The sequence below is a fragment of the Prosopis cineraria genome, unplaced genomic scaffold (genome assembly GCF_029017545.1).
Source record: "Prosopis cineraria cultivar Desert tree isolate PC_DT_omini unplaced genomic scaffold, ASM2901754v1 PC2, whole genome shotgun sequence".
NCBI classification, from domain to species: domain Eukaryota; kingdom Viridiplantae; phylum Streptophyta; class Magnoliopsida; order Fabales; family Fabaceae; genus Prosopis; species Prosopis cineraria.
Window position 1 is genome coordinate 15,989,861 of NW_026555333.1, and position 72,089 is coordinate 16,061,949.

Consider the following 72,089-nt stretch of genomic DNA (forward strand, 5'->3'; position numbering starts at 1 on the left):
TGCCTGTTGATGGGTAACCACATTGCCATACTTAGGTCAATAGACTCTACTCTATCTATGCCGCACGTTAAGTCACTATCAGTGGTTGAATAGATAAATGCACTTTTAAGGAGGGCGGAGGTAAAGTTAGCAGTGAATTGATGGCAATGAGTTGACTTAATGGTAGAAGATTAGGCCAAGGCAGTAGGGCCAAGTAAGGGGAGAAATGTTGCAATGTTATGTTTATTAGGGAATGTTATGAGTGGAAGGAGATGAAAGAGAAAGCCAAGGAAGTGTTCCAGAGAGCCTTCAAACTGGAGTCTGATTCAGTTAAGGATCATGGGTGGCAAGTTTGAGACTTAATGGATTATGAAATTGTTCTTCTTTGATTTCCAGGGTTACAACACTAGCTGAATAGATGATGCAAAGAGAATGAGGAGGAATGAAAGACCAATGAAACATGAGCAAGGTTAATGGCTAGTCAGCAAAACAAAATTAGGAAAAAAAATCTAGGTGGAAATTTCTATGGTCAAAGTTTTCTTTAACGGTCAAATAACCTAACGTTTAACGGTGGGGCAATATTGCACCATTTTAAAAAGTTTCGGGGTAATATTACTCTTAAAAAAGTTTAGAATACCAGGCACCTTTGGAGAAATAATTTTAAGGCATTTTTGCCTTTTTGCCGAAAAAAATCATCTCAACACCCTATTTTTTCATAAACTTTGTTTAGGCTCGAAAACTCTATTAAAGCTATTTGAAGACATTTGATAATCAATTATTTTGAAGCTCCATTTGATAATTACTTTTTTCATAATTAATTGTATTCAACTAAAATTTAAAAACATCCTAAATTTGAATTGGTTGAGCCAAATTAGGGGAACTCTTTCAACATAATCTTTTATCAATTATAGGAATCAATCTCTAAACCTTATTTAGATTTAGCAATACCATGGACCCTAAACTTGTTTATTATGCAAATTGTTCGTTCAACTTTTAAAAGCAGTGCAATCTACCCCTTGTCATTAACAAAAATTAATTTGACCCTTAATTAATAAGAAAATGATAGAAAATAATCTCAAAATCATAAAAAAGGATAAAAAATTACAATAAAAGATTTAAAAATTACAGACAATGATTCAAAAGATTACAAAGAAGGATCAATTTTTTTTTAGGGGAATGGCATTAAAGGCCCTAAAAATAGAGTTTATTATGCTTAGGGCGTAAATCAATCTGAAATTGCTCTACGGGCCTTAGGGCTCTAATTGCAATATTTTTTCAGAGTAAAAATACTATTTTACCTTTTGGTTAATTTGAACTAAAAATGATGTACAAACCCTCAAAGAAACAAAACAAATGAAGCATGATTCACTATTTTTCTTGTCCTCTTTCTTATTTCACCGTTCATTGCACTGTCATTGTTGATTGTTGCCGGCGTAAATGAGTGTAGAAGTCATGGGTGTTGATAGATGAAGCACAGTTCATGATTTTTTCTCTCTTTCCTTGCATGTCGCCAGCCATTGCTAATCTTCTTTGTCTTCCTTATTCAAGTGACATCATCTGTTTCTTGAAGCTTCTATCATTATTGTTTAGAGGTAAGGATCTTTAATTTTGTTTCTCCCTCGTTGATTTGGTACATGTGTGTCTTTTAGTTGTTGAAGTTGTAATAAGTCTCTCATTTAAAGCACAGATGTTTAAGCCTGCAAGTTTACTTATTTATTTTGTGATTCTACTACTGATTTGAGCAGAAAGTTGCTGAATTATTTTGGTCATGAAAGTTTTAGAGTGGATTAGTTGTTGTACAATAATGATAGTTGACTTGTTCATATTGGACTTTTACATGTGAACTGAATAAAATATGATCCAATATGAAAAAAAATCTCCTATCAAAAATGTTGGAGTATTTATTGTGCAAAAATAAACTTTGAGCTGTTATGCATTTTATTAAGCATAGCCTAATGCTAAATTGAAATCACATGACTTTTAGGTGAGAATATATGAATCTTGTGTTGTACATAGTAGATGTTGTGTTGTGCACTATTTGCCTAACTTGAGTATTTATTAAGTTTAGCCTACTGATAAAGTAGAATCGTATGAATTTTTAGTTGAGAATATATGAACCTTATGTTGTGTATAGTGGGTATTGTTATACATTATTTGCCTACTTGTACATTTTTTAAGCTTAACTTACTAATATAAGCTAAAGGTTACTAAACCATTAAGTTGGCTATGAAAGTTTTAAAGTGGATTAATTGTTGTATAATAGTGATGATTGATTTGTTTATATTGAACTTTGATATGTGAATTGAATAAAATATGACTCCCAATGTGAAGAAAATATGCTATCAAAGATGTTGGAATATCTGTTGTGCAAAAATAAACTTTGAGTTATTTATATTTAACTTTGAGTTGTATAAAATAAAAGTTGGAATTCTATATGTGGACATTTACCTAGATTAATTTGTTCGTTGCAGGTTAAAATAAAAGAAGATTTATCATTGTTAAAGATGTGGGGAGGTTAACACAATGGCAAGACATGCAAGAATCCTAATTCAACATGAGAAATAGTCACATTGTTCCTTTTTGATGTATATAGGCAACTATAATTATGTATATGGAAGCATTTTCAAGTAATATTTTTTGGGTAATTGAGAATCACAGATTTGTTTTTTTGTATATAGAAAAGCAACTGTTAGATATTTTGAATATAGTGGCTAGCTTTTTGTACATATTAGACTTGAAATATCATGTCAAATTTCATGTGGGTACTTATTTTAGTATTTAGGCCAGTACCAACATGAAATTCTGCATATCTAATGTAATTATTTTTCTTAATATTGAAAATGCATAGACTTTTTATTGAGCATATATGGACATCATCTTATACATAGTGGATATTGTGTCGTGCATGGTCTATCTAATTTGTCATTTCTGTTGAGCCTTAGCTTGTGAAATACTGAAAATACATAGACTATCTGTTGAGTATGCGTGGACATTGTCTTGTACATAGTGAATGTTGTGTTGTGCATGGTCTACCTAACTAGTCATTTTTTTGAGCCTAGGTTAATGAAATATTCAAAATACATGAATTTTTTGTTGAGTATGCGTGAACATAGTCTGGTGCATAGTGGATGTTGTATTGTGCATGGTTTATTTTGTTAGAGCTTAGGCTAGTGAAATACTCGAAATGCATGAAATTTCTGTTGAGCATGTGTGGACATTATTTTGTGCATAATGAATGTTGTGTTATGCATGGTTTGCCTAACTAGTCATTTTGTTGAGCCTAAGCTAATAAAATATTTAAAATGCATGGACTTTTTGTTGAGCATGCGTGAACATAGTCTAGTGTATAGTAGATGTTGTGTTGTGCATGGTTTGCCTAGTGATTTTTGTTAGAGCCTAGGCTAGTGAAATACTCAAAAAGCATGGATTTTTTGTTGAGCATGCGTGGACATCATTTTGTGTATAGTGGATGTTGTGTCGTGCATGATTTATTCTATTGCTTCGAGGGTTCACGCAGGTTCTAAATTCAAATCAAACAAAGGACAAAATAGTATTTTTGTTCTTAAAAAAATTACAATTGGGGCTTCAATGCTTGCAGAGCAATTTCAAATTGATTTAGGCTCTAAGTACAATAAACTCTGTTTTTAGGGCTTTTAATGCCATTCTCCCTATTTTTTTGTTATTTTCTATAATTTTTAAGTTTATTTTCTAGTTAACTAATGGTTAATATTAACTTTTGTTAACTGTAAGGGCTAGCTTGTATCCTTTTTAAAAGTTAAGAGAATAATTTGTATAATAAATAAATTCAAAATCTATATTACTATTAAATCTAAAATTTAGAAAGTAATTTGCCCATCTATCTTTTAATATAAATCAAAATACTCTTTAGTTGATAATCTTTATAGTAATGGTTCACAAACGGAAAATGAAGAGTTTGTGCAAAAGGAATACATTATTACAACTGTTTAAAGTCGAGTTAGTTGCCATTGTTGAGAGTTAGTCATGTGATTAAGTCCATGAGATCATTTGTTATTCGGATCACTTAATTAGGTTATTATCAAAGCTTGACTGAGATGATAATAATTAAATAATTATTTAATTTGAACCTGAAGTTATAGTTTTAAATTGTAAAAACTTAAGTTTTTACGTCATTTTCAATAATTCAATTTTATTCGTTGTCATTTATTAAATTTGAATGACAATTTTGACCGTGGATGATGGATCAAATGTGGCAATGAATTTATGGAATGAGTTGGATATATTATAATGGGGATATTTAACACATAACTATCATCTTTTGAATTATGGGTTTTAAATCAATGGCCAGGAATTTGAATCTTAATCCATAATGTTATGAGTGATTAGTCCATTAATTCTACTAAACCCATCAACTCCCATTCGCTTAGTTCCATAAATATTTGAAAACAAAGAAGACTTTTTTTAGTTAAAACTTGTATACTTAACAGAGTATATTTTATTAAAATAATTAAATCTAGAACATGTAAATTTTAAATTTTAAATTAAATTAATAATATTACTAATAAAAATTAGTGGTGGAATAAAAAATATATAAAAAATTTATTTTTTTCAATTTAATTGATAAATTTTTCCATTAAGAATTTAAATATACATTTAAAGTTCTTGTTTTAAATTAAATAAAAATATGTGAATTTTATTTTTATTAATATTATTAACATTTTAAAATTTATACATTTTAATTTAAATGGACAAAAACCTATTAAGTATATAATGCTAAGTACTTAGCTCATTTTCTAAGATAAAAGGACAATTTTATCCTTAAATTATAGAATTAAGAGCATCTAGAATTTTAAACTCATTTTTGATACAATACTCTCCTTTAATTTCAAAAAATGATCCAATGCCATTCTTACTATTAATAAAAATTAACTCTAACTATTAGTTAACTAAAAATTAAAGAAAAGAACCAAACAAGATTATGGGAAATGATCAAAAATTATAGACAGGGACTAAAAAAATTATAGAAAAGAATTAAGAAAATTTTTCTCAATCTTTTGATATAATTTTTTGTTCAACTAATAGTCAAAATTAATGTTTGTTAATAATATGGGCAATATTATATTGTTTTCAAAAGGTGAAGGGGAATATTATACTAAAAATAAGTTTTGAATCCTAAATCTATAGTTCAAGAATAGAATTTGTCATTTAATCCAAAAAAAATGACAAAAATACTCTTAAAATATGTAAATAATAATTAATATCATGGAATGATATAAATATTATTTAGTCCCTAGGTAGCAGGGAATTGTTTAACATTTTGATTTTTAACCAAGTGACATACTCATATTTTCTTTCAATGACAATTATACATTAATAAAATGACTACTTTAATTGAATTATTGACTAAAATGAGATAGAAAATGACTATCTTCTTTTTGCAAATTTGTTTATCAATGAAGTGCAACTAAAATAGTTATTTAAAAAAGTTTTTATTTTCTAATCTATTTATAAATCACAAATTTGCAGTAAGAAAGAAGTCAATTTCTATTTCATTCTAGTAAATAACTCAAATAAAATAGTCACTTTCCAACGTATAATAGTTATTGAGAGCAAAAAGGACTTTGTTTATACTTATCTTTAATACTTTTGCACTTGACTGATAAATAAATTTGTAAAAAGAAAATAATTATTTTATATTTTATTTTGGTTGATAGCCCAATCAAAGTAATCATTTCCTAATACTTATTTTAGTTAAAAATATAAAATATTTGAGGGGATAAATGTTAAAAAATATGAGTTATTTTAGTATTTTAATGTGTAACTAATGTATTTTTTAAATGCTCTTAATAAATAAATTATTTTATATTTATTTTTAATTGAAATACCCTATTAAATAAAGAAAAGTATAAAAATATGGTATTAATTTAAAAATAATTAATTACCTTATTGAATGGTAAAATTTAATTGTAAATATCTTATATTTTTTAAATGGAAGAAGTATATAATAATCATTGAGTACAAATGTCATTTAATCAAAAAATCAAAATAGCAAACAAAGTTTATAGGAATTAAATACTTTTTCTATTAAAAGATATAAGATATTTTTGAGATTAAATGTTAAAAAATATAAAGTATTTTTAGTATTTTAATGTGTAATTATTATATTTTTTTAAAGCATCTCTATTAAATTATTATTTTATATTTATTTTAGAATGAAATGCTTTATTACATAAAGATAAATATAAAAATATATTATTAATTTAAAAATAAATAATTATTTTTTAAAAGATAAATTCAGTTAAAAAAATAGAGGGAGTAATAATTATCGCATTTTATACTACTCATTCGAGATTTGAGATTTGCATATTTTTAAATATTTATTTTTTGTCATTGAAAAAAAAAAAAGGCTAATCCCACTTCAGATGCGAAAAAACGTTTTTTTTTTTTTTTAAGAGAGTGAAAAAACATTGCTTTAACCTCCAGCCGCCATTCTATGTTTTCTAATTATAATAATCACAATATTTCATGTTCGCGTCTCATGTTTACGTGAAGCCACACTGACACTCTGAACCCCAACCCTTATATTCTCCGTTCCTCTCGAAACCAAAATCCATCCTCTACCTTCCTCCCATTCGGCATCACAGCCTTGCGACGTTGCTGTGACGATGATGGAGTCTGAATTTTCTACCCAATTGCAGTCACAGGTCTTCCAGATTCTTAGCTCAAACGACAATGACCCCATGGAGGTTGTCTTCTCCCATTTCTTCTCTCCTGACCAATCCCAAAAGTCCCAGGCTCTCCTGTTCCTCGAATGCTCCAAGAAATTCTACCCCGATTTGCTATTCATCAAGCTCTGCTTCCTCGTACGATGTGGTCCCAATGTCGACACCCGCTCCAACTCCATTCGGATTCTTCGATTCCTTCGAGTTTGCGACCTCTGGCCTAAATTGCGGGAAACGGCGAAGTCTACCCTGAAAGGTCATTTGCTTGCGTATCTCAATGAAGAGAATTCAATGCTGGTTTTGAGGATGTTCTGTGCTGTGGTGGCTGAAACGGTGTGTGAGATTTATAATGGTGGCAACCAATGGCCAGAGCTTCTTGAATTTCTTTTAACGTCTCTTGGAAAGACGAGCAATGACAGGTTTCAGGAAATTGCCCTTTTGGTTTTAGCGAATTTTCCAAGGGATTTCCGGTCGGTTATCTGTGATGTTCTGAAGGATAGTGTTCAGGTTCTTCATTCGTCGTTCTTGGATGGGTTGGCTTCGGCGAGCCCTGATGTTCAAGTTGCTTCTTTTGGGGCTGTTGTGACATTAATGCCTTTATTTTCTGAACCTTCGAATCCAGGGTTGTTTCATGACCTTCTGAGGGCAATGATGGTCGGGATCTTTACTCTGTTGAGAAGCTCTCAAGATAGCTATGCTTTCATGGCTTTCAAGGAGTTGATAACATTGGTGTCAGAAGGGCATCAATTACTGAAGCCATACATTAGTGATATGGTTTTAGACATGCTGCAAATTGCAGAGAACTCAGCATTGAATGAGGAGATGCATTGTTATGCCCTTAGATTAGTAATCATCTTGACAGAAAGAAAAGATTTTAAACACATAATATTAAGTCTGCCTTATCAGACTATGGTTAGGATCTTCTTTGTCCCCATGAAAATGCTACTCTGTGTTAAAGAAGATATGAAAGGTAATGAATTGAAAGGTGAAGAGTATGGAAGTACTGAGAAGACTAATGTCTACAACTTTGGATTAGGATGCTTGTATCATCTTTCAGTCACCCTGGGGGAGAATAAAGTTCTTTCTATTACTTCAGAACTGTTGCCACTTTACTTGGAATCTCCAGAATGGCAGAAGCGTCATGCAGGAATTACATTCCTTGCTTTAATTGCCAAAGCGTTCTCATTTGAAACGGTGAACTGATAACTCTCAAGTCCTTCGATTAATTGTACTGAATGGTTGTGCTGACAGATAGTAAAATAGGTGAACTATGGAAAATGCAATTGGACAAAAGATGCAGGGCAGTAACAACTACTTTTTATTCTTGGTTTCTGTGTATAGCCAAGGATGTACCTATTAGATCCTTGGAAAACAAGGATTCTACCCTACCACATGAAACAAAAGACTGGTTAATGAAAAATAACGAAAAAAATCACCATTGGAAAGATAATTTGCTTCCTGAAGAGACCCAGAATAAACTAAAAAAGTGAGAAAATTGAAGCCTTAACCATAATGCATTCCCAGTGAGCTTCATCAAGTCAAATCTGATTTAATTCTAGCCTGAAAGAGATGGTTGGCATGTATCCCACTTCTTAGAAAATGATATCATACACACCTGCAGTTTGGCATCAATTACAGCTTACTCATATTTCCCTTTCAATTTAGTCATTTAGTCTATGGTCCTTCCACACTTGGTTGTAAAATTTTGTAGGTCGTTCATGCTGGTTTGGTTTTACTTTCTGGTGGTGGCTTCATCTCACTGTCTAACATAGAATAATGTGCTTACATTCCAGATGGAGTATATGGACGATTCTCTGGAGATAGTGCTTGAGAAAATTATGAAATTATTTCAAGACTCCCAATTTCAAGTTCGGTTGGCAGCTTTCAACTTTATGGTGATACCTACAATTTTTATCCAAATGTTGCAACTGTTTTATCATTCTAGGCTTTTGCCTGCATTTGTCACGGCACTTGACACTGAACAGAATGACACAGTAAAGGTGCGAGAGATGTGATTTTCTGTGTGTGTGTGTGTGTGTGTGTGTAGATGATTGCAGGGTCAACAACTAAGATGTCGTTTGAATGGATTGATTTTAATTAATTTATATTCATTTCTTCTAGATCTTGGCATATTATTAATAGTGAAGATCTTGAACTAATGAGTATTTTGTGGCGAGACAGCCATAACTAAATGGACTTTTCATCACTATCAGTTGAGGTGTGCACCCTCCAACTTATGGTATAATTCTTGACATAACTAAACTGATGTATCATTACAACTGCTTTGGCACAACAAATCTCGACACAACTACAGCTTCTTGCTTTTTTAGTTAGACTGTCTAGTTCTCCTTGTCCAGTTCAACTTTTCTCCGTGCTTTTGAATTATTGGAATGTGTGTGAAAATTATTTTTCTCATCTAATTCATTCTTACTCTTGCTGTGAAATTTTTATGCAAGCAGCCATTCTCCATTCCTTTCATTTTCACTCCTACACCAAGTGCGACATTGTTATTACATGTACCACTTCATTATAGATTTTTTATTATTACAATTATAATTTTATATTTCTTTAATAGGAACACGCTGCTTCTGCAATGCTATACTTCCTAAAGAACACTCTTCCAGATAGCTTTTTCTGGTATCCGGACTCGGATACTGTAATAAGGAAATTGCTGGTATTGTTGCAGGTAGAAAGCTATACTTCTATGGGATTCTGCATTCCCGCCTTTGAAGATGCGTCATAAATGCAATCTTTTATCCCGCATAGCATTAAGAAGTAATAAATTTTTACCCAGAAGATCTGGGTGTAGCTAAACAAAATTGTGCAAGTGAAAGGTTCAGAGTTTCGTAGAACACATAGGCCCATGACTTCCGTATCATGCAGGAATTCTTTCGGAGCCACAATGTTTTGCTTCTTGGGAAAATCCTCTTATTTGCTTATCCCGGACTTCAGTTTCCATGGACAAGTTACTGCATGTTCTTTTAACCTTAAATTAGCACCAATCTTGTTATTCCTCAATTTTCTTTTTTAAGAAAATCCAAATGAATTTTTTTCCTAAAGTTAGTCTATACTAATACAGTCTCCATCTCTGTGGTCCTTTAATTTGATTCTTCCCAGCTTTCTGCACGCAGGGTGATGTGACTCCTAAACAAAAAAGTATTCTTTTGTCAACTGTTAACATTGTTGCAGAGCGGTGTGCTACAATGGCTCTAAAGTAATGTTTTCGATCTTTCATACGCTTTTCTTGCCTGTTTAATTCATGAATAGATGAAATGATGTCACTTTTCTTGTTTTCTCAGCAGGTACTATGTTAATTATCTTCCGATCTTACTAGAAGCGTGCAGTGACGAGAATTCTGAAGTTAAAGAGGTTTCCTGTCTCCCCCTTTCTCGGTTTTATTTTTGTGGAATTTATTTCATTTGCAGATATTTCATATGAAATTTTCAGGAGGCAACACGGGGAATTCGAATTTTGGCGGAGTCTGGATCACTGCAATTCAAGCCTTTCATCAATGGTATCTTTTTATATATATTTTTTTCAACTTAAAATATTGTTAAGAACTTCATCTTCGTTCTTAAGGTTTATATCCACATCTCTTCTTCAGGGATACTGTCTAAACTCAGCATTTTGATGCAACATCCAAACCAACCACTTCTGGAGAATGCAAAAGCAAATGATATTGCAGTCTCTGCTCTAGGAAGAATCTGTATATGCCACCGTGACAGCATTGATGCTTCAAAAGTAACACATACACACACATATATATATTTTCCTTCTATCAACATTTTCTGGCAGGAGAAACTTTGGTTTTTGTTATTGATTGATAAGAAACATCACATTTATATTAATGCATGTTGATTTTGAATGAGGTTTCAGTTTTTCTTTTTTATCTTTCTTCATGCGCGACATGAAGTATATCTTTGTATGTCCGCAGTACTTTTCTTCCAGTTAAAAGTCTTGACTTTTCAAATGCAAATGTGTTAGGTTCTTCTATTTTTATGACTGTCTTGACATGCATTAATGTGCTTGGCATTTTTAATTATTTTTCAAGTTGTCTTATTTAATAGCTGCTAACCAGTGAATCAAAAGGAAAAATTTAAGGCCCTTAAGTGTAGCTTTTAAGCATTAGTACCTGTGAAATAAGAAAATATAGAAACGCAGAAGTCTGAAGTTTAGTGACCCAAATAACAAATTTAAAATCTTATCTTAAAAACAAATAACCCAATTACCCAAGCAACTGACATGAATTTCACCATTCTTTTTCCAATGGATGAAATAGTACAACAGGAACAAAGAAAAGACAAAGAACTTAATTTTGATGTTCAATAAGAAATTCGTCTAGCCACTAATGTTTCAGCTTCCGTCATCTGAGCTAAGGAATATGTGTGCAAAAACTAGAAACTTGACTTTGCCCAGTGACATATTGCTTCCCCTTGTAAGTGAAGTATATGATATGTATGTCAAATTTAATGGTTCAGATATGAAATTTTGTTGTTCTAACTAATCTTGAAACTGCATTCACCGATATATATACTTAAGTCACTTTGCACATAGCTGTTTTCCAGATTTTAGGACGTGAGCTGGAGGTCTCATTCTTTTTGACATTAGTATAGAGTTTCTGAAGTAGAAGTTGTCCGTCAGAGATTGAATGCAGTCACATCGCACTCTTCAGATTCTGTAGCATGAATGAAATAAAATTTATAAGGGAGAGTCTATATAAATTTATACATGGTTCCTAGTGCTGGCATTATTAGAAAAAAGGGAGGGGGGAGGGGAGGGAGAGAAAGAGCTACAAGTAGTTCACTATCAACCAATTTCACTAATATGTTTACAGCATGCAGAACCAAGGATCTTGCTATCAAGAAAGAAGTTAGGAATTACATAAAAATATTAGCTGACTTCATCTATAACATCGTGTGATCATAAGTTTAAGTGAGTATCAACTTAATATTAGAGACTCTATGACTAAGTAGATCGGAATTCTGTCCTTGTTGACTCCAACTGCTCAAAATGAACTGAAACTACATCGCATGGTAAGTTAGGAAATCATTTCTTTGTCCATGTTTCAAGTCTTAAGCATTTTCATGTCAAGGGGTGTTTTATGGATTATAATAAAATTATTTGTTACTCTTCACCAAAACTTGCAATTTGAAGTGGTCTTTGAAAACAGTATACATGATCAACTTATGCTGCTTTTTCTCTAGGTGAGATAACCGAGTGATAAAGAAAAGGTTTGACCCCATTTGCATAAATCTGCAGCTTGTTCCTGTCTGGTTAAGCCTCCTGCCCCTTAAAAATGATTTGAGTGAGGCCAAGATTATGCATGAACAGCTCTGTTTAATGGTTTCAAGGTGAGAAAACAGTACACCCCATTAGAAGAATCTTTTATGAAAATAATAATTAATCAATAAAAAAATAAATAGTTTTCAATGCTGCAGTAATTGATTAATTGAGTTTGTTATTATATTTCAGGTCAGATAACGATCTTTTTGGCCCAGGAAATCAAAATCTTGTCAAGATCATTGCAGTATTTGTTGAGGTGAGTTGACAGCGTTTTTCATCTTCTACTCTCAAACCGAACCCTTGTCACCCTTACAAACAAGAGCTAAGATACATGTTAGACTGAAATGGATATACCAAGACATAAATAATATCCAAATGAGTTCAAATGCAGATGAAACGTTATCTTCAGATATTGCCAAGTTTTAATCTACTACAATTTTGTCCTCTTTATAATAGCAATGTTAATCTCTCAAAGATGATATATTTGTGTCTTAAGAACTTAGCAGCTTGTAGAAAACTGAGCTTGTAGACTGTTATTTATAGCAAAAATGGGAGAGACATTCTCCTATCAAAGATGTCTCGTGGAAAACAAAAATGGCAAGGTAGATTCAGATATGTAAACTCTGACTGTCTGAGTCCAGGTTTCTTCTTCTAAAGATATGGTGCAGTTAGAAGATCACTTGTGACAAATCTTGACCACTCGGCATGCATGAATAAGATGAAGCGAACTTTTTTCTTGTTCCATTGGTTCATCTTTGCTATTCTAATATACATTCAGGGAATTTAATATTCGTCCAGTGGATTAGAAAATGTCGGTTTTGCTCTCAATACAATGAATTTCACCTCTATATTTCCTGATGACAGAGCCACATGAAGGAAGACTAATTAATTTTTTTAAGACTATGACACTGGACGTGCCAATTGCTAAGACTAGATTTCTCTTCCTCTTATTGTAACTTTGTTCCTTTTTATACTGTAAGATATGTTTTGTGTCAGGTTATTGATAAGGGAAACAGATTAGCTACACCAGAAACTGTCAAGAAGATGAGTCATTTGCTGAGGGAGTTTGGAATGGCCATTCCTCGCAGTTCTTGGGACTTGATGTTGTTATCATTGAATGCCCAACAACAGCAATTGTTGTTGTCCATGGTATCATCTTAGGATTATTCATCTTGATGAGTGGTATTTTGAATATCTGACAGGTTTAGCGCACTTGTATGCAATTTAACAAGTGTTATCCAAATTACTGCAATGTCATAGAATGATATCATGATATGAGATAATTCCATGAAAATCATATGGGATTTCATATCATACCATTTTTAACTCTCTTTTTTTTTAAAAAATTAAATTGTATCATTTCTATGACATTTACAGTTGTCATGCCAAACCTGACATCTGATATCCAGTGTAATGACGGTATTCAAAATGCCTTAGCAAGTGAGAATGAGATACAAGTGTATCCAACGCTACCTAGTATTCATATATTTTTTTAAAGAGAATAATTGAAGAGAAGAGATACATCACCACTCTTGAGGCATAAGAGTGTTTCTAGTATTTGAGGCATATTCTTGCACAGTGTAACTGTTTGTACATATTGGCATACATACTGATTAATAAGATGGTTTGGTCATTGATACAAGAGGGAAAGAATGGATTGTTCATTGCTGAATTTGTTAGAAAATCTCCAAACAAATAATGTTTTGGAAATAAGTTGGCTTGGTTTATTATATTTTTCTTTAGCTTCTTTTCTATTGCTTGAGTAAGAATTTGCAAACCGTGATGTAATATTTATTTTTACATTCATACAAATTCAAATTTCAAATCTTATACTTAAACAACAGTAACTATTTCTTCTAAAATCAATGCTTGTAAGTAAAATAATTTATTTTCAGAACTTAAAAAGAGAGTTTACTTTTTACTCCCTCCAATTTAAAATACAGGTTCTTTTTTTTAAAAAAAAATTGTTTCATCTTGCATGTTATTAATATGTAATTTAAATTCTAAATTATAATTTTAGAAGCAATTTAAACTGTATGCTAATAATTGATACTCCCTTCGGTCTCATTTATAAGTTCAATTTTAGAAGGTGTATTTGATCTCATTTATAAGTCACGGTATGTCTTTTTAGATAATATTTGAGAGATATTTTCAAAATTATCCTTCATGAGAGAGAAAAAGTAACAGGACATTACTTTTTAGATTTGTTATATAGGGGCATGTTTGAAATTTTACTTATTTTTATTTCTTATACTTTTATTGTATTGGTATTGATGAGGTTGATAGAAATAACTTATAAATAAGATCGGATGGAGTATATTTTAAATTTTAGACAATTAATATGGGGACAATCATCTCACCCACTATTAACTCAGACTCTGAGTAAACGTCCGTTCGTTGGGCCCAGATGCGCAGGTGACGTGGATTTTTCTTTTGTTTTTTTTTTTTTGCTACAGATCACGATTTCTTAGGTGCAGCGGCGCCAACTCGGCCTTCGAGAAGGAGACGAACCCACACTCCCTGCTCAGATACGAATCGGCGGGAGGGTTTATATACGCCGGCGGTAATCCATCCTTCTGTGGTGACCCATTCTAATGTCCGCAAGGAATTTGATGGCCATTGCTTCGAAGGGTCCTGTTACCAAAACCCTTTTTGATGGCCATTCGACCCCTTTCGGCTGCAATCATTTCTTCAACGAGGTTCGATCGTTGGTTGAAGGTCATTTCCTGCTCTTTCTTTTCTTCTAACTCCATCTCTTGTAGCTGAATTAAACCCTTACTAAGAACGGAGTTTTGGATCTTTATATATATATATATATATATATATATTTAATTGCCAGAAACTTCTCGGAATCTTTTGGGGTATTTCACGAGGATATGACTATTATAGTAGGGATGTGGTCTTCGTTTTTCAGAGCTTATGAAAATGTCTTCTTGCGGGTATGTGTATCTGTTGAGATAAGTGAGTGCTTCATTTTTGGATTTGTTAATTTCTCCAGTAATGAATCTGCAAGTTCAGCTATTTCTACAATGGAGGGGCTTTCAGTATGAGAGAGACCGGTCTTGGCGGGAAGGCATTGCGTCTTCATGGTGGAGATCTGGTGGTAGCACAGTAGCAGAATCAGACTGGAAGATAGCTCCAGTGTGAAAATATAATTACCAATATGCCCATTTGACTATGTTGACTTGCATACTTGGCATGCCAATTTGGCAATGTCAACTCAAAACAAATTAACTGCCGGATTGTTTCTAATTTGATTGTTTAAGGATTAAAATATACAAAAAATAAGTTTAGATTCAAATTGCTGCCTATAATTTAAATTTAGGATGCAAATTACTATCTAACCCTTCTTTTAAATATAATATTCATTGATACTTATATGTTTATTTATAACCTGTTTTTTTGATCGAATCTTTATTTATAATCTCAATATATTATTTATGAGAACAATTATTCCCTTAGTTTTTATTAATCATAAAATGAATTAAAGATAAATAATAAATTACATTTTTTTAATATGTTTACACATAGCTTAAAAGACCTATAATTTTGAAATGGAATCAATATCTAATTTAATCTTCAAATAAAAATACAGTTAAGATTTTTTTTTTGTTTTCTAATATATCATATTGAATAAAAACGTGTAAGATTTTCATCAAGAAAATAATTATCTTCCCACTATCCCAAAAGGTTTGAAAATATACATAGTATTAAAAAAATGAATTTAATAAACATAAAAAAAGAAATGATATTTTGAAAAAATAATAATATAAAAACATCAATAAATATTACTGTTTTAAATTTTACAAAATATAAAACAAAATAATTTTTTTTATTGTTTACACTTTAAAGTATCCTTCTATCGAATTTAGTCTGAAAAAGAGGAAATATGAAATTTGAGAAGAATTTGCTTGAACGATTGGTTGCCACGAAATCAGATGATAGCCCACGTGTATAGCAGAATGAGGCCGTAGTGAGTCCTGACTAAATTCAGCCGAGGACACGCCTGCGTTGTCCCTAATTGCATTTGCATGTTATTTCTCTCTTCTTCATCTTCATATTTCATCTTCCTTTCCAAATTCTTACTGTTATTCCATTTCCATCTCCAACAAACTACTCAAAATGGCGGAGTCCTGTGAAACTGTTGACCCCAAGCCCAACGGAGCATATGTCGAAATCGCCGGAGAGAAAGACATCGATGGCGCCTTTCAGTCCACAAAGGAGAGGGAGACCTTGTACGAGATTCTTCACCATATGGGTTCCGCGATTTTGGTTGCTCATAAGGGCAACAGTGCACCTCTACTGCAGCGGATCAAGACTTCCGTATCTCAGTACGCTCCTCGCATTCCTGAAGCTTCTAGAAACACCGGTCAGGATGTTCTTCTCTGGACTCGTCGAGGCAGCCCTCTCCGGGCTCTCCTTGTCATCTCGGTGAGTATTGCTGGTCGCTTCTGTGTTGTACATCACAAATTTCGCAGTGCATTGTGAATGTGATATTTTAAATTGAATCTTGTTTGCGCATGTGGTGGACTCCGTGAATCTTAAGCGAATGCCTTGTCGGATTTTATAATGAATTTGATTCGATGTACGTTTGGATGTGAAGCTTGCGATTTAGGGGGATTTTCGGTTTATCAATTTGTTGTTCTCACAACAATTTGTGCTTGCATAATGCAAGCATAGCAACAACTGAGGAAGCCACTAGATGTTCTTTACAGTGTTACATGTTCTAGTAAAATCGCTTATGGCCGTCTATACCGCCTCAAGCTTTGGGGATCAAATATTCAAATTGTTCTTGACAAACCAGTGAGGGATTTGGGTCCCGTGCCAATAATATGGTCCCGATCGTCCATGATATGTTCAATTTCATGTGGATTACCAGATATTGATCGTACAACTTTTGCTGGATTATAATAAACTATAAGTCTAAACATTTTTGGCTTTTGATCCTTGCCACCCTATGTTTTCTGATTTTTCAGAATCCTTCTTCGGTATTGTTTCATTTTTATTCTGTTGGTAGCCGTTGGGTGGCAATTTGATTATTCTTATTCCTTTTCTTTCATCTATTATTTTCTTCACACGTGGGATTGAGCCTTCTCATCTGTTGCTCTTCTTTGACCAAAGGCCAAAATCTCTTGCAGTTTGAATTTCATAGGCTTATCCTTGTGCAATGAATACCACATCTTAGTCATTTAAAGCTGATGAAGAGATATGTTCTTTAGGAAAGATACTCCTGGCTAATTGTTTTTCTAAGGACCGATAAGCATGTCTACCCCGTTCTCAAGTTGCCAAAGTGAGTGAGAGTTTTGAAGATGCAAATGCAATTTTATTTTCATTTATTCACAAACCTTCTTTTCCCACCCCGCAGCTTACACTCTCGAGAGAAAAAAGAATGTTATTTGATTGGCAATGCAGTTCCAATTAGATTTGAAGTTTGATAACTGTGCTACATTGTAATATCTAAATGCTAGAAGTCTTATCTTCAGCACCCTTTTTGAAACCCTTGGAAAGGTTTGTCTGATTATTTTTTCTGTATGTTTCATTTCCAAGCCTTATATGATGTGATGCTGCGCTTCCAGATGTTGATTCATCCATGGGATGTTACCATCCATTTTATTATTAACATCTTTTGATATTTTAAATTTCAATTTTTGGTTGGCTCATTGAACAGTCATCCAGAGTAAATTGAATAGGAACTTTCCTTAAGTACATGGGTACTTAATGCATGATTTGTGCGTGTGTGTGATTTTACCATATTACCTATGACAATGTAGACCTTAGGACGTCTCAATTGCCTCCATGCAATTTCAAAGTCAAACATCATCTTGCTTATCCTATACTTTATTGCCACAAAACGAACTATTCCCCATGTAGGATTGCTGCACTATGCTTCTCTGTTGCCTGTAAGTTGTTTGTTTTAGTCAAACGATGAAGGATTTTCATGTAAAATTTTGAGAACAAGAATTCATGTTATTGCCGTAAGCTGTGCAAACCAATTTGTCTGCCTGTCTATTCTATAAAGAAGTACAGAGTTTGTGCTAATATTCATTTTGTACTTGGGGTTTACTGATGGAGACTAAGACTACGACTCATAAATAGAATAGGTCATCTGGCACTTTCATTGTTTGGGTGTTCCTTTAAGAAGCTGACATAAGGATGGCACATTCCACAACAGAGGTAATATATCGGACATTGACATGGTAGGTTATACATAAAGTTGAAAGTGTCTTGAAATGGTTTCAACTTTTTCCTCAAAAATAAATTTACAGTTAAGTTTCAAAACTTGTGGTCTTATTTTTTCTTTGTAAATAATAAGATTGATACTCGTAGAGGGATTACATTCCAACCATTCATATGCAAGGGGGAGTAGTTAATTGTTTCCTTTCCATGCTGGGTGACATGGAAAAATGTTTGGGTGTCAGTTTTGATGTCAACTGTTCTTAACCTTTAGTAATTACAATCTTGACATGATTATTTTCACTAGCTATGTAAGAGCAAGACAGATGAATACATAATTGCCTCTCTGAAAGGAGATTGTTTGGCAGCAAAATTTCCACCTTCCGTTCTTCTGTGAAGTTGTCATATCAAGAAAATATAGTTTGTTAATTTTATTTTTCTATTGCTTTGAATGTTGTATATCTCATTTGGTTTCTTATGATTTGCTTCCCTGTTTGTTGCAGGTTGGGACAATCACTCTTGTTTCCTTGACAGGGTTGTCTGTCTTTCTGCTTTTGGTTCTGGCGGCAACTTTCAATGCCATTGTTATTTCCCTTTTTGTGTCTTTGGCAGTAGCGGGAGGATTCTTGGCCCTTTTCTTCGCATCTGTAACAGCTATATATATTGGAGCATTATCGATAGCCATATTTGCTATTTGCGCTGCTTCATTCTGGGCAATTGTGGCTATACTCATAACTACAGGTAATAAGTTGTTTGATTGCCTCGATTCCTTCATAGTAATCTGATCTGGCGTTCTGGCTTAAACTTTTTAACTATTTCACGGCACATGTGCCTTTATGAATTTGTAACTCTAAATAGGAGTTTAAGTAAATGAATTTCAGCTGAACTGAATCAGAGATAGTGTTTTTCTATCAGTAGACCTGTAAGGTCAGTGACTGTGCTTGTTTATTGCCCTGCCCAATAAAGATAGATTTTAGTCTGCAAGACATGACAATTATCTAACGGACCAATGTCTACAATTTTGCATTAGTTTTCAATTATTCTAAGCACATGTGCTTGTAAAGTACGAGCTATCGAACTTTTTATAAGTATCAATAACTAATAAAGGTTGACTGGTTTGAATATTGATTGCTGCACATACCAGTTAAAACATCCATTACAGACCAGAATGTCCAGGGACTCTTCCTTGATGTCACTAACAAAATTACTAGGCATATGTGGGGACAGAAAATTGCCCATGAAGAAGTTTTCTGGCATCACCATACAACAGCATTGCAACAATATCTTCTTGCTTCCATTAGATAATGTTTTAAGTTTCCCCTGGTGGATTTGCTATAATGTTGCTTCCCTTTTGGGCTAACACTACAATGTTTCCTTTTCTAACTTGAAATATTGAAACTAATGAGTCAGGTTGGATTGGATTCTTCTGCACTTTGTGGTTGGCAACTAGAAAGAGCTTTGAACTGGCTAAACAATTCTTGACTGTGACTAGCACTGCCGTTGCAAATTATGCGGATGCTCGGCATCCCCTCAAGATGGAAAATTTGGACTCAGATTGAGGCTCATTATGCATAAAAGGTTTATGCACAACACCTATTTTGTATTGCTTCTGTTTGTGCATGCTTTTTGAGAAGACACCATTTCCAGTAGAAAATATAGTGTGGTGTGTTGTCCTATGTCCATACTCCTGGATCTTGCATGCCTATGATTTTGTTGTTTTATCACGAATGAACGAGAGATGGTAAGGTAGATTGATGTTGTGTGATCCAGTTGAATAAAATTGTGGGGCTTTCTTTCACTCAAGAAAAAATCCAGCTCACTGTTGTTGTATTTATTAATTTTATATTACATGAGTATATGCTGGTGTCGGTGTGTATTTGTTCCTTGAGGTTGATTAAATTTAATATTCTTAAAAAAAATATATTTCGAAAGTCAGATGGATTTAGTCAACACTACAATTTTGAGCTGAGTTTTTTTAGTTGGCTTGAAAAATTGCATGGAAGTAGTTTTTGTTAAGTTACTTCATGTTGTTGATGGAGAATTTTTTTTTTTTTAAAACTATACTTTGAAATTTAAAGGATTAATAAGAAATTTTGTGAAGTTAAGGGACCAAGAAGCATGATAACAATTTAGCAGAGTGAAAGTTTGCTTTTGATACTTAAGAAAGCCCAAATATCTTTCCTCACAAATTTTCTCTTTAAAAAAATAGAAAGCCCAAATCTTTGTTCTTTTTAAGTAAAAACGCCCAACAAGGCCCAAATCTTCTTTGACCACTTAATACAACATGGCATCTTATCTTTGTTCTTTGTTCTTTTTTTGTTTTTTTATGCAAGATTTTCTCTTTACTTTTTTTGTAGTAGAGCGTCAGTCTTGTAAACTGAAGGTCTGTAGTTCGATCCTGCATGGGGGCACTTAATTCTTTACTTTTTCCACCTAATAAGATAAAGGCTTGTTGTTGTTGTTGTTGTTATGCAAGATTTTTTCTTTGGTCTTTTTATTCTTGAAAGATTTATTGTTTTAATTAAATATTTTAAAATGCCATAAAACCATTCATGAGCAACAACAACAAAAAAAAAAAAAGTTTTCTATACGCTTTTGAGTCGTTTCATGACACTTTGAAATAAGAAAATATAGATGTAGGGAATTTTTATACGCTGACATTACATAACATATAATCTTCACAATATTCCTGTAACCTTTTATTCAAAAAGGAAAAGAAAATATATCAATCATGTGGTCAAGTAAAATATATGTACCTGCAATATATGTTTATTTTTTGCAATGTAGGTACAATACGTTAGGTACAATATGTATCTGTAAAATATATGTTGTTGGGATAACCTTTTCTTATTTCACATTCTCTCACTGAATAGGAGTCAGGAATGAACTCCTCATAAATTGTTTAGTTAAATTTTTTGCTGAGATTTAATTAAAAAAAATGTAACTACGTATAAAATTCATACATTTCTTTTATGCATTCATCATCTATTTTTCAAATTTATTTCCTCAAATGAAATACCTATATTCACTTTACACATTACAGCATATAGTGAATTAGCATCAACCAATTTCCAATTTTTGTTGCCCCTTTAAAGTTTTAAATTTATCTCATTTTAAAAAGTATGTAACATTTATTATGTTAAAAAATATAAAGCATTTTTTTTTGAAAGTATGGTGTTAAAAAATACTCACTCCTTCCTAAATTATAAGACTCTCTTTAAGATTTGACATCTTAAAATATAAAATACTTTAATAAAAATAAGATTTTATTAATAATGTTTTTTTAATATTCCACTTCTCATTATATTCTATTTCTTTAATATTCTTTCATAATGGAATATTAAATAAAAGATGTTTTTAAAATTTTAATTTTTTTAAAAAAATAAGTTACAAAATATATTTAATGAGCTTCATTAGCATATGTGATTCCGTTTAAAAGTGTCTTATAATTATTTGAGATAGGGGGAGTATAAGGCATTTTGGATATTTTAAAGTGTAATTAATGTCATTTTTCTAAAAGTAATCCTAATTAGATGTATAATTGATAAAGTTTTCCAATTGAAATACCCTATGAAATTTAGATAAATATGAAAACAGTATAATTTTAAAGATAATTAAGTAACTTATTGAAAATGTAATTCGATTAAAAATACCTTATAAATTATAATATTGAATTGAAGGGAAGTAATTTGAAGACATATAATGAGAATTTATGACTTTGATAGTCATAATATGTTTTATAAAACAACTAATTAGTGAGTGTGTGTGTGTGTGTAGAAAAGTCAAACAAAATTGAAAGAGAATCGTCTGTCCTTTCATTGCAAGGCTTGCGAAGGTGAAAACAAGGGTAAATTAAACAAGATTGCAGATTTTGTGCCCCTTCCATTTTGAAGGCAAACACATCACAAATTCTCTTGACGTTCTGTGTTCCCTCACACCATTCGCTGGTTTTATAATAGCTGATTTAATTGATATAACTAATTTTATGTTATTCATTTCACCTTTTCAAAAAAAATATTTGATCGCAGTCGTATTAAACAAATCAAACATCGTTGCTTACATTTGGGATTTGAAAATGATATTTTTGTACGTAGTAATGGAAATATGGTGTGCTCCTTGCTTTTTCTTATATTTAAACTTGATTGATGTCCAATTAAACAAAATAAAACAAATGCATATATGTGCATAAGTGTATCTTAAACTTCTGAAAACTAAAGTATTGAATGGAATAAAAAGTAAACACTGTACAAGCCCCTTTGAGGTTTCCTGTGAAATGATGCATGGAAAATTAATTATGAGTTATGAAGAAAACGTCAAACTCATATTAGAGCCATGGTTTGGGAAGGAATTGAACTTTATGATATGCAATTTCCATTGTTTCACTGTAGTTTCGTGGAAGAAAAAGTTATGAGACATTATATATTTTCTGTCCCTCTATAATTATATTCCATTTGTACTATCAGTCAATATATTTCATTCTTCTTTGTATATAAGGTATTTTTTAAAAGTTTATTTTGTCCTTAAGTAAAAAAAATATCATAATATTTTTAAGTAATTAAATAATTTTGCACTTGTCTTGAAAAAAGAAAAGAGATATTAATTATGTATTTTATCCAACATCGTCATGATATTAATTGACATTATTTGAGACAAAATTCAAAAATTACTTTGATTTAATGAAATTTTAATTAAATAACAAACTTTTATAAATATACATCATTCGATGAAAAATATCTTTACATATAATGATGGAGGGAATAAAATATTATAAAAAAAGTGTAGGAATTATGTACATAGTCCCTCTAATTCTATTTACAAGTAATCACTCCTAGCATTTTTATTAGAACAAAAAAAAAATCTTAAACATTATTAACTTAGTCTAAAAATTTAATAAGTTTTCAACTTTACTCTTATTAAATATACATACTTTAAAAAGTAAAAATTTCTACTACAATAATCAAAATAGAAATACTTTAGAAATAAAATATTCTAGTATTTGATAATATTCCCAACATTTAATAGAGACAAAAGAATAAAGTTGGATAACATAATAAGGTGTCATATACTTTCTCTCTCTATCCTAAAAATAGGACTAGGAGACTAGTTTATATGACCAAGAGTTGGTGATTGAAGCCAATGAATGGCAGCCATAACTATATACTCCCTCTATCTTAAATTATAAGATAATTTAAAATAAGATTATGCATATCAGTAAAACATAATAATGGCACTTTATAAATTAACTTTTTTAAGATAAAAGTATAAACTTCTAAAAATACTATTTATTTAATATAATTTTAAATTTACAACCATTTTGAATTATTCTCTAAAGGTAATATTGAAAGAAAATATTATTACTGAAATCTTATTTTATTAAATCATCTTATATTTTAAGATAATAAAATACTTCCAATGTCATCTTATAACTAAGGATGAAGGGAGTATAGTGGTTTCAAGGCGGTGAAATTTCTCAGGGAGAGAATGACTTATGAGGATGACTCTAAAATAGGGTATAGATATATAAATCTCTTGAAATGAGTTGATTGCTCTATATTCTCTAAATCTTGTTTACATTAAATTTTCTCACCAAATTATAATTGAACCTTTCCATTATAAGTAAAAAATAGTTGTCCCTACTAATTAAACTTATAGATGACATTAGTTATAATCAAAATTGTTTACTCGTTATTATAGTGAACTTGCCATTAGGCTCTCTAAGTTATTACTAATTTCTTTTAACTAAGAAAGCTCAATTGTCATTAGTAATAATCAAAGTAGTTGCCAGTGCTAAAATTGTAATTGTCTTTAATCATAATCGAAGTTGTCAATCATTATACGAAACAAGTCATTGAGCTTCAATGTAATAAATTTCAATTTATTGGCATATTAACCAATTAAAAATTAATGTAGCCAAAGGGAGGAGGATTATATTGTGTTTGGAACTCTACATCCATGTTAATTGTGAGCGAAGCTAGCTAATAGTTAGCATTAGAGTTGGCATATATAAATATGAGTTCCAATTGAACATTTTGTTTTGACTCTTAATATACTCACTCCGTCTTTATATATAAAATATTTTTAACTAAATTACACAAATTAATAAAAATTGATTATCTAGTTAAAAACACATTAACATTTTAATGTTGCTCTTAATTATTGTAAATAAAAAATGCATCTTCTTTTCTAAAGTAAATTAATGAAAGTAATTATTTTTTTAATTTAATAAGGATACAATGGTCCATTTATTAAAAAATATACTAACAATCTTTTATATTTAAAGATAAAAAAATTTAAAAAACCTCTTATATATAATGACAAATGAAGTAAGATTTTGTCTTCTTCATTTAATTGTTTTTCCCAAACTATCCTCATTAATTTCATAATTTTTCTCACTCCTTTTTGTCTGTCACATTCAATACTCTCTCTCTTCCCCCCTCTCCCCTCAAAGGTATTGGGGAAGTGACACATTTTTAACTCAATAACGACTAATAACTAATTTAACCAAAATTTAATTTCTCAATCTCCATGAATTAATTAATTAGGTCTTAATTTAAGATCAGAGAAAGTTATTAGAGAGTGACTCCTTAGCGGTTGGAGTTAGGGCTTTCACGGAGTGTCCCAAGGTCCTTGGCTTCAATTTGAAGTGATTATTTAACCACACCACACTTAGTGAAATTACGTATTCCTTCCATTTCAAATATAAGAAAAATTATTCTATGTTTTATTTCTTTATATTACAAGTAAAATTACAAATTTCAAGAAGTAGCAATGACATTTTTCTCAAATTATCCCTCATAAATAGATATTACTCCCTCCATTTTAAATTATAAGATACTTTTAAATAAATTTTTATATATTAATAAAGCTCATTAAATACACTTTACAATCTTACTTTTTCAAGATAAAAATATAAACTTTTAAAAATGTCCTTCATTTAATACTCTATTGGTGAAATAATATTGAAGAGAGAGAATATATGAGAAAGGTAATACTGAAAAGCTATCATTAATAAAACTTTATTTTTATCAAAGCGTCTTATATTTTGAAATGATGAATCTTCTCTTAAGTTATGTTTGGTTGGAGGAGAGGAGGAGGAGGGAGGAGAGGGAAAAAATTTTAAAATTTCCCCTCCCCTACAACCAAACAAACTCTAAAAGTGTCTTATAATTTGGGATGGAGTGAATACTATTGAATTATAGAAAAAGTAAATTAACATTAATTGCAAGGATATTTTAGTCTGAATATTTCAATTTTAGATATAATTATTAAGATTGATTAACTTAAATTATGTGAATTGATAAAATTTTCTTACATTTAGAGAGAGAGAGAGAGAGAGAGAGAGAGTACTACTTATATTCCTCAATTATTTAGTGTCGTAGATTTTCATAATAAATAAAGTTTCTCATCTAACTGTTTATTAAATACAATCCAAGTGAAAGACGGAATCAGAGATATTTTCAAGAGATGGACACACATGAGATAAGATGGGAGAGAAAAGCACTCCATGAAAAAGACAATTGATAGGATTTAATGCACTCTTGCTCAACTTCTCTTTCTTTTTTAACTTTCAACGACAACGGGTTTTCAAATTTTGAACTGAATTATCTCCATAAGTAATAAAACAAATTTTTCCAATGAAAATAAATATTAATTTTATGAGGGATAATTTAAAAAGAAAAAAGTGATAAAATGATTTTTGAAATTTATAGTTTTACTGATAAATAAAAACAAAAAGGCACATAATAGTTTTTTATATTCGAAAACATGCAAAGATAAATAGTGAAATCTATTTAAATAAATAGTTCGAGTGCTGTACAAATTAGCCACGAATTATCCACTTTAAAGCATCAACAACTATGTAAAGTGTATACTCCGGTCTTTTTACGATATATAGCGAATATTAATTAATTATTAATTATTAATAATTAATTACAACCATGCATATAACCATAGGCTTAATATTATTAATTTATTAAGTTTTGCTTATAAATAAAATATTTTTTCTCGATCCAGATAAACTTCTCTTGCCTTTTTGAATTGTTTAATTATTAATAATTAATTGAACATCTTTGAATATGCATGAACTCCGGTGAATGTACCCTACCTTTGAATCAAAAAATAGAGTATTGATAATTAATTCACATTTTATGGTTCTAAAAAATGTTAGTTGAAATCTTAATTTCTTAAAAAAAAATTTACATCTTTCCAATTTTAGCTTCATTAAGTACCTTATATAAGTACTTTAATAATAATAATTAAAATTTTAGTGCATCATTTTTTAAAAAAAGTAATAAATGAAAGTAATAATTGAAAAATAACTATAAAAGTTATCCAATATGTTACTATATTTTGGACTAAATAAAACTTTTAGAATACATTCTATATTATAGTATCGAGGGACTATATATAATTCTCTACCACAAATACAATTCTAGAACCCTATTACTTAGAACTCCACGTTGTCCGTACCTCATCATCATAAAAAATAATAGTTTTACACACAACGTATAGCATCTCAGTGTTTAAAACTCACCTCCTGATTAATCCAATGAGAACCCGTCAAAGCCACTGATTTTCTTTTCTTTTTTTGGATTACCAAAAGTTCAGGTGAGTTAGATTTTAAAAATTTATCAGAATTGATGTAAATCCTTAGGCTCAAAGAGCACTTGCAAAATACTTATTGATCATCCATCAATAATGACCTCACACCGGCAGTAGGATCCAATGACGTGTGAATTATAAGTTAAATTATTATCAACAGGACTAATTTTTGTTGGTAAAGCATGATTTTTAACTTAAAGCATCTCAACAATGACACATTAGTCTTCTTCGCAGATGATATATACAAAATATTACTTCGTTTCAAATTATTAGATACTTTTAGATGAAATCTGACATATCAATAAATCCTATTAAATACACTTAACAACTTTATCTTTTCAAAATAAAAATATGAGCTTTTAAAAATACACATCATTTAATATACTAAAAAGAGAATGGACAAAAATTAATGATAGAGAGATAAATGGTAATATTAAAATTAATACATTTAATGAAACCTTAATCTAATTAAAATGTCTTATATTTTGAAATGAAGAAATTCTTTTAAAAGTACCTTATAATTTGGGATGGAGGGAGTACATCCATAATCCTCTTCTGATTAATCCTATGTGAGATTTTGGACAAGTTTTGGCCAATTTAATTTACTTAAATCAACTGAAATACCGATGATTGGTCCCTTTTTCAAACATGGATGTGATGATTTAATTTGTTTGCTAATATCTAGTTTTGGACTTCATATATATCCTTCAAATTAACAAAAAGAAAAAGAAAACTGTTTGCACCCCAGGAATTGGATGTGTGCGTGTGTTTAATTAATTTCAGGCATTTAAAATACTGTCTTAAAAAATTAATGAACTAATTTAAGAAGTCATGTAAGGGATATATATTAATTTAATCCGCAAGATAGTAAGATTTTGCAACGTAGAATGAGTGAGAATTAATTGTTTCATTTATTATTTATCAATGTGATTTTGCTTTCCTAAATTTCATGTTAATTAAAAAAGAAAAATATGAATATCCGTGCAAAGTGCGCAGAATTAAGGCAGGTGTTTCATCAATTAGAGAAAATTCATCTTAATTCCCCTTGCCAATTTTGTCTTGATAATTAAATTAATTATATATATATATTGTGAAATTTAATTTCTTCCGGTGTCCAGTGTAATGCAACATCTCAGGGCCAATTTTTAAGACAGGATTATAAAATCATTCATTCCTATATTAATTAATATATAATAATTCTTTATTTTGTCTTTCAAGAGAGGATGTTCTCATTATTCGTAATTAGAACCTTTTCAAAATCTATTGAAAAATAACAGATAATAAAATTGAGAAAAACAAGGAAAACAAAAATGGAAATTGAGAGAAGAGAACACAAAAGATACACAATGATAATAAGATAAAGTTTCCATTTACCTCCACCTCCTTTAATGGAAGACCAGGGGGGGTGTGTGTGTAAATTAAATATATAAACTTATGCCTCTCTTTCGCCTCCAATAATAAATAATCAACTAAATATGATTAAAAAAATCAACCCAATTGTCCATGAAATGATCATAACAGACTTCAAAAAAAAAAAAAAAAGAAACTTAATCACCAAAGTAATTAAGGAAGAATTAACTATATAAATGTATAAGGCCCCTTTAATTTATCTTTCTCCAATTTATGGAACCAATTGATGTGTGTGTGTGTGTGTGTGTGTTAACCCACCTCTCAGTAATTCATGAAAGATGACGATGAAAAGCATACATAAGACTAGTATAATTTGGATGGATCAATCATATGGATTAATATAATAAACTCATTAATTAATAGTCAAAATTATTAATTAATTAATTAATTGGGCTCTTGTCATTTGCCATTCCAATCTGGTCTTCCTAATGTAAACTCTAAACTTGGGTTCTTGCACTCCAAATTAGAGCTTGATATGTTGTTCTTCACATGCCTAGAATCACACTCCTGCACGTTCGTACGGTTTTATTTTACTTTATTTTTCCAGAATTAAACCATTTTAATTATAAAGTTAATGAGAAATATAAATAAAGCAATGATTAGAAATTAATGTCATATATGGTACCTGAATTTGATGCCCTGCTGATGATAGTGGCTGTGTCTGCAACGTAGGTCTCAGACTGTCAATGTCTTGGGTACTATTTTGAAGCCATGGCTCTCTAATACTGATCATTTTTAAAACAACAAATTAATTAAGAAATGTACGTCTTACCTTAACCATATATAATCTGATAATTTTGATAATGAGTAATTAATAATTCCAAAATTCTATGGCATAAAAAATTAAACTTTTATCTACACAGAAAAGCATGTGGGTTTAAGACCACTAAAGCATATATAATGATCAGAAATATAAACTTGTGATGTAATTTTCCATTCCAGAAATTAAGATACAAAAAGTATTACCACACCCAAAAAAAAAAATCATCTATTGTATTCTGCAGTTAATTAAATTTTTTTCATTTTTTTCCGAGCATTAGGTGGATGAGTACTTTATCTTAAGGCTTAAGGGAATATTCATGGCTTTAATTCATCATTTTCTTTTGTGATTACAAACACTATGCCTAGACAACAGCAGAGATTCTAGAGTAAACTCTTTCTAACTAATTAAGTTGGCTTTATTATACTCCCTCTAATTTTTATTATAAGTCATTTTTAACTACTTCACATGAATTAAAAATGGATAATTAACTCACTAAATCTATCTTGAAGTGGAAAAATGGGGAAAATTAATTATTTGAACTTAGCATTTTTGACTCGATCGATTGTGACTCAGCACGGATGGATCTAGGAATTAATTAAGAGGGGCGGAATTGAAAATAAAATGTAAACGGGGATCTATTTGACAACTTTTTACGCAAGTCAAATTTTGATTTTTTCTAAAGGAGGATGAAATCCATATGTGTAACCTAGCTTTTAAATTTTGACTTGTAACTCAATCATTATAGTTTTGATTCAGTTACAATTTAATTTCTATAATTTTAACTACTTTAAATATTAGCACTTATATTTTAGAAAATAAAATTATAAAGACTAAAGTTATTTTGTAACTTAGGAACTAATTTTTAAATTACTAAATAATAGAGACTGTATTATAAAGTAGTTACCTACTTTTAAATTAATTTTATTTTTTTATATTTACTCATATTAAATACCTTACAATAAATAGAAAGTCATTTATCAATAAAAATATTTAAAAAAAAGATAATAATTACAACTCAAAAAATTAAAAATATTTTATATTTTTAACATTATCTCCTCAAAAAATACTTTATATTTTTAACAGAGAGAGTATGAACTAAATGATTAATTTTTCTTAAAAAAACTATTTAACTTTGTCCGCATTAGAGAAAGAGAGAGATAAACACAACATTATATTTGATGAGTTATATAGAAACACCAAATTAGAATTAAATTATTCTTTTAGTAATTTACAATAGAGGTAAAATTAGAAAATTTTAATTAAGAACCTCTACGTGACTTATTATCAAGGACCAAGAAATTCTTCTAACTAAAATGTGACCGAGGAAGTAGAAGTTAGGAAGAATTTCATATTTACTTGAAACTCTTGTATACGTACTTCTCTAGCAATTGCGTCGCACTTGTACTTGGGCTTTTCCTCTAGAGCATTAACATTCTGCAATGAGGGGTTAAAAGTCTCACCTACAAGCATCCAAATCACTAATTCTCTCTCTCTCTTTCTATATATATATATATATATATATATATCTCTATCTATCACGAGCGGCTTTTTAGTATATTAATAAAGTTCAAATCTGTAATTATATTTAAGTTTGAAATTTCTAGAACAATTCACCTGATTGTCTTATATATTACAATTCCAGCATTGTGTTCCCTGAGAATATATATCTTGATGCCATGGTTATGATTAAAGTATTACGTGTCTTCTTAAAAAAAAAAACAGAAGGAACAACTAAAACACAAGTATAGAGAGAAAACACAGACAATATATAATTATTTAACTATCAAGAATATTTGAAGAAAAGATGAAGGAATTGATCTCTTTTTTTCCCCCCTTTTCTTTATGTATTATTCGCGATCTCGATGGAAGCCAGAAAAAGAACCACATTTTTCACAAAATTTCATTCTTGTAAACACACACACGCACGCAAATTAAGCATAATTAATTATATATAGAAATGTAAAGAGAAAAGAAAAAGTTGACATATATTAAAGAAAAAATATGTATGTTGGGGTGCCTTCCTTTAATCCTAATTAACGTTTGATTATGTGTCGTAGCTTTCCTTTATTATATTTATATATACCCAAAAAGCTACATCCGTACCTACGCTGAGAACTTCTTTGAGGTACAAAAGATCATATACATATACATGTAAAAGAATCAAAAGAAATTAAAGAAACCAAACACAAGCAAAGCAAAAGCTGCCACACAACAAACCCTTTTTATATATATTCTACAATAAAAATATATGGACGTGGGGTTTCGCATCGTGTTCTAACAGTGAAAACCATGCAAAATTATAAAAGCAAAAGCAATGCCAATTGTCGTCGTACTACAGCATCTCCTAATAATCATCTTAATCAGAAAATACATATGTAAACTCTAAAAGCTATGAGCACGTGAATCATATTATCATTATTCAAACCCAGTCTAATATATATATATATAAGTATAATTTGTACCTTGAAGAATTGCTCCATAGAGTAGTGGTAGTAGAGGAGTAATCCATATCTTGCTGAACTGACCGATCTGTTCTGCTTCCTCTTTGATCTGCAAATATGTCGTCTTCTCCAGACCCATCTGAATGGCCTGAATCAAATCCCAGAACTTCATTTCACACATATTTACATGTATGAAAATAACAATGCACTTTTAGATGCGATATATATGTCTGTATCTCTTAATGAATATATTAAGGTTTAATTTGGAGTTATTAATGTTGTTGTGAAATCAGAGGTAAAGGGTAAAGGGTCTGATGTGATGAGTTTGTAGTAGTGTAAAGGTATAGAAGAGAGACAAGAGAAAGAAAGGAATGGTGTGGTTACACGGTAAAATTGAGAGAATGAGAAAAAAGCGAAGGTTAAAAACAAATGGGTCTGAAAAGAACACTACACATGTGACCAGTGGATCATTTTGTTTCTTTATTTGTTTGATCAACATTCATATGACAACGTCCCTAAGGGAAAAGGAGGAAGAAGAAGAAGAAGATAAGGCTGCTAAATTCAAAATTTTGAAGAGAGTAAGGATTAAAGCAACACGAATTACCTGAAGAAGCTGCAGGCTTGTCAGTGGTCTTAACAGTTCGATACATCTGCACATTAGTTATAATCAATTAACCAGCCATTTTACTGTATAAGGATACAATAATTATTAAAAAAACCCAATCTATAAATAAACACTGAATTTTTTTAAGAGAAAAAAATACGGAATCCCATTTGTTAGAACTTAGATCCCTTCTGTATACTACTTACCATGTTGTGTTGAAATGAGTGGGTTTGGTCATTCATTAATCACGAGGTTGATATTTGATATAAAGTTGTAATTGAAGAATTGTATTATTGGGAAATGATGATTTTTGTCTCTCTCTCTCTCTCTCTCTCTCTCGTGTTTCTGTGTGGTCTTCTCAGACGCAGACCTTAAAGGCTCCTTCCTAACTCAGCTCACTTGCCATAGCGCCTTTAATTCATTCACTGGCTTTCTTTCTTCATCGGCGACTGTGCCGAAACGATAGACCGTAAGACCAACACAACATACAAACACATGACAGTAGAGAGAGAAACAGAGAGAGGGATTAAGAAAGAAAATGATGACGGTGCCGTTAACATTATTATCTCAATTTATATAAGTCAAATAAATTAAGTAAAATAGTATGCTTGCCTGAAAAATTATCGTTGGTTATTGACTGATTGTATTATATAGATCAACTTAATAACAGCTTCAACAATTAATTAATTAATTAATCTTATATTATATTTGACTCATTCAATTAAAAAGAGATAGAAAATAACTGACTATTATAAAGTTGTAGATTGATCCTCTGTCTATTGAGTTTACTTATGTGGTCCACATATCACAATCCATACAAAATTATAAAAGCCAATCTATTCTGGACTCAATATCTAAATAATACAAATTCATAATATATAAATATTTTATAAATATTCCAACAAGTGTTCTATATATGGGTGAAGAAATTGATTAATTCACTAAACTAGTATTATAATTCTTTGCGTGTACCTGTAAGTGGCTTTTCACATGAGCTAATGTAAGATCCTTCACATCCATGAGCTCAAGAACTGATTTCGGAGTCGCTCCTACAATAAAATTCACCTTCTGAATACCATTAACAAAGAAGAAGAAGAAGAAGAAACAGAATACAACAAGATATATAAAACAAAGATACAGAATATAAATAGTTGAAAGAAGAAGAAGAAGCTGAGCTAATTACTTTCATGACCGCCGAGGAGCTCGACGGCGTGAACGAAACGAGCATGGAGGGTAGTGGTCCACCGCATTCTGGGAGCTCTCATGCTGCGTTTTGTGGGAAGCTTAGGCAAGAATCTGGATCTCATGAGTCCACTGCTCGGAGACGCGTCATGTGAAGATGGCCCAACCATCCCATACTGGTGGTGGTGGTGGTGGTGGTGCAATTGATGATGATGAGATTTGAAAGCGTCTCCAGAAATCCCATTAAACCTGCCGGTGGCCCCCGCCCTATACGCCGCCGACACAGGATCCAACCCCCCGGCAGCCACCGCCAAGTACGGAGAAGCCGAAGGAGGAGGAGAAGAAGAAGGGAAAGAAGGATTATAGAAACACATCTTGGTTTGCTGCCGATGATGATCCTTGTGGTTGTGGTCCACCGGCAAGAAAGGGAAGGAACGGTTGTGATACACCGGAATCCCCTTGATGGGTCTCAAACCGTCGGAAGAAGGAGGATGAGACACATCAATCAATGAGACGCCATAGTTATTGACACTATTAGGATTCTGGTGGTGGTGGAGGAAATACTGGGGGGTCTGAAAATAAGGGTTATGATTATTATGATTACTATTGTTGCTGTTTCTGCTGTAGTGTTGTGCTGGTGCTGGTTCTTGTGTTGCAGAAGTGAAATTGGTTCCGAGCGACAGCTCAGTGTGGGCATGAGAGTGAGAGACAGAAAGTAAAGAAGAGAAATTAGAGGTTGAAGAAGAAGAATTAGCACTGTAGTGATGCCGATGTGGTTCATAGTTGATGTTGCTGCAAATCAAAGAAGAAGAGGTTGAAGAAGGAAGGCTGATGTGAAGAGAAAGATCAGGAGGATGATGATGAGTTGAGGTTGACGAAGAAGAAGAAGCAGGTGGCTCAATGAAAATCCCTGCTTCCATGGGCATCTTCTTTTTAAAGGGACTATTTTCTTGAAGGATGTGGTGGCTAGCGCTTTTGTTACAGAATGGATTAATATATCAGAAAGAGAGAGAGAGAGAGAGGATTGGCTTTTTATTCGTATGGAAAAGAATAAATCTGATATGAAACCGACAGAAAAGCAAAGTGCACTAGTAATTCACAAGCTACAGCCGACGACTGATGACAGCAATGATATCAATCCTTTTGTTGTTTGTTTGTGCGGACTCGCACTGGAGGGAAGATTGTTTGCTCTCGCTGCTTGCTGTTCCTTTTCTTCTGTGCTCATGGGAAAAAGAATCTGGCTTTCAAGACGGAGGAGAAGGGAAAGCAAAGGAATTAGCTTGACACAGTTCTGAATATGGGATGAAGCTAAGCTAGCAGAAGAAGAAGAAGAAGAAGAAGAGAGGCATAAGGTAGAGATAGAAACGAGGGATTAGAAGAGAAAATAAGAAGAGAGAAAGGATTGGAAAGTGAAAAACACAGAGGGAGAGACACAGATGGATTTGGGATAGTGTTCACCTCGAGAGTATATCTCGGAAAATGACACCACTAGAATAAGGAAGATGAAGGCAATGAAGAAAGAGGAACAACAAGGGATATAACATTCTCTCTCTCTCTCTCACTGTTCAAAAAAATTAATTAAGAAAGGAAAATGGAACCCAAAAAATAAGGTGGCTTTGGATTTCCCCTTCTCCGGAGACGACGGGATAAAAAAATTTACACCCTCATGTGTGATTCCTTTTCCCCCACACTCTCCGCTCTCTCTCTCTCTCTCTCTCTCACACATCTTTCAGTGTTCATGTGTGTGTGTGGGGGCAACTGGACACTTATTTCTTTGCTCAAATGGGAAGGCCAGGTCGTAGCATTGTTACTTTTCTGTCCCTACAAAAGTTTTGAATTCGCCCACATGTACTTTCAACGGCCTGGTTATATATATATATATATATATATATTACCTTGCTATTATTCCTGTTCAATTAAATTGTATCCATTGATTCTAGTAGTAGAAAAGAGCTGGTCGTTCGTAATACCACGAAACAAGATTTAAATTTTATTAAAAAAGTTGTTTTATTTAATATCTCAGTATACTTCGAATAATAAAATTACTTTTAATAAAAGAACACATGTATGCAATCAAAAAAAAATTTCCCTTATTCATTCAGTATATTATAAACTACTTTTAAAAATAAATGAGCAAAAATATTCATGAAGTCGTCATCCAAAAGTATTCAGTAGCTTAAAAAGAAAAAAAAAGATAAAAATATTCATAATTTTTTAATTAGTGCAAGAGTGACTAATCTATTAAATCCTCAAATATTAATTGTTTAGCTAACACCAAAGTAGATATTGACTATTTTTTTGTTAACATGAATTAAAAAGAAGATAAAAATACTCACAAAGTTATCAATTAAGGTCATTCAGTACCTTAAAATGAGAAAAAGGGCATGAATACCCATAATGTTACTTTAGTGGGTGCAAAGTGATTAATTCATTAAATTCTTTAAACGTTAATCATTTAGCTGATACGTAAGCAGAAGTTGATCATGTTTTTGCTGATATGAACTAAAAAATATTTTCAGGTGAAATTCTGCAAAGGCTGATTAATCATTATATGATGATAAGTTTCCACTTGAGGCTCTGGTTTTGATAACAGGAAAATGTCATTTTGACCAAACAAGTTAAGTTACTCACTTCTTTGAAATTCTTTGTACCATTGAAATTTTTTCTTGATGATCTGAATTGACAAAGGAGGTTGCATTCTTTTCACGTGATTCATTAAAAAATAATAATGCTATATTGTAATTAATAATATTACAGCTTATACCTAAAACAACGCTTATAACAAATAATTTTAATTATATTTGTTTACAAAATGATCAATGCTGTGAGATATGCAATGCTATTGCCGAAGACATTATCCATGTGCTACGGGATTGCTCGAACACTAGAGTTTTCTAGATGGAGTTCCTTGATCATGAACACATAACGACTTTCTTTAATACTGAAGTTCATGATTTGCTCACAAGGAACGAGTAGAGCCGGAGGAAGAAAAATGATGTTCCTTGGTGCTCTTATTTCTCGATTGCTTGATGACTCATTATTTGAAGAAGATGGAATGAGAAAATTTTTCAAGATAAATCCACTTCCAATTCAATAATTGATGCTAAGACCCCTGTTATTATTTATACGTTCTCTGATTATCCCAATAAACTGAAAGGAATAGCTTGGAAAAAGACATGGTCTTGATCTTAGTTGTACGTGGTGTCTGCTGAGTAGTGATTGGTTTGAATTTAATGTAGATGGGGCTTTTATTAGATTTGAATTTAGTGACTGTACTTAATACAGTATTGAATGTCTATGCCATCTGAACCATTAAAATCCAAATCAATGGTTATAAATTTTTACTTTACTTAAGAGTAATAAATGAGTGAATTTGTCTGAATCATTGATTTATATTTTAATGATTTAGATGATATTGATACTTAATACCTTTATTAAATATAGTCACTGAATTCAACTCCAACTTTTGTTGCAAATTAAAACTTTGTTGGTTGTGGTGGCTTAATTCATGACCATAATACTAATAGCCAGTTCAAAGCTGGTTTCATACACATGATATATGATGGAAATCCATTATATGTCGAGCTTGGGGCGTGTTTTTATGGGCTTTGGTCAATTTCTATTTAAATATTAATTAAACAGTTAATGTTCAAAGAATTTGATAGGTTGATCATTATTGCACATAATAAAGTAACGTTATGAGCATTTTTATTATTATTTTTTACTTTAGGCTACTAAATGCTTCTAGTTAGCTACTTTGTAGATATTTTTGTCTCTTTTAACTACATTAGAGAAAGAAATTGTCAACGTTTATTTAGATTCAGCCAAGCAGTCAACGTTTGAAAAATTTAATGAATTGATCACTCTTACACCAATTTAGATAACATTATGAGTATTTTTATCTTTTTTTCTCACTTTGGGATATTAGATGCTATTGGCCGATGACTTGATGAATATTTTTGCCCATTTTTCTAACTTTTAATTAATTTACATTATCTCGGTAAATTATTAGTGAATGACATTTAAAATTACATACTATTTTTATATTTATCTTTATTTAATATGTTATTTCAATTATAAAATTTAATTACACCTCTAATAAATGACTCCTTAATTGTTGTATTTCTTTCTCTTCAATAGGGGAAAAGAGTTAAAATACTCCTTCTGTTTTAAATTATAAGACACATTTTAGACAAAATTACATATACTAATAAAATTCATTAAATATACTTTACGAAATTATTTTTTAAAATAAAAATATAAACTTTTAAAAATATTCTTCAATACTTCATCAATGAAAGAATATTAAAGAGAGCATAGAGAATATAATAAGAAGGGTAATATTAGAAAAGTATTATTAAAAAATTTTATTTTTATCAAAATATTTTATATTTTGAGACGGAAAGAGTATTTTTAATTTAAAGACAAATTTAATGAATTCACTTCCCTTCCTTGATTTATGTGAAGCGGATGAAAATGACTTATAACATCAATTAGATCTATTTAGTATTATTAGATACTTTTAACTGAATTACACTTCCAATAAGTTAGTTAATTGACTTTAAAATTACATGTACTTTTTATATTTTTTTTATTTAATAGGGTGTCTCAATTAAAAAATCTTATCAATTACACTCCTTATAAAGGATATTTTTGAAGGAAAAAAAATCTTATTCATTACACCTTAAAGGGCTAAGGTGCAATATTGCCCCTAAATTATCCAATGTAGTAATGTAGCCTCTAAACTAATTAAAGTGAAACAATATTATCCTCACTGTTTAAAACCCAAACATTTGACCATTAAGTAAGAAGTTTGACTGAGGAAGGCCTCTTGCTTTAGATAACATATGTTTTTTATTTTAAATGGCAAGGGAAATATTACTCCAACTTAATTAGTTTAGGGATAACATTGCTCCTCCACAAATAGTTAAGCATCAGATCTATGACCAAGGTGACAATTGAACATAGAAGAGAAGAATAAGGAAAAAAGATTCTTGAGAAAAAGATGAAGGATGAATTATATTTGCAAAATGAGTAAATCGTCTATAACATGGATGAGCTTACCAAGGTCTATCTATTATCATTCATCCTCCTTCTTTCACTATTATAAAAATATCTTATGAGAGCACTTTTGAAATATTCCCGTATCTAGCACTCTTGTATATGAGAGCACTTTTAAAGCATTCCTATAGGCAACAAATATAGGAGCGCTTTTAATTAAAGCGCTCCTAGAAGTTTTTGCTTATAGGAGCGCTATCCATAAAAGCGCTCGCATAAGTTTCAAAAAATTTAAAAAGAAAACCCATACATATGGAAGCGCTTATATGAAAAGTGCTCCCATATGTTCCTGCAAGAGCACTCATTGTAAGAGCGTTCCTATAAGTTCACCTATAAGAGCGCTCTTCTACAGAGCACCTATGTATGTTAGGCTATAGGAGTGCTCTTGTAATTTCCAACCTACAAGAGCGCTTTCATATCTTATTTTTATTTTTATTTTAATTTTTTTATTATCCTTTCATATATCTTTTGCTGCTCATTACAAATAACAACTATTACATATCAATATGAAAAAAATAAAATAAATCCAGAGACAAAATAGTTAAACGTTAGAAGTTATATACAACTAAAGAATTTAAAATTAAAACAAACTTTAGATCAAATTTTTATCTTGTCTAATCTCTAGTTAGTCTATCTTACAAACAAAACTTTTTGATATTTTTCTAAAATTAGATGTTACTAATCACAGACATCCAATTATATATTCTGATCACTTATCAATTATATATTCTTTACAAGAATGCTCCGGAAGAGTTACGCATTCCGGAGTGCTCAAGTAAAGAGTGCTCTTAAAATCTTTTAAATTTTTTTAATAACACTGATTAGGAGTGCTTTCTTATTGAACGCTCTTGAAGGTCTGATATACAAGAAAATTAGAAGCACTTTCTTATTGAGCACTCTTGAAGGTCTAATATATATGAGCGCTTATTTAAAAAAAGTGCTCAGGTAAATTCGAATTTCACAATTAAGAGTGCTTTTTAATGAAGCACTCCTAAGATGTATTTTGTAGTGGTGTTTTGTTATGAGATGAATCCTTCTTTTTGGGTTTTTTCTCCTTATACATCATTTTAGGCTGTAAATGTGCGAATTGTGTAATGAATTTGTTGGAGTTGATTGTTTTTGTGCGAATTCATTGAATTTGATTGTTTGATGTGGTTTTTGCTTGATGTTTACGCTCCTTGTATTTGAGTGCTATCAAACTAAGTGTGGTTACTGAAACAATTCATCCCTGTGGTAATAGACCCTTCCCGAATGGACCCTCTTCTAATTCTTCAGAAAAGCATCGTCGACGGTGGGAGAAGGTGCTCGCCAAGGGAGAATCAATGAATGTATAGGGACTAATTTAGTTAGACCTGAGTCCACATGGCAGTCTACTAATCACCAAAAAAAAATGCCACATGGACATTTCAATGGTTAAATTTTTATATTAACGGTTAATGTTTCCCAAATTTAAGAGTAGGGTGAAATTGCTTCATTTTTAACACTTTCAAAACAACGTTACTCCTTTTAAAAAATAAATGTGTTGAGTGTTCCTTTGAAAAAAAAATTAGAACATTTTTGCTCCTTAACCCTATATTTATAAGTTATTTGAGACCTTTTTTGTGTGTTTTTAAAAAATTATTATGTTATTTTATTTTTCAAAAAATTCGCAACTTTTTAATCATACCTTTTTTTTTTGTATAAAGCAATTATATTAAGAAGAAAAAAGAAGTCTACAAATGAAAACATTGAGACAGGTCTATTAAAATAACAAGAAAAAGCGGGAGAAGACAAATAGTTGGAACCACATTTCTAAAAGGGTGTGGCTGTTAAAGTTTCGCATTAGCTTTGAAATGTCTTTGTCCACAAGTTGCTGTCGATTAGAGCTAAAACAAACTGCCTTGTGATGTCTGATCTTCAAATTCCCTAAAATTGCAAACTTGCCAAAATAATTCAAGGAGAAGCTTTTGATTTAGAACCAAAGGTTGTGAACACACAAAGCCAAAAAGAGATGTGAGGAGATAACTTCAGATCTATAGCGAAGCAATTCGATCCATCTCTTATAGTTGAGTGAAAGAGATAAAGCATAATAAGTTTTCTTCCTTCTCTTAAAACAGTAAACTGAATTTCCTAGCAAATTGGAAGATGATGAGTTTTTTCTTGTTACTTGTGCAAATGATTTCCCAAGTTTGAAGTGTAAATTGAATGATTATTTTATCTTTTTATTTGACACTTGATAATTCAGAATTTTGTGTTTTTTAAAACATCTTTTAAATAATACTTCCTATACAGTTATATTATAAAATACTTTCAACCACTTCATTCTAGGATCAATGAAGGGCAGTTAACTCATTAAATTTGTCTAAAATGTACCTTTGATGTAAAATATGGATTGGAGAGAGAGAGAGTATTCAAGGAGCCTCAATAAATTTTCTTCTTCTTGTAATTTACAAGGGGTGAAATTTAAAAATGATAATAAATAATCATCTACATGACTTACTCCCTCCGCGTTTGAATATAAGAAAAACTACATGTGTCTTTGTTTTTTTTATTTATAAGCAAAACTACAAATTTCAAGAAGCTTTATCACATTTTTTTAAATTGTTCCTCATAAAGTTAATGCTTATTTTTACTAGACAAATTTGTTTCATTAATTACAAGGATAATTTAGTCTAATTTTTTAAATTTCAGACATAATTATTATATTTAATCAACTTTTTTAAAATAAGTAAATTAGTTATCTTCTCTTATATTTGAAAATGGAGGAAGTACATTAAGGATAAAAAAATTCTTTTAGAAGACTCCTATAATAGGGATAAGAAGACTACTCATTACACAATTTATAAATAAATTCTAAATTAAAAATGAAATAAAATACTCTCCTAGAGCTATTTATAGGGCAAGGAGAGTATTTATTTTAATCTTATTTATAAAACATATCATTATGTTCATCTTTATCCTTTTATCTCTGTTAAATATTAGGAAGGCTATTAAATACTATATTATTTTATTTTAAAGGTACTTATATTTAATAGGAGTAAAATTAAAAACATGTTAATTTTTTAGATAAAATTAATAAAATTTATTTTTTAAAAAATTTCAATAAAAACGTTCAAAGTGATTTACAAATTCATTGAGATGGAATATTTTTATAAGCAATATCATGGGATCATTAATTAGCTCATATTTGGAACTGAGCCCTTCCAGTTTGTTTGTTTATTTGTTTTTTTTTTTCACCTGAAGCCTTCCCCTTAATTGCTTGCAACATGGATAACAAACCTAGCAATAGTACACTAGCACTCGCTAGAATTGTCCCATGCAATAATAACACTCACTATGGATCATAATATTTGTCATCATTAATTAATTCATGATTTATAAAAAATATCAATTTTTTGTCTTGAAATGAAAAATATTAATTGAAAATTTATTTTTTTAATAATTTGAACATCTTTCTATTTATGTTCTTGATTTTTTCTAATAACACATACATGATTTTTAAATAAAAAGTATTTAAATATATGGAATAAAAAAGGTTGTAAATGAAAAAAAAAACATAAAATTTACCCAATACTCTTTATTTTGAACATGGGTGTTTTTAGAAAGCGGTTTATATTGTGTCCCAAGTGAGTAATAATTAATCAAAACTGTTAATTAATTAACTAAGTTAATAGAAGGCTGTCATGTTCTACAGTATTCCTTCCGTCTTTACATATAAGAGGTTTTTTAAAATTTTTTTCGTCCCTAAATATAAGTTGTTAGTATATTTTTTAATGAATAAACCATTACATCTTTGTTAAATTGAAAAGAAAAAAAGATAAGTACTCTCATTAATTTACTTTAAAAAAATATTTATTTTTTATTTATAATAATTAAGGATAAAATTAAAATGTTACTATACTTTTAATTAGATAACCAACTTTTATTAGTTTGAGTGATTTGATTAAAAAATATTTTATGTATAAAAATGGAGAGAGTAGTGTGGGAGACGACAACACTAATTCAGAGGCAGTGTTTGGGAGGATCAATAAATACCAAAAAAAAAAAAATTAGAGAACCGTATAGAGCAGTGAAGTAGTAATTACGTATGTTAATGAGTAAAATGGCGTTAGATTCTTAGAAATACTTTTAGATCTTCTCCTTCTTCTTTGTTTCTGCATTCTGTTTCCTTTTTCTGGCATGTTTTGGACGGTTTGTGTAAGAAATAGGCTTTGCCCGACATACACAGAGAAGTAGTTAAATGCTTCATTCAATTGTTCGTCATATAATGGCAACTATTAAATATTACTCCCTTCCTCCATTTTTATATATAAAATATTTTTAATTAAATCATATAAATTAATAAAAATTAATTATTTCATTAAAAACACAATAATATTTTAATTTTATCCTTAATTATTATAAATAAAAAATAAATATTTTTTTACAAAATAAATTAATGAGAGTATTTATTTTTTATTTTAAATTTAATAAAAGTATAATGATTCATTCATTAAAAAATATATTAACAACATAATCTTTTATATTTATAGATAAAAAAAGACTTTAGAAAATTAATTATATAGGGACGAGGGAGTAACTTCTTTACACTGCTTCGCCTTGGAGTTACAATATCAGACTTTTGTCTTCATCTTCAGAGTCTAATTATTTTGCAAATATTTTACACTTGTTTCCTAAAAATCAACTTTTTTCCTTCTTTCAAACAACCTTGTATTCTCGTAATTTAGTCCATGCCCTTTGTTCTTAACATAAGATGAAATTTAAAAGTTTTTTTTTAATCTTTTATATAATATATTATTTTCGGTCTCATTTTTCAAAATCATGAATAAGTTATCAATATGTCCTATATTTTAGCAAGGAGGGAGTGTGTGTATTCTAATTACACCCTTACTTTATGAGTATTAATGAGGATGATTTAAATAAATTAAATGTTATATTTATTAAGTTTAAGGATATGATTGAAATGATGTCAAATTGTTTTAAAAAAATGAAGATTTTAACCAACTATTTTTTAAAAATATAAATTAATTAACAATGACCTATATTGTGGTCCAAAAGAAGTACGCTAAAGTTAAAATAATTAATATTTTTTTAATTTTACCAATTATGTATTTATTATTATTTAAGTTCTTAAATAACAATTTAATTATTATCATTATTGATTGCAAAAAAGGGTAAAATTTAAAAGTTACATGACTTTAACAATTTTAAAAATATAATTATCATTTCTTAATAAAAACAGAATTTAATGAGAAATTACTCAAAAATTCTTTTGGAGAACCTCACAAATAAAAATAAAACTTCGATCTAACCAGCTAATCTTTTGAGACAAGTAATTCCTTTGAACTTGTGCTCAAAAAAATGACATGTATTATTTATTCTAACCCTGTCAATGACATATCTAGAGCCTGATGATTGGATGGCCAAACTAAAAAAGAAGAATGAGGGGCAAAAAAAATCTAATTCAAACTATTTTACAAATAAACAAGGTAATTTTCGCCAAGGCCGTATGATCCCCTTGGATTTGTCACTGGATACAAGTGATAGTAATAGTTTTGAGATATACTTTATTTATCTCAATTTATAAAATACTTTTAAAAAATTATTCATACTAATAAAGTTTATTAAATTTATTTTATAATTTATTTTTTAAAAATATAAAATCTAAAAACACCCTTAATTTTATATTTCATTTATAAAATAATATTAAAGAAAGAGAATATAGTGGAAAAAATAACACTAGAAAAGCATTATTAATAAAACTTTATTTTTATTAAAGTGTCTTAAAATTTGATATAAACTTTTAAAAAATGCCATACATTTAATATTCTATTTGTGAAATAATATCAAAGAAAGAGAATACAGTGAGAAAAATAATATTAGAAAAGCATTATTTAAAAATTTTAATTTTTATCAAAATATCTTATATTTTAAAACATTAATTTTTTTAAAAAAGGGTATTTTATAATTTGAGACGAGTTAGTATTTAATTAACTGCATTAGTTAATTATGAGTTAAACATCATAACTATTCAGATACAGCGTTTGCCCCTAATCACCAAATTAAGTAAGGATCCTAATTTAGCCCGTCGGTGTCGGATCAATCAAATATCAATATTCTCATCGGCAAGCTTTGATGTTACAATCATGATTCATGAATTTAATTTGAGGCTATATACTTTGTAATTGTTGAACAAGATATTTTAATTAATAATATTTTTAAAAGTTTAATAAACAAAAAGGCACAATAGTGTTATATAATTTATATAGTTAATTTCACCTAATGATATAAGGCTTGTTATTTATTTTGTTGTATGTTAGCTAATAATTAAATTCCAATACTTGAATGCGAGCTTCTCCCTCCACGCCTCCTTCTAAAGTACGAGTGACCAATGTGTGTGTGAAAATATTTTTAGTTTTGATAAGCGCCACAATTCTTTGGGAACATTTAATCACAAAGAATTATTAAAAACAAAATTGAATGAACCACCTTCAGGTTAATGCTTGCAATTCCATCAATTTAATCGATTGAGCTAATTGAAATTTCAATTATCTCGTCTTTTAATTACCTTTTCACATTTCCATTTCTTTATTTATCGACTTGATTCAGAATAATTACGAACTGTACTCTAATTTAATTCTTTCATTTGATCTAACATCTTAATTATAATAATAAATTTCAGCCCTTTAAAATTAATCACTTGATTTATTTAATAATTTAAATTTATGGAGAACATTTGTTTACATCTAATTGAAATAAATTAAGCAGTCTAAATAAATTTATTTGCTAAAAAATATTTTTTGTACTCATTTTAAAATAGTTTCTATTTATAGTATGTCATCTTCAAATTTGAAAATAACATTAATTAATATTTTTCAATCATATATTTATCTTCAATTTTTTTTAAAAATTTTAAGGTAGTGAGCATTTCAAGAAAATTCAATTTGTGACAATTTTATGAAATTTAACCATTTTTTAATATTAATAAATTACATCATGTTGACCTATAATTTTTGACACCGAAAAACTCAAATGATGTGAACATATAAATCATATTTCTTAAACTGTATTAAAATCTTTAGTGAATTAAAAAAAGCTTTTGGAAGAATTGCAGGAAATTCATTGAATTGAGTTACAGAAGATAAATATGATCCACGATGGCGGCCCTGAGATAAAGAGGTAGTCACAAATGAAATGAGTGAAAATTTCAAGATGGTGATTAATTACACTTTACAAGGGTAAGAAAAATGGTGTACAGCTACAATCATGTCAATGTCGGCAGCGGATTGCTACCACTTCAATTACACTCCCTTGTCTCAATTTGTAAAAAAAAAAAAAAAAAATTGAGTTGAATTATAAATAAAAAAACATTGTCAAAAAAATCTAACTTTTTTTTTATTATTATTGAGAAGGACTTGAAAGATATTTGATATTGAACTTCTTCATTGGCATAGCAATTGATCATATTGGCCTTAATCAAAATATCACTCTCCATCGAGAATTCTTTCCTCCCACGAGAGCTTTTCCAACCTTTTAGTAAGTGTTTGCCCCAACAATGTCTCCCCAACAACTATCAAGGAGGGTGAGTTTGTGTTTATGAGTGTCGTTTCGATGTGTGAATCACACCACTACTGTTGACATATTTTTAATGTTGTTCGTGAAGATCGAGTCATTAAATCTCACCCACCATTGCATATTCCTTTGAACTTGTCCTCAAAATAATGAAATGCATTATTTGTTCTAGCCTTGTCAGGGACAGATCTAGAGCATAGTGATTGGGTAGTCAAATTGAAAAAGAAGAATGGGAGGCAAAATCTAATTTAGACTATTTTAGAAACAAAAAAAGGTGCTTTTCACCTTTTCCTTTGAATCTGTCTGTGGCTAGCACGATGCAAATGATGGTAATAATTGAGATATCCTTTATTCATCTTAATTTATAAAATATTTTTAAAAAAAATTATTCATACTAATAAAGCTTATTCAATATATTTTATAATTTTATTTTTAAAAAATATAAATATAAAATTTTAAAAATATCCTTTATTTTATATTTCATTTGTAAAATAATATTAAAGAAAGAGAATATAGTGAAAAAAATAATATTAGAAAAGCATCATTAATGAAACTTAATTTTTGTTAAAGTGTCTTATAATTTGATATAAAAATTTTAAAAATACTCTTTATTTAATCCTCCATTTGTGAAATACACTACTAGAAAAATGATATTTAATGAGAGATTTTGTCCCTCGCTAAATTTATAGCTAAACAAGGACTTTCTAAATTTTGCAAAAAATTGTATTTCCCTTGCTAATTAGTGAGGGATTCAATCTCTTTCTAAAATTAGTTAGGGACTGAATTCCTCACTAATATTATTCAAAATTTGATAACTTTAGTGAGGAATTAATCCCTCACTAATCCCTTGTTAAATATATCTATATTTAAAAATAATTATGCCACATCACCCGTCATGTGTGACATCAACTTGTGACATATCACCAACAACCTCGTGCCTTGTCAAGCACTATATCACCTACCATCTTGCACCCCATCACCCACCACATGTGTGACAACTCATGACATGTTATTATCTACTTTATTATATATTCATTATATTTATGCCAAAACTAAGACTTGAACCTTTTATCTCATACTTTTTAAGCCTTATGCTTTCCTTCTTTGCCACTTGAACTGAAAGACACCTACAGTCATTATATGATAAATTAAATATCTATATATATTGTTTAACTATATAAATATATCAAATAATATATTATAAAAATACACACATGTACATATTAAATTTTATTTTCAATTATCAATATATTAAAAACATTAATATTTTATTTAAATTATTCTTTATATTATATTTTTAATAAAATATTATTTTATTAATGAAAATCAACTTAAAATAAATAAAATATTAAATAATTTTATTATGAATATTTTAGTTAATTTTTAAATTTAATTGTTATTTTTAAATAAAAATAATTAAATATATAATGAAAAGTCATTATCAATAGTTAATTTTTTTACTGTAATTAGCTTGAAATAGAATCCCTCACTAATTATCTTATTTTAGAGAAGGATTAACACTCTCTCATTATTTTTCTCGCTAATTCTCTTATGTTAGAGAGGTATTGACAGTGCCTCACTATTTTTCTCACTAATTATCTTATTTTAAAAAGAGATTGGTAGTCTTTTACCATTTTTCTCGCTAATTCTCTTAGTTTAGAGAGAGATTGATTGTCCCCCACTAATTTTAAGTTAAGCTACAAAATCAATATCCCTCCCTAATTTTCTCACTAATTTAATATTTTAGATAGGAATAGACAATCCCTCACTAAATTTTCTCACTAATTTATATTTTTTTAATAGTGATAATATTAAAGAAAGAGAATATAGTGAGAAAATAATATTAAAAAAGTATTATTAATAAAATTTAATTTTTATCAAAATATCTTATATTTTAAAATGTTAATTTTTTTTTTTAAAAAAGTGCCTTATAATATGAAATGAGTTAGTATTGAATTAATCATGTTGATTAATTATGAGTTAAACATCATAACCATTCAGATATAACGCTTCCCCCAGAATCACCAAATTGAATAAGGATACTAATTTAGCCCGTCGGTGTCGGATCAATCAAATATCAATGTCCTCATCCGCAAGTTTTGATGTTACAATCGTGATTCATGAATTTAATTTGAGGCTATATAATTTGTACTTATGTCAGCTAATAATTAAATTCCAATACTTGAATGCGATCTTCTCCCTCTAAGCCTCATTCTAAAGTACGAGTGACCAATATGTGCGTGAAAATATTTTCTTTAGTTTTGATAAGCGCCAAAATTCTTTAGTAACATTTAATCACAAAGAATTATTAAAAACATAATTGAATGAACCACCTTCAGGTCAATGCTTGCAATTCCATCAATCTAATCGATTGAACTAATTTTAATTTCAATTGGCTCATCTTTTAATTACCTTTTCACATTTTCCCTTTGGCCAGGAAAAAAAAAGACACTACTTTTCACGTTTCCTTATCTCTATTTATCGACTTGATTCAGAATAATTACGAACTGAAGTCTAATTTAATTCTTTCATTTGATTTAACATCTTAATTATAATAATAAATTTCAGCCATTTAAAATTAATCACTTGCTTTATTTAATATTTTAAATTTATGGAAAACATTTGTTTACATCTAATTGAAATAAATTAAATCGTCTAAATAAATTTATTTGCTAAAAAATATTTTTTATTCTTATTTTAAAATCGTTTCTGTTTATATGTTATCTTAAAATTTTAAAAGGGCTAATGAGCTAATAAAATCGCAAACTTAGGGGTGTTTAGCTTGGACCTATCTTGATTGGCCCGATATCATCCCGATCGTATCAGGACAGGCTTTGTCCCGACCCAAAAATAATAGGGATAGGACACGAAATTACTATCGGAACGTCCCATCCGGTCCCAAATATAATATATATTATTTTTTATTTTAAGTATATTAATTATATTAATATAATTTATATTTATATTAATTATATCAATTATAATTTTAATACTTGCAATTCTTATTTAAAACTAAAGTTTTTTTATATTGATAATTTTAATGACATTGAGTAAATATGATGATATCTTTCTTTATAATATATTAATTATATTAATATAATTTATTCTTATATTTATCTATTTAATAAATTTTATTTATAATGTATTTCTTGCTTTATTTTTAGAAGAATAATTAGTTTAGTAAATTTTCACTAAAGTAGAAGAATAATAATTTGATGATGTACTTGATTTTTCTATTGTTGCTACTCTTATAGCCTAAAGATCATTTGTATTTGCTATTATAATGTGTAGTTGTGATTAGTGTAATTCAATAATTGATTTTAAATTATTGTGATTTATGTGCTTGTATTGTTTTGATTTTAAACTTAATAAATTATATAATTTAAAATTTTAATGAATGTTATTATTCAAATTTTTTTAATATTATTCAATTTATCGAGATAGCGGGACGTCCCGATCTTGTCCTGACTCCTAAAGGGATGAGACGACTTTCGAGACGGGACGGGACACGGGATCAAAATTTAGTCTCGATCTTTTTTTAGGGACAAGACATGAGATGGGGGTGTTCCGATCCTGTCCCGTCCCATAAACACTCCTACCTGAACTCTTGTTTGAAAATCACACTGGACTCTAAATTTATAATAAAATAAACCTTAACAGTTAAGTTTTTAATGTCATTATTATTCACACGAGTACTATTCATTGTGAGCCCCATTTAATGCTGATGTGTCATTGTGAATTAATACCACAGACCCTAAACTATAATGTTAGTAGCATTCTAAATCCTGAACTATTATGTTGGTAACGTTTTGGACCCTAAACTTTAAAATATTGAGCAAATTATCCCACTTTTTATGTATAAAAAGTTAACTATTATGTCGATCAAATTAGCCTCAACATAGTTTGTCGTGATGAATGCATTGTTGGCCGTGCCAAACAACTTAAAATTTTATGAAATAACATTTTTTGCCCCTTTTTTTGTAATATTTTTCAAATGATTAGTATCTCGTGCTTCTGTATACTCTATAACTCTAATTTAATATTACTTTAAATAATGTTTATTTATTCAATGGTGAAAACTTGAGATCCCATTTGAAAAGAAGTTTAAATATTTGATAATTTTAATTAATCAATTAATTTGAGTTTTAAATTCATTGATAAAATCATCAACTTTTGCATTTATCGTCTGTAAAATCCTGTTATACTTAAACTTTTTTCAAATAAGATTCCAAATTTTCACCATTAAATAAATAAATATTATTCAAAATAAGGCTAAATTAAGTTATAGAGTATAAGAAAGTATGAGATACCAATCGTTTAAAAAACATTGCAAAAAAGGGACAAAAATGTCACTTTATAAAAAATATAGGTCATTCACCATGACCAACGATGCATTCATCGCGACGAATCATGTTAAGGCCAATTTGGTCTACATAATAGTTAACATTTTATACATAAATGGCAAGGCTAATTTACTTAAAACTTTAAAGTTTAAGGTCCAGAATGATACTAACATAATAGTTTAGAGTTCAGAATGTTACTAACATAATAGTTTAGAGTTTGTAGCGCTAATTCACAATGGCACATCAATATGAACAGGTCCCCATAGTGAACAGTACTTGTGTGAATAGTAATGATGTTAAAAAAGTTAACTGTCAAAGTTTATTTTTTAATAAATTTAAAAGTTTAGGATTTATTTTATACATTTTAAGAGTTCAAGGTTTGGTGTAATTTTTGAACAAGAGTTTAGGATCATATTTACTCATTAACCCATTTAAAATAACATTAGTTAATACTTTTTAATCATATATTTATCTTCAATTTTTTAAAAAAGTTTAAGGTAGTGAGCATTTCAAGAAAAATCAATTTGTGATAATTTTATTAAATTTAACTATTTTTTAATCTTACTAAATTACATCATGTTGACCTATAAATTTTGACACCGAAAGTAATATTAGAAAAATTAAAATGATGAGAACGTATAAATCATATTTCTTAAAATGTACATTAAAATCTTTGGTGAATAAAAAATGATTTTGAAAGAATTACAAAAAAGTCATTGAATTGAGTTATAGAAGATAAATATGATTCACAAGGGGATAAAGAGGCAGCCACAAAAGAAATGGGTGAAAATTTCAAGATGGTGATTAATTACACTTTATAAGGATCAGAAAAATGGTGTGCAAGTACAATCATATCAAGGTGGACAATTAATTGCTGCCACTTCAATTACACTCCCTTGTCTCAATTTGTAAAATATTTTTTGAGTTGAATTATAGATAAAAAAAAACATTGTCAAAAAATCAGACCAATTTTTTTTTTGTTTGTTGAGAAGGACTTGGAAGATATTCAATATTGAAGTCCTTTATTGGCATTAATTCACTAGACCAAATGACCATATTGCCATTAACAAAATATCACTTTCCATCGAGAATTCTTTCCTATTGTGAGAGCTTCTCCAACTCCTTAGTAAGTGTTTGCCTCGATGGCATATCTCCAACAACTACTAAGGAGAGTAAGTCTGTGCTCATGAGCTTGTTTTAGTATGTGAGTCACGCCACCACTGCTGATGTGTTTTTAGTGGTGTTTGTGAAGATCAAGTCAATGAATCTCACCTACCACTACATCTTCATTTGAAGTTAGTCCATCCTAGATCGTGTCTCTTACTTGCAAAATGTTTAGATCTCATCTCGCCCATTTAGATCATGCCACTTTAGTTGCTATTTGTTGTGTAATACGAGACTATTCGATAAGTTACTTTTCCTTTGCCATACTTATTGATGACTAAAGGAATATGATCTTTGAGATGTAATAAACATTTGTCCCATTACTTTTATAAACACACAAGCATTTGGCCATCTATCTAATTTTGGTTTTGTCTATTCTAGAATCTTCCACACTGCTTCTGTTGACAAAGTTTACAGTGAGTTTTTATTTTAGGTGCACTATCTAATTTTCAACTTCACCTGTAGTATATAGCCAGACCCAAGCCCATGTAAAGGAGAAGGGTTGTGTTAGACCCTTAATAATTAGCATAAAACATTATTGATTCTCATATGAATATAGATAATATCTAATTTTCCTATCTATTTGTTACATGGTTTGTTTGCTTTTTGGATTATTATGAATGGCTAGTGAGCATTATAGGATAGAATGGCTCATGCAAAGTTTGATGCAATTCTTTTTAAATGAACAAGAAGAGATTTGTTTAGGTCTTTTCATAATCTAGACATCGCTTTGATAATTTACTTATTTGCTTGGCCTGGCCAATAATGATGGACAAGGCTAATGCACTTGAAGAGATTATTGCTATATTTTGTGTAGCTATTACTTCATGAGAACCCCTAATGAACTTGAATTTTCTGTTATTGTGCATATATACTTCAATGAACTTTACAAGGCAGTCACAAATCTTAATGACATAGAATTGATGTCAAATTCTCTACCTAAGAATTAAAAGCATGCTTCTTGCTTTTCAACCTACAAAATCATATAAGAAGTGTGTTTGGCTATAAATGAAATATTCTTGTTTTTCTCCTAAAACCAGCAAGTCACAAGTTCATAGCTTTATAAAATATTAGGGAAAAAAGGGTTAATAGATACATTAGTAATCTAATCAGGTGAGACCTTGTGTAAGTTGTTGCTAAGGTTAGTCTTGAATTTAGATTGCTTTGGCTTTTTGTCAAGGTTTCTTGTCATTGCATAATTTTGTTTGCTTAAGCCTATATAAAGGCATGTTTTCTATTATAAGATGTTAAATTTTCACAAAGTCACTAATTAGTAAAAATTTTATCTGTAAAAACATTGTCACTATTTTGTTAATGAAGAAATTTGCAATTTCATTGCTAATTAGTGACAGAAAAGTGACAGAAATTTTCTACCACTAAATAAGGATAAGCTATTTTGACTTTGCAACAGAATGCAATTCGTCGCTAATATGTTGCAAATTTTTCAACAGGTTCATTCCATCACTAATTTTTAGGTGGTCAAAACATCATTGTCACATCACCAATGGACCAATGCCACCTTACCACCATCTCATCACCCAATGGACCAATGCTACCTCATCACCATGTCACCACTACCTCATTTATCACTATTATATCAAATAGTATTACCTTCAATTGTGTCTTGGCTAAGTTTAAACTTGCAATCTCATACTCCCTTGTGTCTTTGCGTCTATCTTGTTGCCAGTTAAATTGAAAGGAATTTTCAATCTTAATTAATAAATTAAATATATAAAACATAACCACACACACATATATTAATAAATATATTATTTAAATTTAAATTAAATATAGAATTTAAATTTACTTATTTTTTAACATTATATTTATTTATTAATATGGAAATATTAATTTATATATAATAATTAATTATATTTTATTTTATTTTAAAAAATTATTTTCGATAATAAATTTAATATTAAATTAAAAAATATTTTATTATCATTATATATTATATTATGATTTGTATCTATATAATATATAATATTTTAAATTTTTAAATTATTTTATTTTTATTTTTAAATAAGAATAATTAAGTATATAATTTAGATTATTATTAATAATATAAAAATAATTTAAAATAATAAATTATTTTAAATTATAATTTTTAAATTATTTATTTATAATGTAATAATAAATTATTAAATAAATTATATATAAATATATATTATAAATAATATAATTAAATTAAAAATAATTTTTTATGGAATTAGCGATGAAATTATGACAAAAAACTTTGTGATGGAATTTCTCATCACAAATTCTATCATTAAATTAGAATAAGATATTTTAAAAATTATCAACAAAATTTTTCATCGGTAAATTTCATTGATAAATTATTTCAAATGAATTTGTGATAGAATAATGACAGAATTTTAGTGATAAAACATTCCGTATTAATTTAGTGGCAAAAATTTATTTTGTCACTAAATTCTATTGCTAATCTACTGTTTTTTCATAGTGCCATTTTATAGTGATGTTGCATTTTTTGAATTGTGGGGTGGCTTGGTAAGATAATCATAGAAGGTATGTTATTGTTGCATTTATCATATATCGCATAAAGGCAAGGGTTATATTCACTAGTTACTCTTATTTGTTTGCATATTCATGATAGTTTCCATGTCACAGGGATTAGAGAAGATGGAAGCATTGTGAATTTGAGAGAATCAGGAGGCAAGGATGGTGATGAGAATATGAGAGAGCAAAGTGGTCAAGTATATTCGAATATTCTACTAGAAAGGGGAAAAATATGTTCTTAAAGGGCAATAAATGTAATGTCCAGCTTGCTAATGATTCGCATGAGAATATAACTGAAGATGGACGGAGATAATTTTGATTTGGACAGTGACAATTATGATTAGAATGGGGAAGCAAACTCATCTCCAAGCTCATCAAATTTCAAGATGTTCGATGACTTTGTTGGAATGAGATTTTCTTAAAAAAAATTGGTTTCAAAAGTAATTCAGGACAATGGGAAAGAAAATCGCATTGGACCTCCTTACTTTTAATATGAGAATGTTGCACTTTTACCTAAAGGTGTTTGGCAAATAATATCTAGATTTTTCATTATCTTATTGCAATGTAATGTAATTTATGTTGTTAAGGAATGTAAAAACACGTTATTGTTTGTGATAAATAGATTTGTTAGTGTTCAATTGTTGTTTTTTATGCTTTAAGTTAATGTGATTAAGCTTTATATATAACAACAGTGACTACTAAGAATTGTTATTATGAAAAATGGGCAAATTTTTAAAATATCTATTTGGGTTTTCAAAATATCCTATGGTATTTTCATTAAAAATAAGCAAATTTTTAAAATATTCATACACATTTTTATGAAAAATGAGCAAATTTTTTTAATATACATGTATATTTTCAGAATATCTTTTGGCATTTTCATAAAAAAAAAGGAAAAATTTACAGAATATATATTCGTGATATCATGAAGACACAATTTTGGTGCAATATTCTAACCCCAACTTTTAAGCCATATTCAAATATGCATTTTGAATATCTTAAAAATGTAATTTATCTTCTATTTATTCAAATAATCATTTTGAATATTCCAAAAATTTATACTTAATGTCATGTTTTAAGATTATGTATAGATATCTTCAACTATATGCAATGCTTTTTTCATGATATGTAACCACTCTTTAAAGAAATGCAAGTTTTTTCTATTTATTTGAATAATGATTTTGGATAGATTTTGGATATATTGAAAATTTACATTTAGTATCATGTTTTAGGATTATATGCAAGTATCTTCAACCATAAACGATCCTTCTTTCACAATATTCAATCACCCTTCAAGGAATGCAATTTTTTTTTCATTTATTTGAATAATCATTTTGGATGTCTTGAAAATTTACACCACGCTTGACATATTTACATTGAAAGATATTGTTTAGCATATTGACACCAAAGGACCATATTTTACATATTGACATGAATTATTGACAGCAAAAGACCTTGTGCAACTTATTGACAACAAAGAACCTTGCTAAGTTTTTTTTTTAATCATGAGGACAATTTAGTCATTTGAAACCATAAATTAATGCCAGCAAAGGATCTCAAATTGGAATCTCTCACAAGTCCTTCTCAATAGAGTTAAATTTGGTTAAGTCTTTGTTTGGCAGTTTTTCCTATGTTTAAAGATATGATATATTTTATCAAATTTGCCTTTAACTTATTTCAATTTTTTTTTTGTAAATGTAAGGAGTAAGCTTCACTAATAAGAAATGATATTTCTCTTGAGATTTTTGAACTCCCATTCACTTACTTAAATAATAAAAGTCTCTACCACTAACGTCAATTTTAATTAATAACTCATTTCAATACTTTAATGCCTCCAAAACTATTATGAGAGTAGAAAAATATTACTTAAAAAATATTATCAAATGCTATTTCAAAAGTCTAAATTGACACAAGATATGAAACTTTTTTTCCCATAACCACAAATATGATAAAATAGGGGAGTATATTCTTTGAAGTCAATTTAAAAAAATATACAGCAAGCCTTGTCTTTTGGTGAAATTATGATATGCAATGAGGCAACCCGTGAATTCGAAGGTGGAAAGAAATTTTACAGTACCAATTTTTTTTTAAATTTTATATAATGATAATTTATATGTAATAACAATGATAAGTTTGGAGAGAGAAATTATTTTATAAACAAGTTCATATCACCAAGCTACACAAACACCAAATTTTTTTGAACTTATTAGTACACCAAAAATAAGTATTAGTACTTCTTAATAAATGGAAAATTGGTTAAGTTTGTCCTATAATTAGGACAAAAAGGAGTAGGTTGGTTTTATACTTTGCCAATGTAGCTCATCAGCTTCTCGCTCATGCAATTAACATGGGTAAAATTTGAAATTTTTGTTAATTTTTTGGACGGAGTAGTTAATGTATTTTCAACCTTAACTATTTTTGTAAAAAATGTTAAAAACATCTTGTAAATAAGATCGGAGGAGCAATCATCAATAAATTATTAATATATACATATACAAATCTTATAATTTCAATCTGATTGATAAAAAATAATTGATTCTCATTAGTTTATAGATTTTAAACTAATATTAATATGAAAATTTCTCTTGATTTATTAATGATATTTACTTTATTTTTTTATTTTTCATATTTTTTCAGTCTACTTTTTGTGGGAGTAGTGATTCAAAAATAGTTACATTTTTTAATTTTCTTGATCATTAGCATTAATTTCATTCAATTATCCTTCTAAATTTATTGTACTTTCCTATGCCTTTTTAATTTTTCTGATCAATAATATTTTTTTCTATTTTACATGTGTTTTCAGTCTACTTTCAAGGGAATATTGATTCAAGATTAGTCTCATTTTTTAATTTTTTTAATCATTAGCATTAACTTCATCCGACTATCCTTTTGTTTTCGCTATACTTTTCCATGCTTTTTCAATTTTTTTAATCAATAAGATTTAATTTATTTTCTTATTTTACATGTACTTACTTGATTCGATGTACCCAATATCAATCAATTATCATTCATAAATATTATCTGTAAAAAAATAAAAAGAAGTTTAAGTTTGATTTGGATGATAAATCTTTATCTCATGGTCTTGACCTTTTAAACTGTAGATATTTTACTATACATTTCGCGCTGATAAGATAATGCAGTGATTACTTAAGTACTCTAAATAGGCAAAACTTTAGTAATAGATATATCTTTTTGGTAGCCCTTTTGTTTTGCACATAAAAAAAAGAACAAAAACAAAAATAATAATAAAAGAATAGAATACAATTAAAAAAAGACGGATTCCTTTATATTCTTTCTTATATCTATATTTATGATAATATAATTTATATCATAATTCATAAACTAATGTATAACTTTTTTGTATAATTGAAAATGAGAGGTTGCTGAGAATTCTACAAAAAATATTTTTTTTGCCAATAATTTCTAAACACTTTAAGAACAAATATTTTGAAGACAAATTTTTCTCTATAAGCTCAAAAATAAAGATAAAATATGTATAAATAAAATGTTTAAAAATAAAATAATTGAATAGAAGAATTCTTAAAAATTTAACAATATTAATAATATTAATGATATTTGTTTTAAATTTTTTAATTCTAATTCATGCGTTACACGGACACTGTCTAATTTAATCCAAAAGCATGTATAGAAAATGAACGGATAAAATGGTAATAAATGATAAGAATAAAGCAGGTTGGGAGAATTTTTTGATCCATGTGGAAGTGATTAATTGGATGTCAGATTGACAAGAATGTGTGGTGAAAAAAGTGGAACAGGCTGTACCCTTCGATTTGTGATGCTTGATCCTTTATTCAGCAACTACGCTCTCTTCTCTCTCGTGCCCGGTCCCACCCTTCTTTCTACCCCTCTCTAATAAATAAATCATTTTAATAAAAAAATAAATTATAAATAACTTTTTTATGCTCCATCATCAAGCTACTCTAAGCTCTCATTGATAAGATAAGATGTAGTGAACTCTCTTTAATTTTATTTATAAATTATTTTTAATATATTTTATTAAAATTAAAAAATTAATTTTTATTAATTATGTTTTAAAATTTATTCTACCTCTGACCCTAATAAAAATAAAAAAAATATTTTTAATAATTTTTTAGCATTTGATAAGAATAAAAAAGTAAAAATAAATATAAAAAATAGGTAAAGTATCTATAAATAAAACTAAAGAAGTGTTACTCTTCTATTTTAAATTATAAAATATTTTTAAAAGAGATTTACCGTTTTAAAATATAAAAAAATTTGAGAATATTAAGATTTTATTAAATAGATTTGTCCTAATATTATCTTTTTCTCTCTATTTAATTCTTATTACTCTTTTTTTAATATATTAAATGAATGATATTTTTTTACATTTTTATTTTAAAAGAATAAAATTATTAAGTATATTTAATAAGATTTATTGATATATAAGATTTTATTCAAAATTATTTTATAATTTGGGACGGAAGAGTGTTTGGAAAATTTTAATTCTTTTCCTAATATGACATTTAATATCCCTTAATTAGTTAACTAAATATTAATGATATACTAATTAATAACTTATGAATCTCTAACTTTTCTTTCTTTCTTTTTTTTCGTATTCTTCAAGTTTAATAACAAATTTCATATATCAATTTTATATTTGTTTGGATAAAAATTTAATTTTAGACAAAAAGGAAAACCCTATTAATGAGACCGTGTAATTAGTTTATAAAAATATATATGTAATCCTTCCAACCTTAATATATAGCATCGATCTTTTAGAAATTTTATTTAGTTCAAAATATAAGATATTATATAATTTTTTTTCAACTAGACCCCCAATTTATTTATTACCCTTTTTGAAGAACATAATATATTTAAATTTTAATTATTATTTTTAAAGCACTTATATAGGATATTTAATTTTGAAAAATAAATTATAGGGCATTTAATAAGAATAAAATTGAAAATATATAAATTTTTTTAAGAAATTAAGGTTTAAAATAATATTTTTTAGAACCATGAATCAGTTATCAAGGCTCTATAATTTGGTCTTGAGGAAGTATAATTTAATACTCTTAGAAAAATATTTAAAAATTAAAATTCTTCCCAAATAACGTAAATATAAGTTTTCAACTTATTGTTTATATTTTTAAAATCATTTAGATTCTCTAAATTAGAACATATAATTTTTATGGGTATATTACCACCTAGCGCATTCAATATTTACAATGTCACTTGAGAATATTAAAATTAGAGAAATACTTAAGTAAACTGAGTACGCCACGTTATTTATAGTCTGTTCAATTAATATGTTTTAAGTAATTTAAATAAAATCTCATTTTTATTTGGGGTATTTGGGGTGTTTGCTACCTCTTCTAATGCCCAAATGAAAATCTCATCCCTTCATTTCAAATAATGATTTGAAAAATTGCATCTAATTCCCCTAATAAAGAGCTAAGATTTTTGGCACTAAATTGGTAGCAGAGAGAGTGACATAAATCCCTTGTGAATTATCAAAAAAGAAACCCTAAAAAACTTTGAAATTATAATTTAAGAGCACAAGAGAATGTGGGAAATGTAGAAGCAGAGAGGAGTGATCCTATCTCTAAGCAATCCCAAAAATGTGGTGACAAAGTACAAAGGAAATTACCAAACTTAGAAAAGTGTTAGAAGGATATGAAAGGAACACATCATTTGAATTTGTGAAGCAGAATAAGAGCAACCAAATCACATGACACAAACATCCATTCATGTCTCTTTTAATGGAAAAAATTCACTCTCCAACGTCTTCTCTTTCTCTCTTTCTGAGTTATTATTAATGCTCCTTTTTCTTTCATTCTTTTTATACATCTACGTTTTAATTATCTCCAACCACACCACTCACCCACTTTCAAATTTACCTCCAAATGGAATTTTTTGTAAATACGTATCTAATTTGAATGGCTCAAATTATATTTGGATGGCTCATATTTTATTTTTTTAAAAAATAAACAATTAAGTTTTGATTTGAATAATTTAGATCGATCAAATGTACTATATCTTGATATTTGATCTAAAATGTTCATAGTACATGGATCAAAGTGCAAAAGATTTATGTCTTTGACTTAATTTAAGAAAAAGTTCTCTCAACTTTTTCTAAAAGAACATTTCTCTCAATATTATTTGAGACAATTCATTGAATTTTTTTTAAATTTTTTTAAGAGAAACTTAAAGAGTTCTTATTTTCATTTTTTTTTGTTATTAATTTTTTATTTTTGTCAAATATTGTTCTCGAATTAAATTGAGAGAAAATTTTTCTGCTATAAAGCAACTTTTTCTCTTTATTTTTCTCACATCATTCTCTTCGAATGTCCCTCTATTTAGATTTTGTTGAGAAATTCTGTAATTAATTTTTTTAAAAAGGGCTTTTTGAAAATTTTTTGATAAAACTTATTTTCATTTTTTTACAACACAAAATCTCGTGAGAAAATTATTATTTTCATGTAGTGCCAATACGTAGAGATCAAATAACTTTAAACATTTGAAAGTTCATAAAACATACATAAAGAGAATTATTGCAAGTGATAAAAAAATTCTAAATACAAAATTATATTCTGTAACTCTGCCTACTGTATAGCGGATTCCAAACTCAGATAAAATAAGAGAGAACTTTATGTTAGATGTGTACCCTTTAATTATCTGTTCATGTTAGATGTGCCTGCCCAGATGAATTAATATCTCAAAAAACCAACAATTTGAAGGTATAGATGTAAGGGCCTGTTTGGATACCCATTTAGAATCAATTTTGGGTTCAAAATCATGGTTTTGAAAATTTTTATCCAAACACCCCAATTTTCCCAAACTCCATTTGGTTTCCAAAACTCCATTTGGAATAAGCTAAAATTTGTTCCATTTTGAAAAATCAATATCATAATCAATTTTTGAAAATTTATCCAAACACCATCACATTCTAATAATCAATTTTTTTCTTAATCAATTTTTTCAATTAAAATCCAAACACACCCTAATTAACGAATGCATGTTTGCAAATTAATGAGATTTGTCATGAAGTCAACATCATGTAAATGATTATGTTATCAATCAAAATTGAGATTCACTGTCTCCCTCTCCCAAGTGATGGGAGATTAAAATCACAATACGGTTATAAAAAGTCAATCGGATAGTATATAATATATAATTTGACCAAGAGCACGCTTTATATATATATATATATATATATATGAACGGAATTGTTCTTTAAAAAAAAAATCAACAGACTTTTCAACTTCTATGCTTTAGTACTTGGCGAATTACACGTGTTTTTTCTCTTCTAGAAAATAAAGCTATTATTAATTAAGATTAATATGTAATTTAGATCATGAATTATAGGTCGAGGTGATTTGAACCTTAAACTTTTAAAAACGTACATTATTTAGGATTTAAAATGCACCTTTTTAAAAGTTTAGGATTCAAATTGTCCCTGAATTTATAGTTCACGGTCTAAATTATATATTAACCATTTTGTATTTTAAAAAACGTACTATAATAAATAATAATTTAATAGTAACAGAAAAAAATGTATTTTGCATATTATATTAATTTTTAAAAAGATTTTAAAGGAGTGTGTAAGTTTTTTGGTTTAAATTGATTGATAAAGGTGAAAATTTACAAAATAGATACCAATGCTTTTATGATAAATAAAGAGATAGAGGAAAAAGTGTATAAAGAGGAATCTATTCTAGATTTTTTTCCCTAACAAAGAATGGTAATATTTTTTTATTAATATTATTATGAGATTTCATTACATCAAAGACCAAACAAGAAAAACATATGAAAGTACGCTTATAGCGAAAGATTTTGTTACGCTCCTATTATTGCCATTAATAGCCTATCAAAATTCCATCCAACAAGAATAAACAAAATTAACTCGACACCATCTAATTTATATCCACCATAATTTCTACCAAAAATTATTTTACTCATTATTACAATTTACAATAGTTTCATCATCATCATCATCATTTACCTTTTTTTAATTCCTTATTGTTATTATATCTTGAAAAATTTGTCATATTACCATATGTTAATATGTAATTTGAATTTTAAACTATAGGTCTAAGGTTGATTTGAACCTTATAGTTTTTAAAAAATATATTTTGAATCCTAAACAATTAAAATTGAGGTAACTTTACCCCCACCATTAACTTTTAACAAACATTCATCAAATTGGGATCTAAAGTGTAATTTTTTTCAAATAAATTTGATGGATGTTTGTTGAAAATTAACGATATGAGCAAAATTGCACTAACTTTAATTGTTCAAATAAATTAAATTTCCCTTAGACATATAGTTTAGGGTCTAAATTACATATTAATCCTATTAATTATTAATATTAACATACTCTACTTGTTAAGAGGGATATGATAAGTCAATAATTCATCATGTAAGTAAGTAGGATCTTCTATGTTTCAAATAATAGTTCTAGCTGCAGGTCCCAAAAACAAATTTAATAGTTTTATCTCTTGGCTTAATTAATGATCATGGAATTACTTTTAAGAGTTGATTTTTCCCTGCACAATATGCAATGAAGATCATGACTTAAAAACTTTTGGAATATTATATAGTACTTATCGTTCAAACATGCAAACACTGTAATTCACAGAGGAAAAAAAATAACTATTTAAATATGTGAAAAATTAAAAAGAATAAACAAAAATTGTATTTACAATATTAGATGAACTATATTTATGATCTTGTATGTTTCAAATAGGGAAATGATAATTTGGTCCCCCACAATGTGATAATGATAGTAAGGTTTTAAGGAATTTTTTTTTAAATTAAATTTATATGTGAAATTACTTTAAAATCACAATTTAGAAAGTTTTGATTTTTTAAATTATTGTAGTAATTGATAAAATCAAACTTCTAAATATTTATATCAAATTTGTCAAAAATAAAAAATTAGTTGAACTTTATTGCTTGAAAGTTATAATTTTCTAAATCATTTTAATCATTAGTGGAATCAAACTTGCTAATACTTAAACCAAACCTGTAAACCATATAATAAATTAGTTGGACTTTACTAATTGAAAAAAAATTGATAATATAAAGTTGTTGTTTCCTAAATTATTTTGGTCATGATAGAACCAAATTTGCGAATACTTATACCAAACTTATAAATTATATAAAATTAGCTGCAAAGGAGTATTATACACAGAAATTTAACTTCAAAAAAGTCCTTTAGGACCTCACTATTATTATCCTATTTTCATGAGGCCAAATTATTATTTGTCTATTTCAAAGAAAATTATCTGTCATTCTCCCTATGTTTTAAAAGTAGTAAAAAAGTTAAATTACCTCGCATATTTGCTTCACTGTAACTTCTCACTTCCTTATCACAATTAATCAATGCGTATATATGCACGTAGTACATTAATCCAACATCCACTTAACCGCTAACATTTGTGCCGGCCAAAATTTCAAAGTGATTTAGGGCCTATGGTTTTTGTATCATAAATTAATCGTTGAAAAACCAATTAATTTGATTAATCATTGACTCTCAAGCTTAAGTACGCTATATATCTAGTTTCAATATATTCTTCACACGCCCAACCCCCCCCCCCAGGTGGGTCAACGTACGTTAAGGAAATTGAGAGAAGAATAATAAATAATTCCAAATATTTGTCCTCTAACTAAAAAAACTAATATCATACTGCAGTTAGTTAGAGACATATATGTGGAGAATAGGTTATATATAATTTCATAGTCACGACATTCACAAAATATTCTTGATCTTGATGGTAATATAAGAATGAATAGTCAAATTCAGAATTTGGAACGTCTGGCTATTCAAATTTCCCTCTCTAAGGGGAATTATCTGTAAAGGGGTCCCATCTCTCCAATTGGTTTTGAAAAGTCTTTTTGCACACTTCTTCCATTGGCTTGTCTGCGAACAATTAATAGGAATAAATAAATTATCGTACTGTAATATATATATATATATATAACTAAATTACTGCAAATAAATAAAATAGGCTCCATGCTACTTTTATTTTGTGGCACTCTCTTCTATTGTGGTACCTCCACCTCATTTTACAAGATATTTTTTGGTGAAATTGTGAATACTAATTCCATATATCAATTTAATGCATGCAATTTAAAATATCAATTTCATTAATGAATTTTTTTCAGAACAGCTTATATTATGGGATATCAAGTCACTCCAAAAACATTGTATAAAATATGATGGATGTAGTTCTTAAATATTATTATAGAGAATCTTTTTCCCCCCTTCAATGACAGCCATCTCAAGTGATTAATGTTTGAAGAGAATAATCAACTTCAAATGAGATTAATATGATTTATTTTCTTTCACGAATTTTGAATTTGAGATCTCGTTATGCTTGATCTAAAATGATATTGTGTGTGTGTGTGTGTGTAGATGCCACTTAATGCACATGCATGCATAGCCAATATAGATCCATACACAAAAAATGATAGTGAAGTATCATGCACTGCAAATGAATGTGTATTGCCCCCACTTTGATTTGATCTATTCACAGGGGAAGTAGACAAGTTAATGATTATTTTGTGACAATTCAAGACCTCAAATTTTTGCGGGACCAAAATTATCCGCACACTGCAAAATATCTTGACCTCAAGGTAATTATCACTTAAGTTAAGATAATGTTTTAATGACAATATTTTTTACAGCTTAATGATAATTATTTTGACCATGATTTTTTATTGGGATACTTAAAAATAATGTATGCATATAAATATACGGAGTAATTTTTTTTAACACAATTTAATGTTTCCAATAAATTATGATAAAGAAAGTACGAAGCAGCATCAAATTGATAAAGACAATATTGCCATTTGAAGAGGAAAAAAAAAGATATGCTTTTTAATTAAATTTCCTTAAAAAAATGGGACTTCAACGACTACAATAAATAGTTTTTGGCATTACATGAAAACCCATATCTCACAATAGATGTTTTTATTAGAACGAGTGAATTTAATAATTATTTTTTTTCAATTTCTGAAAAACTTTGTTCCTGCTTGTAAGTAAGGATGAGGATCTGTGGTGAGACCCACAACTGATATGAATGAGGGCCAAATGGGAACATGCTGGTGGCTTACATAAGTGGCCATGAGTTCTGTTATCTCAACTTCCAACCATCTTTTCATTTACAGAATTTCTTTTCAAATATAATATAATTTTAAAAGTACAATATTTTAAAAATTGAATCAAATTCAATAAGATATTAGTTCAATGGTTAATAGTTGTGTTATAATTAAATCAGTTATGATTAAATTAATATTTTTAAATATATTATAGTTATTTTAAATGAGAAAGACAAGAAATAATAACAAAAATACAATAAAATTTTTTTTTTCAAAAAAAAACGAAAATAACTAATATTATTGAATTATAATATGAGTATAGATAAAATGTAAAAATATAATATGTAAAATTAAATTAATTAATTATTATATGTAAAAATTTTTTTTGTATATAATTATTTTAAGAATTAAGTATAATTTTATAATATATATACGCGCATTTCTTGCATATTTACCTCACCTTATTTTCTTTTTTAATGCTTATAATGTGCATAAATACATAAAACAAAGTTTTAAAATACTATTTAATTTTTAAAAAATAAAAAAATCCGGTTCAAATGATTCAGTGATTATGTAATTTTCAGTGTTTTAAAAACTGGACTGAACCGGCCGTTCAACCGGGAACTAGCTCTTGGTCTGATTTAGTTGGCCCTTCAAAGTCGACCAGAAGGGAACCAGTCAACAATCAAAAAAACCAGTCAACAATCAAAAAAACCAGTCAACAATCAAAAAAAAGCCGAACGAACCGATTCCCTTAAAAGCAATCTAAATTAATTAAAATTTTAAAAAAATTAATTGAAATAAAGAACAACCAAGAATGATTAATATTATTCATGTATTCATCAACAATATATCATTTCACCAAGCATTTATTAATATTTTTTTGGAAAATATAAATATTTGCACATATTTTTTTTAATCATGATACATAAATTAAAAATATATTAATTTAATATCAATTAGTTTGATCACAATTCAACCACGGTTGGACTAATGAACCATGAATCGGTAGCTAGTCCGGTTCAATGAATGGTTCGATTTTTAAAACTTTGATAATTTTTCCTGCAACACCAATCCCATCAAACCAGTTAAACCAGGTGGTTGGATCCAATTTTTAAAACCTAGGGTTGAGGTTTCACTAATTATTACATGGATTCACATCACCATAGATATGTATGTACATTTAATTTATATATTAAGAAAATGAATGAAATACACACACATATAAAAAGATTAATTTATTAATTTATCCACAGAGATTCATTTGTCAGATTCACACGATCTCTATCACTCCATCTCCCTTATAATTGATCGATATGATTCACACACACACGCCCAGATCGTGTGTGTGTGTGTTTTGCAGCTGCAATAGTCATAGACTCTGATCATTTTGCAATCATATCACCATATAATAATACTTATGTTCTTTTAAAATATTTTTGCAACCATCCAGCTTTTGTTTAAGAAATCATATATCTTTCATTTCACACAGACACAAAAACAAATATAAATCTTGCTATCATGGTAAAATAGGGTAAAGATACATTTTTATTTTTAAAATATTTTTTGATGAACGTCCAGCATCCTAAACTATTGGTTAGAATAATTTTATCTTAAAGTAATTAAAATTAATTATTTTTGCCTTTGCCATCTAATTTCCAACATTAACCGTTACAGAATTTAATAGAAAGGATAAAAATACTTTGTTTTAATTACTTTAAAGATAAAATTGTTCCAACCAATAGTTTAAGATGCTAGACATAATTCTTTAGAGAATACTTCAGGGTTCAAAAATACATCTTTACCCATAAAAATATATTCATATGGTAATGATTATTTTTATTTTAAAAAAATGAATGACACACACACGCATCAATTATTTAAACGGTACGAAACAAAAATAAATTTCTGGCCAAGAGATTCGTTCACATTTATGTATGGAGCTACGGTTTCACAGAAGACCCCATAAATAGCATGATTTTTCATATGAAGTGACAGTTATGGACCCCAAATGTGCATGGCCAAGCACAGACAGGAAAGCCAGCATAGCACAAGCCACCATTGACAAGCTTGGCATCTTCATAATTCTAACACCAAAATGGGAGTACCATTCACCTTTGTTTTTACCTAACTCCCATTAAAATTCCTTTTTCTTTTTGGGTCCCTTTCAATTATAGTAGTCAATAATTAATTAATTATTTGAATTTTTCAAATAGTTTTTTTTAATTAGATAGTACTACTTAGGGCTTGTTTGGTATGCTTGAATTGAGGAGGGTGGAAATGAAATTAATAGTGGAGATTAGATTTTGGCTTGTTTGGTATGATGTAAGCCAATTCTATGTGGAAGTCATTCCCACAAATAGAAATGATGGAATTGATTTCCAAAAGAAAAGCTCAGTTTTACAATTTCATAATTTTTTTTAATTGAAAAAATTAATCTTTTAGTCCTCCAACTTTTAAGTCACTTGTAACTCAATCCCTCAACTATGACTCATTGTGACTCTATCCCTCAACTATAACTCGCCTATGACTAAGTCCCTCAACTTTTAAATCACTTACAAATTAGTCCCTTAACCTTTATTAATTTTTTTTTCATGTTAGCTTATATCTCACATTAATGAATAAGAAGAGGGTATTTTAAAATAATATATGAATATTTTTTTATCCCTCTTATTTGATAAAAATTTTGTTAAAAAAATTAAAAAATAAGGACCAAGTCATAGGTAAATCACAAGTTGAGGGACTGAATTGCAGCGAGTTATAGTTGAGAGACTGAGTTAAAAGTGAGTTAAAAATTGAAAGACTAAAAGATTAATTTTTTTTTTTAATTTTTTTACCTCGTCCTCTTTCGTTTACCTCTTCTCACCCTTCCCGTCAAACTGGTCGTGACCTCCTTAGCATGGACGATGGCCTTGTCAAAAATGATGACATCAGCAATGACGGCAATCGAAGACGATGACGACGTGAATCTCTGGCTGAAGCTTGTCTTCTCCATTTCTGATATCTTCAACTTCTTGCTCTCTTCGTCTTCTCCACCACTTGTTTCAACATCCCCACCCCACCACCATTTTCGTTGACACTCGTGTTGCACTGAACAACAACGTACGACACTATCCCCACCCAACAGCAATGATACCATAGACGCTGGTCTTCCTTGAGCCCATCGACACCATCGATTCCACTTCCGCCGCCCTTTGTCACTTTGTCCTCTTCCCCTTCTTCTCTAATCGACTTTGGTGAGGATGACAACTATAGATCTGTAACTTCCACAACTCCTCACCCTCTATCTCTTTGTTCGTCCCTCACCCTAAGTGAGTTCCACAACCAAATGTATTCTGATGGTATAGATAGTTGTTTCTGGAAACAAATTCAATGGCCTGGCCAAGCCTTGATTTCAAAGAAGCTTCTTCAATAGTTCATCACCAAATTTTTCTTTAATTTGATTGTTTTCTGGCTTTGATTCATTATATTGTTGTTTTCTTGGATTTGGTTTTTTTTTTTTCTTTTTCCACGATGGATGCAAATTCGAGCAGTGGTTGAGGGTGATTTTAATCTGGGTTGGAGCAATTTCTTTTTGGACGAGGGCATTTTAGTCTTTCTATATTTTAAATACTAATATTAAATAAAATGATCTCTCAATTCTATAAACGTTCCAAAAATATTTTTAAACTCCACTTTCATATTTATTTTCACTTTCATATCTATTTTTATTTTCATTAAATTCATTTTCACCATACCAAATGGGACATTAGAGAGTTAATGGGTTTTCATACTCTTCCTTTGTACAAATAAGGCTTAGTTGCAATATACTCGCATATGTGGTGAACCTCACAAATAAAGTGAAGTTTATAAATGTGAGAAGTTCTTCAACCCAACAAATTAATCCTTTCAGACAAGCTTTCTTTTTAAACTTATGATCAGATCACAACAATTAACAGAATGTAGGCTAAAACCTAAAACCTCATTGCTAGTGAATAGTGATATAAAAAACCTTATTCATGAGTGAATTGTAAGTAATAACTCTTAGAATTGTGACAACTATACTAGCGAAATTTAACTCACCAAATAAGCAATACGGAAACATGTACATTTAAAAAAAATATATATAACAAAAACACTTATTGTTACCGTCCCTGTACTTACTAGATCAACAATTAGTAATACATACTAGTATATAAAGAGAGAAAAAAGTTACTTTTTGTAGCAAGAGCATCCAATGGTAAACGCTGTACACGTTAAATTTATAACAGTAAGACCAATAAATGTGGTGGCCTTCTGCCCTTCTCTGCCAAAAGAAATTAATTGGTACTCTCTTTGTACGTAGCTGGCTTTAGTCAATATCTAAGGTGGCAGAGAAACCAAGCTAAGGTGGGGATATTTATTTTTCAGAAAAACCCCATCTCCTTCAAAAAGCACTGTATAAATACACACACATAGGGTACTGATGAAAGCAACTGTTGATATAATGAAACCATACATGCTGATGGCATATGGGATTGACTTTAGGGGTCACAGGAACACATTGTGTGCCAAATAGAAAATTAAAGCTAACCAATGGTTGGTCCCCGCATATTTGGCAGTGTGGGTGGCAATGAAAGGAGATATATATGACAAACACAATAGTCCAAATAAATTAAAAGGATGGCTTCTTCTTGTTTTTTTTTTTCCCCTTTTACCATGAACTATATGAAGCCACAAGTGAAAATTAACTGCCCTAAGAAAGTGCTTGCGGAAACGTTATGCAAAAGGAAACAAGAGTACAGCAAAGAATAAAAAACCAAAGCACAGCAGAAATAAAGAGAGCATGAATGCTCGCTGACTCTGTGTGTGCGTGTGAGAGAGAGAGAGAGAGAGAGAGAGAGTGTGCGTGAAGGTGAACAACCCCATCAGAAGAGGGTATTCTGAACTTTACAGCAATAATTGAGTGATGATGGCAATAAGAGTCAAAAGAAAGATGCAAATCAGACTTGTTGGGGAAAAAGGAATTTGGGATTAAAAGAAAAAGAATACATTATAGAGTTGGATATTGCTTTTTGTTCTCTGTCTTCTATTTTTCAAAATAAAAAATAGGGGAATTTAATAACGACTTTAAAAATGGGAAGCTAGCAAGATTCCCGGAGGCCGGTCATACGTGTAGGGGAGGAAGAGAAAAGAAATTAAGATGTCGTCGTATAAATAATCGTAAACAAAATATATGTATGCATGGGAAAATGTTGATTTATGTAAAATTTGCTTGATGATGACTACGGAATTAACTACTCCTATTGTGCTTATAATATAGTGTTGGTTTGTGTGTGTATGTGTGGTACCTTCTCAAAGCAAACGAGAGAGAGGGAGAGAGAATATATTGGGGAATGAAAGTCTCCGATGATTCTGCCAGACCCAACCTTTTGACTCCTTCAAATTCCAAAACAGATATTATTTTTGCGAGAGAGAGAGAGAGAGAGAGAGAGAGAGAGAGAGAGAATAGGGATACATCCAATCCAATTCTGCATATTATATTTTGCTTTTGTGCTTCTTCTGCATGTAGTGGGATGAGTATCCATTATAGAGTTCAATTTCAACATTCTTTGTGGATTCAAAGCTACAACGCATGAGTATGGTCTCCAACAGCTGTCCCAACCTTCATCTCTTCGTGATTTATATTGCCTTTTCGTTTTGGCCCCACTGCTGTCTCGTATCCTAATATTACTTTGGAAAAAAGGACTTTGCTTCCCACTCTCTCTCTCTCTCTCTGTGCCTCAGAGGGGAGAGAATTAAGAGAGAGGGAATGAGAAGAATGATAGAGACGTAAAAGAAAGGTAGGGAAAATAGCTTTCGTGATTCCCAAAACCAAAGAGAGCATTATGGGAAGGTCCTTGTTTTTTCCCCCCTTTGCCTTGCTCAAATGTATAAATTGCTTTTCATTTTCACCAAAGCTACCTCACGTCCTCATCCCCACCCAATGACCCTCATCTCCTTTCCCTAAAGTTATATTATACTCTCCCTGTTCTCTATTATAAGGAGCCTTTAGAATAATTTCTTGATTCTTAATATATATAAGTTACACATATAAGATTATTAATTAATATTTTTCATTTTTCACCAAAACTTTTCAAATGTTATGTTTTTCTCCTTTTTAACAAGAATACTTAGATTTAATGAGTATATAAATATATATATATTTATATATATAGTCATATCTCTCTCTTTTTTTGCATGGAGGAATATTTCTGTCTGTAATGTCTTTTCTTATGTAGAAACAAACATCCCTATGTAATGAAGCCCCATATCCTCATGACGACTAGATTTGGGTAAAGTTGAACTATATAATCTTCCATCACCTTCTTTCAAAAAGTCATATCGATTTTTCAAACAATATATAATATAAAATTTATATAAGCCCCACCACATTCAAGAGCTGCAAACACACAGGGCTCATTTTTCAGACTTCGTGAAATACAGGACACCCATGTCTAATTATTTTAATTCGTCACAGATGTGACTCCTCTTTTCACCCTCATACACGCGTTCATATTTATAGGGTCTTATCTATTACAAATACATAACTCAAGTGGAAGCTAAATCATCAACCTCTAGGCCTATAAACACTAATGAGCTATATATAGCTTAATAAAGAGAGATTAATTTACATAGTCAAGCTAAAAACTCCCCACAGGGCACAAAAATTGACATATTTTTACGGTCTAGGTTAAATTTACATGTAATAACTCCCTATAGCTTAATAAAGAGATATTAATTTATCAATTAAATACTACTAAAAACGAAAATAATTTGGTCTCAGCTGAAAAGTAGCAAGGTTTCAGGGGCAACGCTAGTGGAAATATATGCATCATTCACTCGATCACGTGATATTATATATAATTGAAAAATGAAATTGACTTTACCAATATAATAGACTTCGATTACAGGGTTCTGAGACCTATGTTTAATGTTTGTGACTCCTGAAGATGATGATTTTCCTGATCTTAAGGAAAGAATCTCCGTGATTTCCTTGGATGGGGTTTGAAGAATCAAACTAATGTTTTGGTTGCCCAAAATCTAGAAAAGTAATTAACCTCTAATCCATGAGTCTAAAACATAAATTAAAAAAAATTAAAAGATCTCAAGAGAACAAAAACTAACCTCAAAAAATTTACTAGATCCCTGTCATGCAAATGTACTTGAAATCCCTGATACTGATATAGAGGTAGAAATGTAGTTATTGTAAGTTCATGTGGATCTAGTCGA

General features: G+C 29.3%; 3 protein-coding genes across 10 annotated transcripts; 2 read left to right on the forward strand and 1 right to left on the reverse strand.

Moving 5' to 3' along the window:
* The first annotated feature begins 6,515 nt into the window (after positions 1-6,515).
* On the forward strand, positions 6,516-15,263 carry LOC129302271 (uncharacterized). 7 transcript variants are annotated; one of them, XM_054941027.1, is made up of 12 exons: positions 6,516-7,874; positions 8,474-8,680; positions 9,256-9,366; positions 9,812-9,894; positions 9,980-10,049; positions 10,128-10,194; positions 10,285-10,421; positions 11,940-12,031; positions 12,153-12,219; positions 12,960-13,112; positions 14,420-14,681; positions 14,962-15,263. In XM_054941027.1, the coding sequence occupies exons 1-11, from the start codon at positions 6,624-6,626 to the stop codon at positions 14,432-14,434; spliced, it is 2,253 nt and encodes a 750-aa protein (XP_054797002.1). In that variant the 5' UTR covers positions 6,516-6,623; the 3' UTR covers positions 14,435-14,681; positions 14,962-15,263. The 7 variants fall into 7 exon arrangements, with proteins under 7 accessions (XP_054797002.1, XP_054797003.1, XP_054797005.1 ...); XM_054941028.1 differs by having other exon boundaries at positions 9,983-10,049; XM_054941030.1 differs by lacking the exon at positions 9,256-9,366.
* Positions 15,264-15,873: 610 nt separating this feature from the next.
* On the forward strand, positions 15,874-20,013 carry LOC129303686 (uncharacterized). Its single transcript, XM_054943162.1, has 3 exons — positions 15,874-16,394; positions 18,641-18,878; positions 19,548-20,013. The coding sequence occupies exons 1-3, from the start codon at positions 16,086-16,088 to the stop codon at positions 19,694-19,696; spliced, it is 696 nt and encodes a 231-aa protein (XP_054799137.1). The 5' UTR covers positions 15,874-16,085; the 3' UTR covers positions 19,697-20,013.
* An 8,065-nt stretch (positions 20,014-28,078) lies between these two features.
* Positions 28,079-34,803, reverse strand: LOC129302032 (transcription repressor KAN1). Of its 2 annotated transcripts, XR_008591149.1 has the most exons (7): positions 33,140-34,803; positions 32,929-33,005; positions 31,957-32,002; positions 31,374-31,500; positions 30,289-30,345; positions 28,774-28,873; positions 28,625-28,655 (listed from the first exon to the last, which is right to left on the reverse strand). XR_008591149.1 is itself a non-coding variant. In XM_054940694.1 (6 exons), the coding sequence occupies exons 1-6, from the start codon at positions 34,062-34,064 to the stop codon at positions 28,548-28,550; spliced, it is 1,383 nt and encodes a 460-aa protein (XP_054796669.1). In that variant the 5' UTR covers positions 34,065-34,798; the 3' UTR covers positions 28,079-28,547. The 2 variants fall into 2 exon arrangements, 1 of the variants encoding a protein (XP_054796669.1); XM_054940694.1 differs by lacking the exon at positions 30,289-30,345 and having other exon boundaries at positions 28,079-28,655; positions 33,140-34,798.
* Positions 34,804-72,089: the final 37,286 nt, after the last annotated feature.

Bases quoted from the DNA above. Each gene is read 5' to 3' on its own strand.
- LOC129302271 (XM_054941027.1), top strand. From the start codon at position 6,624: ATGATGGAGTCTGAATTTTCTACCCAATTGCAGTCACAGGTCTTCCAG. The intron at 7,875-8,473 runs GTGAACTGATAA...CTTACATTCCAG, and splicing joins AAGCGTTCTCATTTGAAACG to ATGGAGTATATGGACGATTC. The intron at 10,050-10,127 runs GTTTCCTGTCTC...TGAAATTTTCAG, and splicing joins AGAATTCTGAAGTTAAAGAG to GAGGCAACACGGGGAATTCG.
- LOC129303686 (XM_054943162.1), top strand. From the start codon at position 16,086: ATGGCGGAGTCCTGTGAAACTGTTGACCCCAAGCCCAACGGAGCATAT. The intron at 16,395-18,640 runs GTGAGTATTGCT...TGTTTGTTGCAG, and splicing joins GGGCTCTCCTTGTCATCTCG to GTTGGGACAATCACTCTTGT. The intron at 18,879-19,547 runs GTAATAAGTTGT...CTAATGAGTCAG, and splicing joins GGCTATACTCATAACTACAG to GTTGGATTGGATTCTTCTGC.
- LOC129302032 (XM_054940694.1), bottom strand. From the start codon at position 34,064: ATGCCCATGGAAGCAGGGATTTTCATTGAGCCACCTGCTTCTTCTTCT. The intron at 31,501-31,956 runs GTAATTCGTGTT...GATTTGATTCAG, and splicing joins CAAGCCTGCAGCTTCTTCAG to GCCATTCAGATGGGTCTGGA. The intron at 28,874-31,373 runs GTACAAATTATA...AAAAATGATCAG, and splicing joins CTATGGAGCAATTCTTCAAG to TATTAGAGAGCCATGGCTTC.